Source organism: Rosa rugosa, chromosome 2 (genome assembly GCF_958449725.1).
Source record: "Rosa rugosa chromosome 2, drRosRugo1.1, whole genome shotgun sequence".
Lineage (NCBI taxonomy): Eukaryota > Viridiplantae > Streptophyta > Magnoliopsida > Rosales > Rosaceae > Rosa > Rosa rugosa.
Window position 1 is genome coordinate 2,687,864 of NC_084821.1, and position 63,568 is coordinate 2,751,431.

General features: G+C 37.9%; 3 protein-coding genes and 1 long non-coding RNA gene across 7 annotated transcripts; 1 reads left to right on the forward strand and 3 right to left on the reverse strand.

The window, feature by feature from the left end:
* Positions 1 to 9,664: 9,664 nt before the first annotated feature.
* Positions 9,665 to 37,226, forward strand: LOC133728131 (spindle assembly checkpoint kinase-like). Of its 4 annotated transcripts, none has more exons than XM_062155541.1 (12): positions 9,665 to 9,942; positions 10,036 to 10,223; positions 31,507 to 32,133; positions 32,228 to 32,377; positions 33,004 to 33,106; positions 33,276 to 33,338; positions 34,058 to 34,215; positions 34,432 to 34,504; positions 34,611 to 34,670; positions 36,106 to 36,216; positions 36,323 to 36,575; positions 36,723 to 37,226. In XM_062155541.1, exons 1-11 carry the CDS (start codon positions 9,751 to 9,753, stop codon positions 36,536 to 36,538), a joined length of 1,941 nt encoding a protein of 646 aa, XP_062011525.1. In that variant the 5' UTR covers positions 9,665 to 9,750; the 3' UTR covers positions 36,539 to 36,575; positions 36,723 to 37,226. The 4 variants fall into 4 exon arrangements, with proteins under 4 accessions (XP_062011525.1, XP_062011523.1, XP_062011526.1 ...); XM_062155542.1 differs by having other exon boundaries at positions 9,666 to 10,223; positions 31,507 to 31,857; positions 31,954 to 32,133; XM_062155539.1 differs by having other exon boundaries at positions 9,665 to 10,223.
* Positions 11,499 to 12,092, reverse strand: LOC133728523 (uncharacterized). Its single transcript, XR_009855879.1, has 2 exons — positions 11,915 to 12,092; positions 11,499 to 11,696 (listed from the first exon to the last, which is right to left on the reverse strand). It is a non-coding gene; the product is annotated as an uncharacterized LOC133728523 (long non-coding RNA).
* LOC133731740 (uncharacterized) lies at positions 19,144 to 24,740 on the reverse strand. Its single transcript, XM_062159152.1, has 8 exons — positions 24,363 to 24,740; positions 24,232 to 24,280; positions 22,996 to 23,067; positions 20,446 to 20,687; positions 20,158 to 20,361; positions 19,984 to 20,076; positions 19,685 to 19,807; positions 19,144 to 19,356 (listed from the first exon to the last, which is right to left on the reverse strand). Exons 4-8 carry the CDS (start codon positions 20,638 to 20,640, stop codon positions 19,144 to 19,146), a joined length of 828 nt encoding a protein of 275 aa, XP_062015136.1. The 5' UTR covers positions 20,641 to 20,687; positions 22,996 to 23,067; positions 24,232 to 24,280; positions 24,363 to 24,740.
* Positions 37,227 to 53,371: 16,145 nt separating the features above from the next.
* Positions 53,372 to 55,243, reverse strand: LOC133734231 (deoxypodophyllotoxin synthase-like). The gene is made up of 3 exons (XM_062161869.1): positions 54,805 to 55,243; positions 54,302 to 54,623; positions 53,372 to 53,869 (listed from the first exon to the last, which is right to left on the reverse strand). The coding sequence occupies exons 1-3, from the start codon at positions 55,179 to 55,181 to the stop codon at positions 53,627 to 53,629; spliced, it is 942 nt and encodes a 313-aa protein (XP_062017853.1). The 5' UTR covers positions 55,182 to 55,243; the 3' UTR covers positions 53,372 to 53,626.
* Positions 55,244 to 63,568: the final 8,325 nt, after the last annotated feature.

Genomic DNA, 63,568 nt, shown 5'->3' on the forward strand with positions numbered 1-63,568 from the left:
CATCTTAACAATTACTTTTAATATTTTGTATGGATGCCAGTTCAGGTTGATAGACTAGAAGAGTTGGTTGATTGTGAGAGTTGGTTGGTTGTGATTTCGAACAGAATACTGCAAAGATTTCTGGCAGTAATTCAGGAAACTCGTTCCAGCGAACTGTATATTGACACTCGTGCTTAGAATAATGTCCGAGCATCTTGCCATAAGGTTTTGTCCAAACCCCTTCTTTTTTTTTTTTGAACGTGTTTCTAATTCTTTTGTAATGCACTTCATTTGGGGGTTAGCACATCGTATGCTTGTACTCATCTCATTTGACAGCTGTATCTGCTGCAACAAAAGACAGAGACTTTTTATGCTATATAAAACAAAAGATCGAATTCGTCTCCAGATGTAATTACTCATAATGGTTATTACTAGGAGTGGGCATAATTGTAGGAGAATTCGGTTACCGCCCGACCCGAACCGAATCAAACGGGTCGGAAACCGCACCGATGGTAAAACGGCGTCGTTTTGCTTTCACACCGCACCGATCCGATTAAGTCCGGTGCGGGTTCGGTTACGGTCCACGAACCGCCCGGATAAAACCGCCCGAACCGATTATATATTTATATTTATATATAATTTATTTTTTATATTATTCCTCGAGGTCTGATTGGAGAAAAAGTCAAAAACCTAACCTAATGCTCGAGGGCCGCATAACTCGAAATCTCATTTCACATTTCTCTCTCACGCACATCTCTCTCTCACTCTCAGTGACTCAGTCTTAGACCCCAACTCTCTCCGATCTCTCATCCTCACCGCATAACGACTCTCACCGTCGGCCGCCGTTGTCTCTCACCTCTCTCTTCTTCTGTTGTCGGCCGGTCGGCCCGACTCTCATCACCGGTACGATTAGTTCCATATCTCTGTTCTATCTTCTTTTTCTTTTTTGTCCAGTTTAAATCAAGATGATGGGTGTTCATTCTTTTTCTATCTCTGTTCATTCTTTGATGGGTGTTCAAATCATTTAGAATCTTAGATTATCGTTTGATGGGTGTCCAAATTGTGAAATTGGTGTGAGATGGGAATGATCTTTGATGTTTGCGGGCTATAGTTTATCAGAGTTTTGATGATGGAATAGATCTGACTGATCTCAGGGTTTAAACATTGTTTAGTTTATCTTTCAGACTTTCACTGTATTTGCAGTTTGATCTAGTAGTTTGATCTTTGATGTGTGTTCTGGTTGTGAAATACTGAAATTGTAATTGGGTATTTGCAATTTTGCAGATTATGGAAGGCATATCTTCTACTCCGACCTCTACCCCAACTGCAACAGCAGATTCTAGCATCGGGACAACTTTGATCTTTGTTTGGACCGAAACCGCACCGGCCCGCACCGGTAAAACGGTGAAACCGGAAATCCGGTATAAACAATGAAATCTCGGTTGCGGTTTGGAATTTGGAGGTACCGCATTATCCGGTTCGGGTGCGGTTTCAGGCCCAAACCGGCCCGAACCGCACCGAGCCCAGGCCTAGTTATTACTGAGGTAATTTTTCATTTCATTTGTGTTGGATAGTTATAGAGAATTGTTTTACTTACCTGTGTGTCAATATATCAGGGTTGGTGATCTATCTGGGGCCTCAAACTCACCAGAAAAACTAAAAACTTTATGTGTTCAAACTTCAAAACACTGCGAAAGGGATCCAACAGCCATTCAATAAACCTAGTGACAGTGAAGTGATCAGTTGACAGGCTGAGGAAAATGCTTCAGCAAATTCTTGCTGCTCGGTATGTATGCATATATAATTTTCAACATTTCCTTCTATGTTATCATGGTAGTTTTTCTATGTTACTTTGAGTTTTGACCCAATGACCTGATTGATTTTTCGAAGTGTACCCTCCTCTGTTAAGCCCTTTTGAAAAGAAGAAAAGAAAAACCGTACTTTCTAAACTTCGGTTTGGCTGTTTTATATTGGCCTATACTTTGGAGCAAACATATGTACTCTACTAGTCGCTGGTGCATTTAGGGAATGAGAATGGCATCCACATTATCAAGCATTTGGATGTTCTAGCTTGAAGCTTGAACATGACGAGTTTTGAAGCTTGAACATGATGAGTTTTGTGGTGTTATATAACAATTAACAAGACATGTTTAATGCTCGCAGTGTAAAAAATCTTTGAGATGTACCTGATCCCAGAAGTGAAGTGCTGGTATTTCTAAGTGAAATATAGTTCAACATGAAATGATAATTCTCGTTAAAGTGTTATGGCTAGCTTGATGATAGAAAGTTTTACTGTTCACTCTTTACGGGTTAAACTAGTCGTCCAAAACTAATGTTAATGATGTTTGCATGAAGCTTTACCTTTAATGGTGGGCATTGACCTGCAGGTGGAGAAATTATTGGTTGGTTCAGTGACTTGTTCCATATTCTAACAATTAAATTAAAGTAATGGTTTCAGAAATTGTAAGTTGCTGGGAATATTACATGGTATGTGCACAACTGCAAGGAAATACCAATTCACCTTAACAGTTGATAAATACTTGAATATGTTGTAAAATGGAAATGTTTCAGAAAATGGAGAGAGTTTTGCTTCAAAGAACTTGAGAGAGAGAGAGAGAGAGTTTTGATGCAGAGAGGGAGTGTAGTATTTTCTGTTTTCTCTATCATCCATGGATGAGAAATGGATTACATATATAGTGGAAGGCAAGGAACATATAGCCTAAAATCCTCCATAAAACAAGGACCCTTAAAGTCCTCCTTAAAACATGGATCCCCTAAAACTAGGAAAGAGGAAAGCATCTTCTAATATACAATAATTTACATGATATATCCATAATAATTTACAACACTCTCCCTTGGATATTTCATGTCAATAGTGTTGCCTAGGCTGTGCGCTTTTAAGTTGTCTCGTCAAAAACCTTGCCAAGTAATAAAAACCCTGTGGGAAAAAACAACCTTGGTCGAAGGAGAAAAAGAGCACAACGTGCATGAGTGTGAAGTAGTAATATCACAGCTTCGGAGATAAGTGGAGTCTTCTTATCAGCATCAGAAGTAAGTAGCATGTCTACGAGAGGGATGCATTTAGAGTTGCTACACCAAAACCTTGCCCGGTAAACCCAGTGGGAAAAACCCGTGGTCGAAGGGAAAAGATGAGCAAATGCATATATGTTGAATCAAAAACATCTTCAGGATGGAGCGACCATACTAAAATTGTGCCTCGTTAAAACCTTGCCAAGTAATAAAACCCAGTGGGACAAAATAACCCTGGACGAAGGACAAAAGAGTACACGATGGTCAAGTGGGTATGCTTCTGGATACTCCCCCTGATTCAACTCCTCCTGAAAATTACATGTTAGGTAATTCAGATAATTTACGTAGACCAATACCTTGTACATGCTTCTGGAATGTAGATTTTGGTAGTGACTTAGTGAAGAGGTCTGCACGATTGTCTTCAGATCGAATCTGCTTGACCTCAATCTTCTGATGCTCCTGTTGTTGCTGATTGAAGAAAAACTTTGGTGCAATATGTTTTGTGTTGTCTCCTTTGATGAAACCTGTCTTCATTTGCTCGATGCAAGCAGCATTATCCTCATGGATAGTGGTTGGTTCATCAGTGGTGGAATGCAGTCCACATGTGCTTTGAACATGCTTTGTGATGGCTCTCAACCATATACATTCACGTACTGCTTCGTGAAGAGCTAGAATCTCAGCATGATTCGAAGAGGTAGCAACAAGGGTCTGTTTTGTAGACCTCCAAGAAATTGCCGTATTCCCAATGGTAAAGACATAACCAGTTTGGGAACGTGCCTTGTGTGGGTCTGATAGATAGCCTGCATCAGCATATCCAACAAGGCGAGCATCATTCTGAGGATCAAGGGGGTTTGATCCATTTCTTGATGCATAGGGATAAAATAAGCCCATATCAATCGTACCTCTAAGATAACGAAAAATATCTTTTATACCATTCCAGTGGCGGCGTGTTGGTGCAGAGCTATATCTAGCTAACAAGTTCACAGAAAATGAAATGTCTGGTCTAGTGCATTGAGTCAAGTACAATAATGCGCCTATTGCACTTAGATATGGGACTTCTGGTGCCAATATCTCTTCGTTATTATCTGCGGGACGAAACGGATCTTTCTTAGGATCTAGACTTCGGATGACCATGGGTGTGCTTGAAGGTTTCGCTTTATCCTCATTAAAGCGTCTTAACATCTTCTGGATGTAGTTTGATTGATGAAGCAGAATCCCATCAGCACGGTGCTCAAGCTCCAGGCCGAGGCAGTAATTCGTTCTCCCAAGATCTTTCATTTCGAATTCAGACTTCAGGTGCTTGGCGGTTTCTTTGATCTCTTCAGGAGTACCAATCAGATTCATGTCATCGACATAAACTGCCACAATTACAAATCCAGAACTTGTTTTCTTAATAAACACGCATGGGCATAGTTCATTGTTTACATATCCCATCCCAATCAAATATTCACTTAGACGGTTGTACCACATCCGTCCAGATTGTTTCAATCCATAAAGTGAACGCCTCAAACGAATGGAGAGGGTGTTCCGTGGTCTAGAACTATTTGTATCGGGTATCTTAAGTCCTTCAGGAACTTTCATGTATATCTCTGTATCAAGATCCCCATAGAGATAAGCTGTGACCACATCCATTAGCTGCATATTCAGTTTTTCGGAAATTGCCAAACTGATGAGGTAGCGGAACGTTATAACATCCATTACAGGAGAATATGTCTCATCGTAATCAATCCCAGGGCGTTGAGAGAATCCTTGCGCCACTAGACGAGCCTTGTATCTTACAATCTCGTTTTCCTCATTACGCTTCCTTACAAATACCCATTTAAATCCTACAGGTTTAACATGGTGAGGTGTGGGAACGACAGGTCCGAACACTTTTCTCTTTGTCAAGGAATCTATTTCGACCTGGATTGCTTCTTTCCATTTTGGCCAGTCGTCTCTACGTTGACATTCATCAACAGAGCGAGGTTCGACATCATCGCTAGTTATAATTTCAGTAGCTACTGCGAATACAAATATATCATCGATGATAATCTCATTTCGATTCCAAATCTCACTTAAGCATGCATAATTTATCGAGATTTCTCTATTCTCGAGAGTGGGTTCAAACGTTGGAGCGTCCCCCAACGTTGTCTCTTCTAGGACGGACCCATAATCTGGAATTATCTCGTGAGATGGATCAGTTGAGATCGCGATGTCTAGTGGATTCGTTTGTGCTGGTTTTACCCTCTTCCGGGGATAGGAATCCTTCGAACCTAGTGGTCTACCTCGCTTCTGGGCAGGGACATGTGACTGGTTAGCCGCCATGGTCGTACCTCGTCCATCCGGGACAACGCGTCCTACAGGGACATCTATTCTTGCAGGCACATTTGCAGCAGGTATATGTGATCTCGTCACTTTAGCTAGATCAGAGAAAGCGTCTGGCATATTTTGGGCTACACTCTGTAGATCTAGAATTCTTCGCACTTCATTATCGCATTGTGCGGTTCGGGGATCAAGATGAGACATAGTGGGGACATTCCACGTCAATTCACGTCGTTCATCAGGAACGGTAACGTTCTTATCTCCCCCTAACGGCGGGAAGACTGTCTCATCAAAGTGACAATCCGCGAATCTAGCGGTAAAGAGATCGCCTGTCAAGGGCTCTAAAAAGCGTATAATGGATGGGGATTCATAACCGACATATATGCCCATCCTTCGTTGAGGACCCATTTTTATACGTTGTGGCGGCGCAATTGGCACAAAAACTACACACCAAATACACGTAAGTGCGAAACATCAGGTTCGTACCCAGTCACCAACTGTAACGCGGAATAAGGTTGGGTGGCAATGGGCCTTAGTCGGACCAACATGGCTGCATGCAAAATTGCATAGCCCCACGCAGATACTGGAAGCTTGGTGCGCATTACCAAGGTCCGTGCGATCATTTGTAATCTTTTAATGAACGCTTCTGCGAGACCATTCTGGGTGTGAACATAGGGAACTGGATGCTCAACATTAATCCCGAGGGACATGCAATAATCATCAAAAGATTTTGATATAAACTCTCCGGCATTATCAAGTCTTATGGACTTGATTGGATAATCCGGGTGGTGAGCCCTTAATTTAATGATCTGGGCAAGGAGTTTAGCAAAAGCAGCATTTCTTGTGGACAATAGTGTAACATGTGACCACCTTGTCGATGCATCAACCAAAACCATGAAATATTTAAATGGTCCGCATGGTGGTTGGATAGGTCCACATATATCCCCTTGTATCCGTTGTAGAAAAAGGTTGGAGTCTTTTTCAGTCTTTGCATATGATGGTCTTATATTTAATTTTCCCAATGAGCAAGCTTGGCATAATGTGTTACTGTACACAAGATCCTTATTGGTAAGGGGATGCCCGTGGGATGAATTTAGGATACGGCGCATCATACTTTGACCTGGGTGTCCCAAACGGTCATGCCAAAGCAAGTAGTTGCTCGAATTGGTTAGCTTCTGGCTGGTTATGTGATTCGCCTCAATTGATCTAATGGTAGCCATGTAGAGACCACTCGAGAGGCATTTTAGCTTCTCCAATGTCCGCTTCCGGCCATACAAATTGGAGGTTATGCAAAGATATTCCACTCCTTTTTCCTCAGTGGTTTCAACGTGATAACCATTGGCTCGAATATCCTTAAAACTCAATAACGTTCTTCTGGAACGTGGAGAGTATAGGGCCTCATTAATGGTAAATTCAGTACCATTGGACAACATAAATTGGGCTTTGCCATGGCCCTCTATCAGGTTGGATTGTCCTGATATAGTTGTCACAGAGGTATGAGTAGGCAATAAGTTTAAAAAAAACTTCCTATCTTGGAGTATGGTGTGCGTAGTAGCACTATCAGCCAGACAACAAATTTCTCCACAAGACATGCCTATTCATATATTTAATTCAATGGATCACATGTATGAAAATAAATAATTTTATTGAATTAAACATCCAAACATAACAAAATTATGCAAAACTAATATTCCAAAGATCACCAAAGATAAACTGAAAAATAGAAAGCATTATTCATAACAATAACATAGATATGGCACAAGTGCCTATTATGTCCATGTCCTCGAGTTTTCAATCCTCGATGTATCCATTAGCTGCTTGGAAATCAGTAATCTCCAAGGTGGTATCCATAGCTGCTTGGAAATCAGTAATCTCCAAGGTGGTATCCATAGGGACTGACTCTTCCACAAGGTTGGCCTCTTGAGTTCCGCGTCTGGCGTGATACTCTCCTATCTCTTCATCTGTTGCACGACAGGTGCGGGACCAATGGTCAGTGCCTCCACATCTATAACATAGATTATGCTGATTTTGAGGGCGACGGGCCGAACCAGGGTTCTCTCTAATTTGAGCCTGTCGGACTTGGGCATTTCGGTTTCCACCACGTGGGCCTTGTCCACGTCCTCCTCGACCCCTTGGGCCATTGCCTGGGTGGTCGCGGTCATATGGGCCATTTCTGGGTCCATTTCTTCGTCCATGCCTTGGACGTTCAGACCTTCTTCCCCTTCCACGGCCCCGGTTCCTCCTTCCACGATTATTTTCGTGATGGGCAATAATATTTGCTTCAGGCAAAGGAATTGCTCTAGTACCGGTGGGCCTTGCTTGATCATTCCTCAAAAGTAGGTTGTTGTTCTTTTCAGCGAGCAACAGGATGGTGATTAATTCAGAGAATCTAGCAAAGTTTCTTTCCCTGTATTATTGCTGCAGGACCATACAGGAAGGAGGGAAGGTGGAGAAAGTTTTCTCCAGTAGGTCAGCTTCTGTGAGCTCTTCTCCACAGAATTTTAGGAGTGACCGAATCCGGCAGATTTCAGAGTTATACTCATTGACAGTCTTGAAATCCTGGAAGCGTATGTTCTGCCAATCGTGTCTTGCTTCCGGCAAGTAGATGGCTCTTTGATGGTTGAATCGCTCTTCTAGAGCGACCCAAAGAGATCGTGGGTCCTCTTCAGCTAAATATTCCACCTTGAGTGCTTCTTCCATATGTTTCCTGATGAAAATCATAGCCCTTGCCTTCATGTCTTCAGGGGTGATGTTGTCAGCAATAATCGTTGATCTCATCTTATTTGCAGTCAGATGAAGCTTGACATCTTGGGTCCACTTGAGATAGTTCCTTCCGGAAACTTCCAAAGCGACAAAGTCAAGCTTGTTGAGATTTGACATTCTCTACAAGGATTTAAAGGACAATAGTTAGTGCTATGGGTAATAACTTCCATAAGCAATCAATAAGAACTTCAGGTTCCATAACATGATACTAAAAATCGGATTAAACATGTATAGTGAATTTGTGAAGGAAACTTCAAGTTCCTTTTATGATACATGTGAACTTCTGGTTCAATATTTATGTATGAATTTTTTGGTTCAATGTTTATGTGTGAACTTCCGGTTCATTAAGTACCTACATTCCTCACATATATATTCTTAATGCAAAGAATTTAAGCGGGTAAAATATTTAAATTTAATATGAGCAGGTAACACCACAAAACATTATCATAATAAATAATGAAGGAAAGATGTATCATTATCACAAAGTCCAAACAAGTATATATAGATATTCGTCACAATATACATGAATTGATAGCTAAATTAAAAGCTATTGATTTTCCTCTTTCTTTCCCTTTTTTTTCAATCATGCCAATTATAATGCAAGAGAAATAAGTGTCTCTCATAGAGGATTAAGTTAAACTAGATGCTTCAACAAAAGTCATAAACTGTGACTGCAGTTCCTACTGAACAACAGTCAAAAAACGAACTGAAACACTAAGCAAAACTACCCAGAAAAATATGAAAATTTACAGAGATGTACTAAACATATAAGGACTCCAGCATACAAAATTTGGTGAATTTTGGAGTTGAATTACTATTTTAAATAAATACTGGAACACAGACATCAGAAGGTAAAATGAAACAGCGAAATTGGTTTTTGTTTGGAAAAACCTACTTGGTTGTAGAGCTTGTAGACTGATGTTGATTGAATGATGAACTACCTCTTCTCTGCAACCCAAGAGTTATTCACCTCTTCTCTTGTCAATCTGCAATCCGAATCCTAGAGCTATTCGTGCTGATAACGTGTTGTAAAATGGAAATGTTTCAGAAAATGGAGAGAGTTTTGCTTCAAAGAACTTGAGAGAGAGAGAGAGAGAGTTTTGATGCAGAGAGGGAGTGTAGTATTTTCTGTTTTCTCTATCATCCATGGATGAGAAATGGATTACATATATAGTGGAAGGCAAGGAACATATAGCCTAAAATCCTCCATAAAACAAGGACCCTTAAAGTCCTCCTTAAAACATGGATCCCCTAAAACTAGGAAAGAGGAAAGCATCTTCTAATATACAATAATTTACATGATATATCCATAATAATTTACAACAGAATAGAATATCACGGACAATAAGAGGCTGTCCCAAGTCCCAACTCAGCAACGGAGTCTATCCACAGGCCAATTGCAATTGCTTAATACCCACACTTATCATGCTTTGGAAATAAAGGATAAAAATGTCTCCACAAGAACAGGAATAAATTAAAGTGTGCAAGGAATATAGTTTAAACAGCAACGGCTAGTTGCCCTATATTTAATTGAAGACACGATAAGATCTATGGTTGACAATAAACAAAGACGCCATAACATTTGGGCCATCTGGTATCTGGTGGAGACAATATGCTCATATTAAATAGCCTCTCTTCCTGTTGTTGACATCTCGGTTTTTCTTCTGGTTGTTTTCAATGGCCTCGATCCCTCGAACAACTGAAGCTCGTCGCTGGAAGTATGACGTGTATTTGAGTTACTGGGATCTTGACACTCGAAGGGGTTTTACATCTCATTTATACGGTGGTCTGCAGAGGAGGGGAATTAAAACATTCATGGGTTATCAAGATCTTCAAGTAGGGGATGAGATTTATCCCACTCTCCTAAAGGTAATCGAAGGATCAAGGTTGGCAATTGTTGTTCTGTCCCAAAATTATGCTTCTTCTGCTTGGTGTTTGGATGAACTTACAAAGATTTGTCAGTTCATGGAGGACGGCCACAGAATTCTTCCAGTTTTTTATGATGTCAAGCCTAGTGATGTAAGAAATCAAAATAGGAGTCTTGAAGATGCTTTCACCAAGCATGAGCGATTCGAATCGGAGAAGGTCAAGCAGTGGAGAGATGCTTTAAGAAAAGTGGCCGACTTCGCTGGGTTGGTTCCAAAATACAGGTAAGCCTCATGAGAGTAGCTATATCAATATATTACCGAGAGTAGATATCTCAATATATCATGAGAGTAGTTATATTTGTGCTTATTAAATGGATCCGGCTCCTCCTCTAAAGTGAGGAGCCTGTGAATTTATTTTCAACTTTATAAAATCTGGACTTTATCTAATCTAATTGACACATCACTCTTTCATTAATTTTTAGTTTTTAGTCCAAACCGCGGTTAACTTTCCATTAATTATAGAAAAAAAAAAAAAGTTTGGGATTTCTCGTTTGCATTGATGTTCAACTCCTTGGTTGTCGATTACCTTATCTTACATGATTCGATGTTGTAATCTTTACATAGAGTTTTCTGTAGTTGAAGCCATCTCATTCGCATCCATCTGATCTACTTAATTATTAACAAATGCAATCAAGGCCAAATGAACTTCAATCTCTCGAGTTGGAAAAGACTACAAGACTTAATTAATTATCACTTCCCAACAAACAACCTTAGCCTACTCTAACCTTCGATGGTTCACGATCTCAAGATATAAGAGAAATAAGAGAGTTCAGATTTATTAGCATCCGTTTAAGCTTAAGATGTTGGACAATATGATCCACTACAAAAAAATCGTTTTTTTGCGACGTTAAGAACCCGTCGTAAAAGAGGCAAAAAGCGTCGTAAAAGGTTATTTGCGACGGACTTGCGACGGGGAAAGAAACGTCGTTAAAAAACGCGTCGCAAATAATCGAGCACTTTTTGCGACATGTCACTCGCGTCGCTATTAATTATTTGCGACGGAATTGCGACGGTTGACTTTGCGTCGGTAAAAATTCCGTCGAATTTACTTTTTTTTTTGCGACACCTTTTTGCTACGCGATAGTCCGTCGCAAAATATATATGCGACATGGTTTTGCCACGCTACGGTGCATCGCAAAAGAAATTTGCGACGCTCTTTTGCTACGCGAAGGTCTGTCGTAAAAGATATTTGCGACTCTTTTTTGCCACGTGAAGGTCTGTCGCAAAAAAGATATTTGCGACGCCATATAAATGTCGTTAAAAATGTAATTTTTTTGCGACATCTTTTTGTGACGAATGTTTTCATGTTGCAATTAGTTTTGGCGATACTTATTACCGACAAATGTAAATGTCGTAAATAGTCTTTGCGACACTGGTTATTATAATTTTCCCGTCGCAAGAAGTCTGTGTCTAATTTTTTACAAATGATTTATAATAAATTCAATTTGAGAATTTTAATTGATTTTTTATAACCAAAATAAACTTTAAGATTCATCGCAGTTGAAATGATACAAAAGAGTAATCTATATAATAATTGTATAACAAATGCCTTGAGTCATACAAACTAAAATGTCGCTGCAAATACAGTAGTAGTCAAAATACTAAACAAAATGATCTAGTTTAGAGTAGCATGCTAATTGTAAAATTTATTAACATCTTGTACTTCCAGCATCAACTCCTAGATATTTCTCCAACCTGGAAAAAAGAGAAGAAAACCCATTGATCAATATACTCAGCCAAATAATAAAATTATTTTTGTTATAATGATGATGAATTCGTTTATTTCCAACCTTATAGTTTATCATGAAAGTCAACAGAGATGAAAGCTATAAGTAAAAATAAATAAATAACAAAAGCTATACCCTAGGTATCTTGAAGAAGATAAACAAAAACAAAAAATAATAAAAACATACTTGTTCACTTGTACTTCCACTTGGGTTTACTTGGATACCAACATGAGCCATCAAAAGATTGAGACGATTCGATACATCATCGTACTTTAATTTCATGTCTCCCAATTGAGATTCATGGCTCAATTTAAGATCATCTAGCTTTGTCTGATAGTTCTTTTCCATTTCCTCGTATTTTCTATCCATTGTAAGATCAAATATGGACATAACACATATCATCATAAAGTAATTGATGATTAGCTTAATATCAATCCTAGTTTAACATGGATACAAACAGTAAATCAATACTAGTAACTTAATGAATAGTGTATCAATTCATTAAGGATAGTAATCCATTGCTTAGTCGACAAGAAAGGCTACAAGTTGTGATACATTAGGAATCTAAGAGTGAAACCTAAACCGACAAGGAATGCTTTAATGGGAAGCTTCTTGAGGTTTAAGTCTCATATATATACAGATGAATTGGTCCCTGATTACTACCACGACTATTGCATATTGTTCTGTCCATTGAGAAGCAAGTTGGTAAGTAACAGAAGACCATATTCAGTGATCGTGTTTAGCAGCTGCATAAGATGGAATCCATGACAGTAATTGCAGAAGGTAAGCCTTAAACCTATTATGATTGTTATGCATATGTTGTGAGCATGTAACTATGGTTTTACAATTGGTATCAGAGCATAGGCTCACAAATATGAAAAATCGTTTTAGGGTTTTGAAAAACAAACATAAAATTTTTTAAGAGTTTTTTGCTTTACGGGTCAAGTAATTGATCAGGTTACTGACCAAGTCACTGGTCATGTAACTGGTCAGGTATCTGACCAAGTAAGTAACTGACCAGGTAACTGACCAAGTAACTGGTCAGGTACCTGATCAAAGGTAAGTTACTTAAGTCGATTGCTGCATCTGGTTAAATATAAAATTCACGCTTCCGCTATGATTTTTTAAGCAGCAAATTGGGGAAAAAGCAAAAACAGGTTTTTCTGTGAAAATTGTTTTCGATTCATAGCATGATAATTAAGTTTTGATTGTGCTCAAGAACCCTAGAAGCATTCCCGGCGTGCGTTAGGTTAGAGTAGATGGTGACCGGATGAAATTTACAATTTCTTGATTGTTCTGTGGATTCTTGGAATCGAATCAATTTTGGTTATGCTTGAATATGCATGTTGAATTGATTGATGATATGGTATTGTATCTGTGATTGTGTAAAATTGTATGAAGAACAGAAATCTCCCAGATTTTGTTTACACGTTAAAGTTGACAGATACAAGAGCTTAATTTTCTTACAAGGATGAATCTGGATAGAATGTAAAGTAAAAGAGCTCATATGTTTTGTGGTTTTCTGTTGGCATAAGTGATTATGATGCACAAAGCATCCTTCATTGATGTTGGCAGAAAACATTGATCAGGTACGTGTAACTGGTCAAGTAACTGACCAAGCAACTGACCAAGTAACTATACCTGATCGAGTAACAAAACTGAAATTGTGTTTTGTGTTTTAAAACTATGCTTCAGTTTTATCTTCCAAAGAAGTGGTTAAGTATGGTTTTAGAATACAAAACAGCAGTATGCATGCTTGATGAAAATAAATACGGATACTTAGAAATTTTTCTTCTGTCTAAAGATGTGGATAAATTTCTTTGGATAACTTGTTTTCATTGAACATGGCATATTGATAAAGAACTCCAGGATATTAAGTTTCTGCTCAAAAGTGATGCTTAATATTGTTTTTGTTATGGACTGACATGAATGCAAGTATGGTGTTTAGGTTTTCTGTATGTTCTTGTTTTGGTTGCTTAAAGCTAAATAAAACACAGAAAACTTAAAATTAATTTTCTTTACAAAATTGAGAACTCACTTGAATTTTGTTTTGCTCCTTAGGTAACTCTTACATGAACTTGAACAGTGTCTTGATGTTAACTGGAACCAACTATAGAGCTTGGCTAGATTCTGTAGAGAACTATATGGGAATGCATGAGAACATAGATTATTGTTTCACTGAGGACAAACCTGAAGAGTTAACTGAAAAGAGCACTAAGAAGGAAACTGATCTTTACAAGAAGTGGTATAGATCCAATAGAATGGCTAAGAACCTCATTCGAACCTCTATGTCTAAAACTGTCAGAGGAAGTATTGAAGAGCCCGAGCTAGCATCAGATTTTCTGGAACACATAGGTGCTAAGTTTAAAGAAAGTGAAAAAGCTGAAGCAGCTAGGTTGACTAAAGAGTTTCATGATTTGAAGTACATGGGTTCAGGGGGAGTTAGAGAGCATATTATGAAGATGATCAATATAAATGGCAGACTTAGGGAACTCTTGATGGGGGTTAGGGATGAGCAGGTAGTGCATTATGCACTACATTCCTTGCCGAACAGTTTTAGTCATCTTAGAACCAGTTACAATTCACAAAAGGGAAACTGGACTTTAGATGAACTTATATCCATCTGTGTGGATGAGGAATCTAGGATCAAGGAAGAAAAGGAACCTGCTACGACCATTAACCTTATTGAGAAGCCTAAAAGGAAAAAGCCCCAGAATAAGCTCAAGCCTATCAAAGCCATAACTAAGAGTTCAACAGCTGCAGTGGCCAAGGAAAACAGGCCATTCAGGTTCAAGTGCTACTTTTGCAAAAGAGTAGGACACATGAAAAAGGACTGCACTGGCTATAAGAACTGGTTAGCCAAAAAGGGTAAGATTTTTTCTAATACAGTTTTTTCCTTAGAAATTAATCTTATAAATGTTGAACCACAGTCTTGGTGGATAGATTCAGGCTCACCTATTCATATTACTAATTCTTTGCAGGGATTCATAAGGAGGAGAATCCCAAAAAGTGATGAAGTGAACCTGTGTGTAGGCAATGGCATGAGAGTGGCAGTCAAGGCTATTGGAACCTTAAAGCTCGATTTAGGATTAGGAAAATTATTAGTTCTGGACAATGTTTTTTATGTACCTTCCATGAGAAGGAATTTGGTTTCAGTTTCTCTTTTAGTAAAATCTGGTTGTAGACTTGTTATGGATAGTAATGGAATTCTTATTTCTAAAAATTCTGTTCAAATTGGTTCTGGTGTTATTATGAATGATTATTTACAGTTAAATTGTTCAATGGCTCAACAAGAAATTTTACTTGTTGAAAATAACACCAACAGTACTAGCACTTTAACAGGTGTTAAAAGAACCAAACTAAATGAAAAGTCTGCATTTTTATGGCATAGAAGACTCGGCCATGTTTCAAAAGAGAGACTGAAAATTTTGGTGAAAAACAACATCCTAAATGAACTTGATTTTTCTGATCTAACAGACTGTGTTGAATGCTTTAAGGGAAAAATAACTAATACTAGAAAGAAGACTGCATATAGAAGCCAAAATTTATTAGAACTCATACACACTGATATATGTGGACCATTTAGGCATCAAACTATCTGTGGGAATGTGTATTTTATCACATTCATTGATGACTTTTCTAGATACAGTTATATTTATCTACTTTCAGAAAAGGCACAAGCATTGAAAGCCTTTAAAATTTTTAAGTCTGAGGTAGAAAACCAACTAGAAAAGAAAATCAAAACAGTGAGATCAGATAGAGGGGGTGAGTTCTATGGCAAGTACACTGAATCCGGCCAACAAAAGGGTCCATTTGCCTTGTTTTTGCAAGACAATGGAATTAAAGCTCAATATACAACACCCTATAACCCACAACAGAATGGTGTTGCAGAGAGAAAGAATAGGACTCTTTTGAACATGGTTAGATGTATGATGTGTACAACAGGTTTGCCTAAATTTCTGTGGGGTGAGGCTTTAAAAACTGCAAATTATATTTGCAACAGAACACCTAGTAAAGCTATAGAAAAGACTGCTTTTGAGCTTTGGTGTGGCAGAAAACCTAGTCTTCATCACTGCCATGTTTGGGGATGTCATGCAGAAGCTAGGATTTATAATCCAAGCTTGAATAAACTTGATCCTAAGACAATTAGTTGCTATTTTATAGGTTATCCAGATAAATCTAAAGGCTATAAATTATATTCTGCTTATCATTCACCTAGAATTTTTGAAACACATCAAGTAAAGTTTCTAAGTGAAAAAGTTCACAATACAAACCTTGAGGATTTATCCTCAGATTTTGAGGAAATTGTGTCGGATGAGAATATAAGCGTAGCATTGCCTTTAGAACAAGAAGTAACTGATCAAGTCACTGGTCGAGTAACTGACCAAGTAACTGATCACGTACCTATAACTAGTCAAGCAACTGACCATGTCACTGACCGAGTAACTGTCACTGGACAAGTCACTGACCATGTAACTGGTCAAGTATCTGACCAAGTCACTGGTCGAGTACCTGTAACTAGTCATGTCACTGACCAAGTAACTGGTCAAGTACCTGTCACTGGTCATGTCACTGACCAAGTAACTGACCAAGTAACTGTCACTGGTCAGGTAACTGACCACGTAACTGACAACCCTCAGCCTAGAAGATCACAGAGAGTAAGAAAACCAACTTATGGGGGGGAAGATAGTGACTACATTGTTTATCTGCAAGAAGCAGAAATTGAAATAGATTGTGCAGAGGACAATGATCCAACTACATTTAACCAGGCCATTGAAAGTAGTGAATCTCATCAATGGCAGCTAGCAATGGAAGCAGAAATTAATTCCATGAGTCAAAATGCAGTTTGGGAATTAGTTGAACCTGACCCAAATCAGAAACCTATAGGTTGTAAATGGGTTTTCAAAACCAAAAGAGATGCAAATGGCAATGTAGAGAGACATAAAGCAAGATTAGTTGCCAAGGGTTTTACACAAAAGGAGGGCATTGATTTTACTGAGACCTTTTCTCCAGTTTCTACAAAAGACTCGTTTAGGATAATCATGGCTTTAGTTGCTTATTTTGATATGGAGCTACACCAAATGGATGTTAAGACAGCTTTTTTGAATGGTGAACTAGATGAAGTGATTTATATGAAGCAGCCAGAAGGTTTTGTGCAAGCTGGAAGTGAAAACTTAGTATGCAGGTTAAGAAAATCAATTTATGGCCTTAAACAAGCTTCTAGACAGTGGTACAAGAAATTTGATTCTGTGATTTCTACTTTTGGATTTACAGAGAATCTTGTTGATGAGTGTGTTTACTTGAAGACAGTTGGGAACAATTTTATTTTCCTAGTACTTTATGTCGATGATATACTTTTGGCTAGCAGTAACATTAAACTGCTTAAAGACACCAAAAGCTTTCTGTCAAAGAATTTTGACATGAAAGACTTAGGAGAAGCATCCTATGTACTAGGCATTGAGATTAAAAGAGATAGAGCACATAGACTACTTGGTTTGTCTCAACAGAATTATATTACCAAAGTTTTGAAGAGATTTGGTATGGAGAAGTGTGCAGCAGGAGAAGTTCCCATGTCCAAAGGTGATAAGTTAACCAAGAAGCAGAGTCCTAATAGTGATGTTGAGAAAGAAATTATGGAGTCAAAGCCTTATGCTAGACTTGTAGGAAGTCTCATGTATGCACAAGTCTGCACTAGGCCAGACTTGGCTTTTGCAGTAGGGATTTTATCGAGATTCCAATCTAATCCAGGCCATGAACATTGGGTAGCTGGGAAGAAAGTGTTGAGGTACTTGCAGAAAACAAAGAATCACATGCTAGTTTATAGGCAAGTGGAGGATCTGAAACTCGTTGGATTTTCAGATTCTGATTTCGCAGGGAACTATCCAGACTCCAATAAGTCAACTTGTGGATATGTGTACATGCTAGCAGGAGGTGCAGTTGCTTGGAAAACCATGAAGCAAACACTAGTTTCAACCTCCACCATGCAAGCTGAATTTATTGCAGTATATGAAACTGTGTGTGAAGGACTTTGGATCAGGAATTTCTTGATGCAGACCAAAGTGTTAAGTCACATTGTGGCAGACACACTTGTGATTTATTGTGATAATGAAGCAGCTGTTTTCTTCAGTAAGAACAGTAAAAGGTCAAATAATTCTAAACACATTGATTTAAAGTATTACAGTGTTAGAGAAAGGGTTAAGCATGGTGAGATAGCTGTTTTGAGCATTGACACGAATTCGCAGCTAGCAGACCCCTTCACCAAGGCCTTGTCAGTAGCAGCATTCCAGAAACATATAGCCAGCATTGGAGTTTTAGCTAATCTAGATGCTTAGGTTCAGTATAGAGTTAATCCAGTTGGAGCAATTTAAATTTCTAAGGTTTTTGAGTTCTTGTATTTTTTAGTTGTGATCTTTTGACTTTGTTTATCACAACTTATTTGTAATGACAGATTTTATTATTAATAAATTTTGAGGTATTTTCAGATTCTGGTTATTGCTGCAGTTTTTGTTGAATGTTCTGAAAATTATCGATTTTGTGTTTAAAGTTATACTTGCTATCAGATGGCTTAAATCATGTGAAGCATGATGTTAAGGTTCAAGCAATATTTTTAAGCCATCAGTGTTCAGTGAATTTGCTTGAGTTTCTGGTTTTAGAAACATAAAGTAGGACCTAATATATGTTTACTTGTTGATACACATTAACATATATTGTATCACTTCTGGTTGAACATATGTGGATTGCAGAAGCTTGTGTTAGTGGTTTTGAAACTCTGCATTTTTGTTAAAATGTATACTGTTTCTTGCTCTGCATAAGTAACTGTGATCTGACCATGTTGGAATGGATTTTCGATTTGAGTTTGTTATCTGGCGCGCACTTCAGTAAGTTAAGTAGGTTTTGATGTTCTCTGGTGCAAATCATCGAGCATGATATGTGTGAGTCCAAGGGGGAGATTGTAAGATCAAATATGGACATAACACATATCATCATAAAGTAATTGATGATTAGCTTAATATCAATCCTAGTTTAACATGGATACAAACAGTAAATCAATACTAGTAACTTAATGAATAGTGTATCAATTCATTAAGGATAGTAATCCATTGCTTAGTCGACAAGAAAGGCTACAAGTTGTGATACATTAGGAATCTAAGAGTGAAACCTAAACCGACAAGGAATGCTTTAATGGGAAGCTTCTTGAGGTTTAAGTCTCATATATATACAGATGAATTGGTCCCTGATTACTACCACGACTATTGCATATTGTTCTGTCCATTGAGAAGCAAGTTGGTAAGTAACAGAAGACCATATTCAGTGATCGTGTTTAGCAGCTGCATAAGATGGAATCCATGACAGTAATTGCAGAAGGTAAGCCTTAAACCTATTATGATTGTTATGCATATGTTGTGAGCATGTAACTATGGTTTTACATCCATTTCCTCAATTGTCCTTTTCTCATTAGTCTCATAAGCTTTGGAATTACCAAACACTTGAGATGGAGTCACACCTGTTCCATACATGCGAACACGTCCATGTGCATCTTCTCCCATCACTTTAGTGAATACCTCTTCACGAAAAGTATTATCTTGTTCATCTTCTGGCCTCTCCTCCAAATATTCATTGAATTGACTCTACAAAATATAATTTCATTAAAAAATATAATCACTAAGACCAAAGTTTAATTATAAACATCAGGAAACATAACCAACATAACAAACAAGCCAAAATCCTTCACACAAAAAATGCCGATAATAACTGTTATTCTACCCATCATACCAAGTAGCTTAAAACCAAAGAATTAGAGAACAGAAACCAAAAAAAAAAAAAAGTTTGATAAAGAATTGAAGGTGGTCAAGGACTAAACCAATTAAACAACATACAATTAAAACACAGTGCATAGACGTCTAATATCATACATTATATAAATACAATTATGCAAATTAAATATATTTTTCTTACAATAACAGCAGTAGCCTCCTCATCATGAATTTCAATTGGTTGACCATCATCATCCTTTGTTTTCATTGCTCTTGTTTTGACAAACATGCTGACACGATCTGTTTTCTCTCCATTCTCCATCATCTATAGCCAATAAAAAAGGAAGCAACAACATTTCTTAGTCTGATAATAGAAAATGTGATGATAAACATATTCTCATATACATTACCATATACAAAAGAAATTAGACATATTCAAGTATTCTTAATTATGGCATTGATTCTATATATATGGTACTTTTATTGGGATACTAGACATACCTCTTTTCGTAGTCTAGCAAAAGATTTTCGACCGGTCCTATGAGGGACACCTCCTCCTTGTGCACGGCTAGATTTATTTGTCTCACACATTTCCTACAAAAATACTCATACACCAATACTTAACTCTTTTGTATTGTTTGATCTAAAGTAAATAATTTCAGTTAATCAATTTACCTTTATTTGCGGAAGACCCCAATACTTTACTAATATCTTCCATTGCTCTCCAACAACCTGACTAGGAATGAATGTTAATCGCTGCTCATCCGTTTCATATTTATCATACCATTGTGTCTTGACTCGGCACTTCCAGTCCCTCCATCTACTACCAACAACCTTTAAGCAATGTTGTTTATACTCATCCGGAACATCCGTATTATCCTAACAAAAAATTTATGTATTAATCAAGAATCAAAACAAAATATAAAGATTAGTTTAAAACAGGTAGTAGAAATTTCTTTGTACCTTGACATCTTTCCAAATGGCATCCAAAATATCGTCTGGCATGGCATTCCATGAAGTATATGTTAGAGGAACCTTCTCTCCATCTCGCGCCAAAATTCCAAGTTGTGAACTAAATCCCTTCCCATTTTCACTAATAGGCATCCAGTTAGCATCAAACTCAATATGAATTAGTTTTCCAGTTCCCCACTCAGGCATACCACAAGCAGCACCTCTACCTTTCTTAGCTCTTTGAGTAATTTGACCTGATCCATAGTTATAGTAAACAAAAGACACTTTACTAGTTATACCTACGCCACATAATCAAAATCTATTTGAGCTATCTACTGTATGTTCAAACCCTCTCCTAGTTTCCTTAAGTAATTAATCAACTATTCTGTTCTTTTGTTGGAAAATGGCAGAAAGAACTAGCAGGCGCGCACACTACATCAATTAAGCTTCAAGCTATGTTACAAGTTGATACAAGTTTGGTGTGACATATTTTCTAGCTAATTCTAATGTAAAGAAAAAGAAAAACACATCAAAAATAAAACTTTTTAAAGTTGAACCAACCTGAATCATGTAATTGAGTTGTAACAGGCTCCTCCTGACTAGTTTCAGACACATGATGCTGCGATGTCTCTGATTGAGTAGCTGTAGGTGTCTCCAATTGAACTTCTTGGAAGTAATTGCTGCATCAATATATGGTTATCATGACTCTTGAGACCCGAGATAGTACGTTCTTTTAAGCGAACACGTCGAGATATGTTTGACGCATAGCCATCTGAAAGTTTTACTCTCTTTAAAACTTGTAGAAAGATATCCTTATTGTCCCTATTCATGGAAAAACATGCAGGACATAAATATGCTTTATTAGAACCCCGTTTTGTATGTGAAGCCTAAGTCAGCAGTCAGCTTTTGAGCCTCATAAAAAGAATCTGGTAAGCTTACTCCATCAGGGTAAGAAGATTTTAAAAGCTCCAGCAATAAATCGAGAGACTTGTTTGTCCATCCACAAAGAACTTTCAAGTGTAATAGTCGAACAATGAATGACAGTTTTGTAAACTTTTCACAACCGGGATATAAGGGACATTCTGCATCTTTGAGCAATTTAATAAATTTCGCAGATTCCTCATTTGGTCCCTCAACATTTTCACTTTCTACCGGAAAATCATCACCTAGACCAGGATTTGCAGTGGGAATCCCAATCGCCTCATTAATCATGCCAAACATATCATCAATGAGGACCGAATCAGAGTTAACCCCACTACCTTGGCATGCAGCCGCAGGTCTGGAAGGTTCACCATGTTTATCCCATATTCTATATGTTTCCCAAAATCCGTCTACCAGTATATCCTCTCTTGCTTCCTCCCTAGACTTAAAATAGCGATTGCGACATAGCTTACAAGGACACTTTATCCTTGTTGGATCAACGCTGTTGGCGAATGCAAACTCCAAAAAACTATCAACTCCATCTTCATATTTATGCCAGTCCGTTTCTCGTATATCAATCCAACTCTTATCCATGTTTATTCTCCTACTTGTTATCCAAAAAAAAAATATATATATATATATATTAAGTGTATGTATAAATATATATATATATATGTAGATTTAAAAAACTATCTATCAAACTGGGCATATAAGTTAATTTTATCTCTTGTAATCAATAAGGCCGACTAATACTCATTAATAATTTATGTAACATGCTTTATACACACACACACACATAGAGATATAGGCATTGTAATTTACTGCACACAACCCTAAGAAAATTCTTACTGTAGGAACTAAATTCAGTAAATTATGTTTACATTGCATTGTTAGGAGTACAAAAACTTCAATTTTGTGCAGAGATTTTTTTTAACATATTTATTAATCATTTAACCATAGAAAAACAGAGCAGACCAAACAAAAGCATGGAAAAACAGAGAATTTCGTACATGAAATAGAAAAGATACTTACGATTTTCTCCCAAGAGAATGCTACACCTTCCTTGTTAGTCTTGCAAATGTTCCAATTAAGTACAATACGTATCCTAGACATGTAATTATATTAGTATATGCAAAGTAAAATACACAAACAATTACAATGTGTAGCATGAAAATAAAATGCAGCAAAATGTAGAAACAACAAGCATATGCAACAACTAAACTACTGACTTTTTTTTTTTTCCAAGAATTGCTCTGTGGTTCAATTTTAATGTTATTGTCAATGGACTTTAGATCCCATTTCAGTTTATTATAAGCAAGCAATGGTCAAGTTCCTGATAACCTGTTCCTAAACTAAACTACTGACTTATTTGGAAGTGTTATATGGTAGTACTCAAGCTTTGCTTGATTAAGAATAAGGAAGCATCTAAGCCAAACAAGACAAAGAACAATTTGAAAGAAATGGAAAAAAAGAAAAGAAAAAGAGATCAGATAAAGAAGGTCTATGTTATGTTTATATACATGTATATTTTTTGACCACCAAAGCAGAGCAGCATATCAAATTAAAAAACAACAAACAATGTTGTCATATCATTAGAAAAAAAAAAAGGAACTATAGGCACCTCTTCAATATTAAGAATACCTATCCAAGACCAATCCCAGGAATAATTAGCGATGATAATAGTGCATCAAAGTTGTAACTTTTCTTCTTCACCTAAAAGACCAAAACAAAAAAAAAGAGCTAGATGAATACAACTGTGAGATACCAGATGATGACCATTATATAAGAAAACTAGCTTCAATTGTTCTTCATATATACAACATAGATCAGGTAGATTAATGCAACAACTTATCAATGGTTATTAACAAAACAACTATACAAGAAGACAGAACATAGCAAAAACAAAAGAAAACAAAAACTAAAAAAAAAAAAACAAAAAAAGAAGAAAAGGAGAAACATAACTACTAGCAAAAACATGTCAAGTCTCTACCCTCTTAAGTCTTTAGATACATAGCAGCATAAGGTGAAGAATGCTGCAGCAGCAAAAAAAGAGAAAACCAAAATAGCAGCGAAAGATGAAAAAAGCAGCAGTAGCACTCAAATAATTGATCAGGCCACCCAAATACAAAAGCAACCCAGCAAAGAATAGCTTGGCAGCAAACCAAAGAGGAAAGAACAGCCAGAAAAAGATAAAAATGACATGACATAAACACAGCCACTTAACACGAATATGAATTTCCCTATAGTTGGTTATGTTGCTTTGGTACCAAAGGAATATAGTGCATGAGTGATTGATGTCAGAGGGCATGAAGGCTTTCCCATAACACAAGCATATCTATGGTAGTTCTGCCATCTTTTTTTTTTTTCCTACAGAACTTTTAGTTATCAAAACAAAATCTTTAAGGATGCAAAGAGAGAATGAGCGAAGAAAAGCAAATCGCTGTCGGAGATCAACGGAAACAAGATGCAAGTTCACTGTCAAGATGGACCCAGAAACTTACAAGTATATGTGTAAATCTGAAATCATAACATATGAGGAAAAATCAATGACTCTGCAACTTGCAATGTACTAAAATTGAGGCAGTACGTTCAATGATCATTAAGTGTTGGATGCATCCAGAAACTTAAGACTAACTTTCTCGCATTCAATTTCAGAAGCACAAAATGGGTTCACACATACCAAGTCACTACAAATTGCAATTGGGAATTTACAGCAAACACAAAATTGAATGTCTTCAACAAAGATGAATCACAACCTTCCCCTTTCATAGACGACTCACTAACTAAACCCTCATCAATTCACACTAGAGGAATCACAAAAAGAATACTCACCTAGTTCATAGAAAACAAAAAAAGCGATATATTGAATGACATTACCTGACTGAGACGAACAGAAATCACCAATTTAGGGCAGTGATAGAGAGACCTGAAAGAAAAAGGGGGAAATTAGGGTATAACGAGCAATAATCCTACAATCAATTTAAACCTTCATAAACGCAATAACAAACCTTGCTTGATTCTGTAGTCGTGATAGAAACTGAGGCCGGATTGCTAAGAACCAGCTTTGAACGAGAGAGCGAGAGAAAGAGAGAGTCTTGCCGTCTAGCTAGAGGAGACGGGTTAGGAACTGATTTAGAGAGTCTTGCACGCCGTCTAGCTATAGGAGACGGGATGGGAACTGATTTAGATCGATGTTCAGTTTTTTTTTTGTTTTTTTTTATTGCTGATACGACGTGTTTTGAGTTCCGTCGCAAAACCTCCTTATTTTCTACCTATTTACGACAGTGTGCCCGACGGCATTTAATGGGGGACGCAAATATATTGGCGCCAACTTTGGGCGCTTAATTCCGCCTAAAATTAAAGACTTTTGCGAGGGCCGCGTCTCGCGTCGCAAATAAGCCTTTTTCTTGTAGTGATCGATAACTATACAAGTGCAGATCTCATTTATAATTAGATTGGTTATCCGAGTAAAACACTGATACTCGCAAAGACCAAAGAACTGCTCTGGATCCAATTTGCAGGTCTATTTTTACGTACAGCAGCAACGGTTCTAGGTTAGCATTAAGTAGGTTGAACTCTGGATCCAATTTACAACTTGCAGTAAATTTTGACCTTAAAAGCAAGCAATGTCATAGATGCTATTGGTGAAAGGCTATATTGAAGACGCAAATGTTTATAGTTCTATTCAACCAAGCTCGAAAATTTTGATTTTGGCTTTCGATTGTTTAGAACTTCAATTTTTGGGCAGTTAGATGTGGTAATCGGCAACCAAGGGGTTGAAAGTCTGTGTAACCAATGATAAAATATCGGAAGTCATGAAAATATCGATAGTTAAAAAAAAAAAGATATTTCGATAGAAATATTGAGAAAATATCGAATATCGATGCAAAATTTTGCCAAAATTTTACATAAAAATTGTATAATCAACTAAAATAAGACTCAAAATAAAATATTGGAAAGATGTGAGAATTAATATCGGTGCTTGTGAAAAACGGATCGAGGATATTGAGGATATTTTAGTCCTTGTGTGTAACCAAGTATGAGAAATCTCAAACTGTTTTAGGAAATCAGAAATTGGGAGAGAATAAGCTGTATCTTTCATTGATAATAGGAGCCTCTTTATATAAAGGATTACAAGTATAGAATCTGAGTAACTATGGATCCAATCCATATACATTCACAAACCACTTCGTGAAGAGCAATAATATTTGCATGGTTCGAAGAAGTAGTGACTAGGGTATGTTCTATAGATCTCCAAGATATCGTGGTCTTACCCATGGTGAATTATCAATTTATTACTTCTAGCTCGTAATAGCATAAATATTTATAATTATGGCTTGTATGAAACAGGAAAAAGAACCTTGCATCTTGATTGGCAGACACGTTTTGATATAACCAATTTGGGAATGAACTTTGTGTGGGTCAGAGAGGTACGTACCCAATATCAGCAAAACCTTCCAAAACACTAATGTTGTTTTGGGATGGGGATAGAGAACGCAGGCCAGTGTTGGCGGCATTCCTGGTGTGTGATGAGTCTGAATCCATCATCTTTCTGTAGGGATAGAACAAGCCCATATCAATCGTATATCTCAAGTATCGAAAGATATCTTTTACACCAATCTAATGACGTCGCGTTGGCGCAGAGCTATATCTAACTAACAAGTTCGCAACGAATGAGATGTTTGATCTTGTGCATTGAGCTAAGTACAATAATGATCGAGCCTATTGTACTTAAGTAGGGCACTTCTGCTTCTAGCACATCTTCGTCATCATCCTTTGGACTAAGAGGACCCTTTTTAGGATCAAAACTATAGATGACCATGGGTGTGCTTGAAGGCTTGACCTTGTCAAAATGCTTAAGTATTTATCAACACGATGCTCAAGTTCCAAACCAAGACATAATCGTGTTCTTCCAAGACCCTTCATCTCAAACTCAGATTTCAAGAGTTCAGCAATTTCCCTTAACTCTGTAAGGGTTTCTAATGAAGATCATGTCACCAGCATAAACCGTGACAGAATTCGAAACTTGTCATGGAAATGAGTGGGAATATCCCTTTCCAATCAAGTAGTCACTTTAGTGAGCGTTTCAACCTCATTGCAAACGCGCTCCGTGGTATAAAGCCACTTGACTTAGGTAAATGAAGTCCACCAAGAAACTTCATATATATATTCCGTATCTAGATCCCCATAGAGATACGTAGTGATCACATTCGTAAGCTGCATGTTCAGTTATTCGGAAACTACCAAACTGACAAGGTAGTGGAGTGCAATGACATCTATTACGGGAGAATATGCCTCCTCGTAATCGATTCCAAGGCTTCTTGTGAGAAGCCTTGGGCCTAAAGGCAAGATTACCATATCTTTTTCTCATCATGCTTTCTAATGAAGACCCATTAGTCAATAGGTTTTATGTTAAAATGTGTTGGCATCACTGGCCCTAAAAATCTTTCTCTTCGTTACAGAATCCAACTTAACTTGGATCGCATTTTTCCATTTAGACCAATTCTATATTGATATTCATTCATCAACAGAGCGTGGTTCGATATCATCGGACTCAACAAACTCATGTTGTATGAAATGTGCAAATACATCGTCAATCATGATGAAGTTTCTATCCCACGTCTCATGTACACTAGTGTAATTTTTGTAGAGCTCTATTTTCTCAAGAATAGGTTTTGATGTTTAGGTGTCTCCCAACGATAATCTTAAGCCGGAACATTATCATGAGATGGATTTTGAGTATCGATGATCAAAGGATTGAGTGGTGCCAAAGTATCCTTCGAACCCACAGGCCTCCCACGCATCCTAGCTGAGGCCATGACCTGTGAAGCCAGAGTGTCACTCTCTATGGCGTTGGTGTCATGCCTACCTCTGTGTAGGGTGGCACTACGTCCTTTCATAGGTAAGGACGTCCATCCTTGTAGGCATGTTTGCAGCAGATATATTTGATCTCGACACTTTAGGGGGGGGGGTTCGAGATGAGATGTTGCAATCACAAATCCAACGTATTTGCCCATTCGTCTGTGAAGACCCATCCAGTGCGCTATAGAGTCGCAAGAGGCACATAAATGGCACACTCAAATATGCGTAAGTACCAGATACTTGTACCCAGTCACTAGCTATAAAGCAGAGATAGATTGAGTGGCGGCGGGTCATAGACGAATTGTCATAGCTGCATACGATATTGCATCACCCCAAGCGGATATAGGGAGATTGGTGCGTATTACCAATGTCCGAGCTACCATCATAGTCATTTCCGCGAGACCATTTGGGTGTGTACATGGGAATATGAGGTCCAACATCAGTCCCAGTGATATGCAATAATCATCGAAAGTCTTCGATGTAAACTCTCTGTCATTGTCAAGTCCAATTGATTGAATGGGATGATCCAGGGAGTGAGTCTGTCGCCATATGATATGTGCTAGGAGTGTAGTATAAGCAGCATTATAAATGGACAATGGTACAACATGTGACCAGCGTGTTTGCGTGTCAACCAATATCATGAAATATTTAAATGTTCGCAAGTTGGTTGAATGGATCCACAGAATCTCCCTGGATTTTATGTAAGAACAAAATTAGTATTTTCATATCCTTTGCGTAGGAAGGTCTTAGTCTTAATTTCCCTAAGGAACGGGCTTTGTAGAACGAGCGAGGGACCTTAGAAGTAACCAATGAGGATTTTGGTTGGACTAGAGCGTCTGAAACGTTATTGGAAGCAAAGTTGGTGATTGCAGCGTCACCTGGGGCGCCATCACCATGATGGACGTCATCCATGGTGTCATGGATACGGACTGCGCCAGCCCTAGGCTGGTGGTGGACGACGGCGGCACCAAAGGCAGCGGCGGCGATCACACTTAGTCCAGGAATCAACCTTTGATTCGTGCTTCAGTACACTCGAAAGAATGGATGTCCGTGTGAAGTATTTCGTAAACGGATCATCATATCATGACTAGGATGACCTATCTTTTCATGACAAAGTCAATATCTGTCTAAATCCAAGAGATCTTCTCTGATAACTTTATCGGATTTAATAGCTCGAATAGTGACATAAAATCCACTCGAGAGACCCATAAGTTTCCCTAAGATGTGCCTTTATTCGCAATCATTAGAGGTAGTGCAAATGAACTCTTTTCCGCTCTCTATATGCATTTCCGCATGGAATCCGTTGATCGAATAGCTCAATAGGGTTTGATTTTCCCTAGGAGCGTAGAAAGTTTTTGTGACAGTAATCAAGGTGCTATTTGGCAAGACGAATTTGGGCAATTCCATGTCCTTGAACTAATCCTGATGGCCCAGCCATCGTAGTCACAAAGTAATATGCTCAGAATTAAAATGGAGTCATAATGAACAGATCTCGAAATTTTGTTCATAAGCCAATGGAGTACATCATTGTTTCTTGACCATTAAGAGAATCTAATCCAAATACTAGCTAATGCAAAAAAATGGTAGTCATTTGACTTCTTTCGGTAACTCCAAAATAAATATGACTAGGTGAGTAGAGAGATGTCGGTGGAGCAAAACTCGCTTAAGTACTACTTATCTCAAAACATTCCTAGACATCATACTAACTTTGGATGAGCCTAGTTGAAGAAAAACTAAACCATTGGCATTTAGTACAAAATATATGGCAACTGCTTATTACATCTCATGGAAAAATAAAGACCTAAAGACCTAAACAAAATTGGTGATGGATTGATCCTAGCCAGATTTGAAGTCTTCAACCCTTAACTCAATATCATCTTCTTGATCTTCTTATTCCACATAGTGAGCTTCTCTTGCTTCACAATATGCTTTGCAGGCGGTGGCAATACTCTCACAAGCTCTACAAATGTGTGCCTAATGACCGGATGCTCCACATCGAGAACATACATCACTGTACTCAGACTCCTTTGATTGAGGCGCTTTGAAAGTGTCATAAGGATGGCTCTTAGTGTTGGTGGCTCCACCAACATGGCCAGAGGTGTTGCCTCCCTATCTCTTTCCACGTTGACCTTTTCGGTTCCGTGTCTGCCTATTTTGGCAGTTACCTTCATTCTTAGAGCGAGAATATAGACCAGAACATCCAGAATTGTCCCTAGATTTAGGGTTTCGCTCTTAGGGCCTCCCTTAGGGGCGTGACTATAATTGGACTCCTGAATATGCTCTGTTCCTATGGGTTTCGAATTATAGTTCTTCACAAGGATGTTATCATGCTTTTTAGTGACATTCATGGCTCCAATTAGCTCATGAAACCTTGTGATCTGTGATGCAGTAACATCGATTCGATAGTTCTTAGCAACCATAAAAGTAGAGACGGGGAATGTAGAGAGAGTCCTCTCAATCAACCTCGCATCTGTGATATCTTTTCCACATAATGTGAAATGCTTCCGAGTTGTAGTCAAGAACAAACTTAAAATCACAGAAGCGGAGAATGTACCATCTCACTTCTAAGTCAAGAAGCAGGGAGTCACGAATGTTGCCAAAGCGCTATTTGAGTGAGACCCACAGCCTTCTGGGGTCTTCTTTATTTAGATACTCATATTGGAGCGAATCATCCATATGGCGAGTCATTAGGATGACGGCTTTCGCCTTTTTTGCCTTCAATGTTGCTCTATTTGCTTCCAAAGCTTGAGCTTGCTCAACGGTTAGCACATCCTGGCTAGGCTCAAGAATCCTTTCCAGGATTCCTTGGGCCTTGAGATGCTGGCCAATATCATGAACCCACTTGTGATATCTAGAGCCAGTTGTTCCCAATAGAGCAAAGTCCAGTTTGTTTAGGTTACTCATCCTGAAAGAGAACAAGAAAAAATGGTTAGTTTTGGAGCAAAAAGGGCCATGAAAACAACTAAAAATTTATGAGCATAGTTGCTCCCAAGAATTGAGAATTTCTGAGCGTAATCGCTCCCAAAAAATTAGGAATTTCTTAGCATAGTTGCTCCCAAGAAATTTGATTCCAAGAGGTATTAGATTAGATCGAAACAATGATGTGTGTGGTCGATCGTATCTTCTTAACAAACTCTAGTTTAGAGGTCTTAACAAGCTCCAAGCTTGGAGATAGCACGAACCCCCATAGTTCGGCTTAGGTTTCCCCATGAAAGAAGAAAGGGAGGTACGTAGAAGAAGGGAGGTTGCAAGTCCCCGAGAAAAGAAAAGAAATTAAAAATACTGAAAGCAGGAACATTTAATAAAAAAATACCTGAAAATAGATCGCTGGAAAAGTTGCCAGAAAAGTCATCGGAAAATGGTTGGTGGTGGCCGGAGGTTGGCTGGAGGCTTGCTGGCAGTGAGGTTAACGCTGCTGTGTGAGTGCATGTGCGCTGGTGAGGCTATCTGCTGGTGCTGGCGAGGCTAACGCTGTGGGTGCGGGGGCTGCTGTCGAGGCGAGACTAATCTGCACTAGGGGGGTCGGCGAAGGCAAGCGGGGCTGGCGAGGCTAACAGCAGGCACATGGGTGCGCGAAGACAGGGCAGGCGAGGCTAGAGAAGAGAGGCTAGCCGGCAGGGCAGAGGGGGCGCGCGGAGGCAGGCGAGGCTAGTGTAAAGAGGCTAACCAAGCGAGGCTAACCCGAGTGGTTCAGGTTTTCCGACGGCCGGTTCGGGGCTTTTCCGGCCGATTCTGGGGGATCCGCCAGAGGTTCTGTACTCCTGGGATCGAGGACTTTGAGGTGTGCGGCGGAGGTAGCTTGGGTTTAAAGGCTACGATTTTAGGGTTTCAGGGTTAGAGCTTCGTGCTGATAACGTGTTTTAAGAAATCAGAAATTGGGAGAGAATAAGATGTGTCTTTCATTGATAATAGGAGCCTCTTTATATAGACGATTACAAGCATGAAATCTGAGTCTTATAAGGAAACTAAATCGTACAATGGTTAGGATATCGAATATCTTTCGAGAATATCTGTAAGACTAACTCTATTACAACTTGGACAAGTAACTAGGGTTTGAGCTAGACACACAATTCATATATAAACACAAACCCTTTTTTTTTTCCCTATAATTAACAGAAAGTTAACCGGATGGAAGAGTGATGTGTCAATTTTCATGACCACTAGATTATATAGAGATTCTAGATTTTAAGAAATTAAACTAAAATAACAAACTACTCACTTTAGAAGAGCCGGACCCCTTATTTTAGTAATATAGCTGACCATTATTTGACCCTTAATTCATCCTTGTAGGACTGAGCGAGATCTTGTCGAAGCTACTGTGGAATTTGTGTACAGTAAACTACAACACGTTGTGGAAATCAACACTGGAGATTTTGAAGCAACAAGGCAAGCCACTACTGAAATTGAACCTGCAATCTGTCGACAAACTGCTGCATCTCTTCCTTCATCAACTGAATCATCATCAACAGCTGGTCAGTGGAAGTATGACGTGTATTTGAGTTTCTTGGGTGCAGATACTCGAAACAGTTTTACAGATCATTTATACTATGGGCTGCAACATAGTGGACTCTCAATGAATCAACATCTTGAACGAGAGCAGCCCATTTCTCCCTCTCTCGTGGAGGCAATTGAAGAATCAAGGTTTGCAATCGTTGTTATGTCGAAAAGCTATGTTCATTATACTTGGTGTTTGGAGGAACTTACAAAGATCTGTGAGTGCATGAAAAACCAAAACAGAATTCTTCCAATTTTTTATAATGTGGCAAACGTTGATGTACGGTACTGCAAGACGAGTTTCGAAAAAGCTTTCCAAGAGCATGAAAGCTCTGGGCGACACACATCAGACAAGATAAAGGGCTGGAAAGATGCTTCAAACCATGTAGTCAGTCTCTGCGGGTGGCAGACAAAGAATTATAAGCAAGTATCATGATGAGATTATCTATTTCAATATCTAAAAGTTATGCGCATAGCTTTTGTATTTATTTGACCCTTGTTTCTTCCTTACTTGTAGGACTGATAGAGAACTTGTGGAGACAATTGTGGATTTTGTGTGCCGTCAAGTAAAACCTAGTGAAATTGGGTTTACAATCTCTACTAATTGGAAAAAGGGTCATCTTCTCGGCAGCGGCTCCTTCGGGTCTGTGTATGAAGGAATTTCTGAGTAAGTGCTGCTCAAAACTCATTTTAGCAGCTTAATTGTGAATGCTCAATCTTGTAGATGTCTTAAAATTCATTATCTTGCATTGCTTGAGGTCGGACTTGTTCAATTGTATATTGATCTCGTTTCTCTAGTTCACAGTTATCTCTACATTTAGAATTAGGTGGATTGAATGGTAAACCCATGCCTGTGAAGGGCCGTAACTTTAATACGTGATGCGATATAACCAGTATTTTAGGGTGAATTGTTTCAAAATTCAATTGGACTTGGTGATATAGTGATGAAAAGACCAGCTCTGCTCAGTGTGAAGAGGAAGTTTAAACCTTCCATGCTCGAGCTAGGCTCGTTATGAGACTATTGAACCATTGTACGTGGTATCTCTTATCTTTTAATAGGGGAGTGAGGACGCCTATCCACTTGTTCCTTTTATTTTTGCAACTTCTGCAGTATCATTACTTCCATGGATAAACTCCTTGTTCCCTTATGGCCTTATGAAAAATTTATAACTGTATTAAAGTGAACTTTTCTTTGTTTCCAATGCACTTAGATATTGACAAATTTTCTCATATAATGTTTATTAAAACAGTGGTTCCACGTTTTCATATTTTCTTTAGCTCTGATATTTTCAGGATCTTTGTTGATATGATCTTGCTCTCTTTCAGTGGCGGATGCTTCATTGCTGTCAAGGAAGTTTCCTTGCTTGATCAAGGAAAAGTTTCTCAACTTGAACAGGTGACATTGTCTTGTATTTCTTGTTATGTCCTGAAATTGCATGTCCCTGATATTAACTATTAAGTAATTGACTTAGTGATCGTATACCGGTAGAGTCTACCTCGTTTTTTGTTCCTAGCTGAGATGCTCTTCTTCTCATTGTCTGTTTTTGTTTTTGTTTTTCTTCCAGGAGATTGCTCTTCTGAGTCAATGTAAACATGAGAACATAGTTCAGTATTATGGCACACAAAAGGTACTCATTATTCTATAGTCTATTCCCATCGATAGTTATTTAGCTATGCTATGAACTTTTCTACAATAGCAAGTACTCATGGATTTCCAAAATTCCGTTCATGATATGATATTGCTACTTTGCTACAGATTCATGTAATGATATGTAGATGCTTACTTTTATTTGAAACTTATTGACATGACATTGATGACATTCCTTTAATGTATAGACTAGAGTATGGAAAAATCACAAACAGAGGTATATTTTGCCTTTCTGTCACAGGATTAATTTTATGCAGTTAGCATTTTTGTTTAATTTCTTTTTTCTCACATACAAACTCACCGTAGATAATTGTAATACGAAATAATTACAAACAGAGTTATATTTTGCCTTTCTGTCACATGATTTATTTTATGCAGTTAGCATCTTTGTTTAATTTCTTTTTTTCTCACATACAAACTCACTGTGGATAATTGTAAACATGCTTGTCCACACTGTTATGCATTTATTTGAGGGGTTACCTTATCATCTAGTGTCCATACTATATGATACTTCTGTTTGAGTCCAATAGTATGAGGAACTCGTTGCATCAATACTAGTAGCCTAGTAGGTGTAATTGTGCAGCAGTTAAGCCGTTTATTGATTCAGTATTAATTTTTCATATATAGCTCTTATACCTGTGAATCCACTTATTTGTGAGCACCGTTATATTATTTACATTTTCTGATTGGTCTTTGCAGGATGAATCAAAGCTCTACATCTTTCTGGAACTTGTAACCAAAGGCTCCCTTCAAAAGCTATATCAAACGTACCCTCTTACAGATTTGCATGTCTCTGTATACACTAGACAGATCTTGCAAGGTCTGAAGTATCTTCACGGCCAAAATGTGATTCACAGGTAACTCAGGTGACATATGTATATTTATGTGAAAATTATGGTTTTGGCGGTATTGATCTCAGAAGATTCTGAAGTCCCACCAATGAGCCATTTTCATGTGAGGATTCATTCCAAAAAACTGAGAAAACAAATTGGCACACCATCACAATGTTCCTGATCATCCTTTACCTTGTAATTTTGGGTACATATTCTCATCTTTTTGTTTCTTGCATTCAGGGACATTAAATGCGCAAATATTTTGGTGCATGCTAATGGATCTGTGAAGCTTGCAGACTTTGGCTTGGCAAAGGTTTGTCTTCAATTCCCCAAATTCAATTGTATTTTATTGTTTTCAGTAGTTTCCACACGGTTGTGAATTATTTCTCTTTATACTGTGTGTTGCGTCCTCTTTCCAGACTATCAAAATGAACGATATAATATCTTGCCGAGGAACTGCAAACTGGATGGCCCCTGAGGTTTGCCTTTGCACTTTAGAATTTAAAATTTTGTATTAGTTTGTGTGCTTAAGAGCTCTGTTATTGGAGGACATGCCTATAATACTTCCAAATCAATCACTCGTGTCTTATTCTAGTTCCATCACTGATAAATTTACTGATCCTTGTAGGATGACTTTCACGAACGATTCTTGCTTCTTGAACTCTGACAGAATTGTTGTTAGTTGCTTTGGTTAGGCTGTTGGATTCTAAATATACCATTTATTAGAAACAGAGGATATTGGTAAATAATTGGCCGGAGGAATCAGTAAAGTGATATAACTTATTATATTCTATTCTACCAGAACACAAAAACAAAGTTGAAATACAAGAAGATAGGAATTATAAGGTGGGCAATGTAATGACACGTATTAATTAGTCTATCCGATTTTGCCTAGGTAACTTGGTTTATTGTTCTAATCTAAACTATACCACCATTTGTAACTATGATACAGTATATGCATCAGTGCTGGCCCTTGGCTAATGTATAGCTTTCTGAATTATGTTGATTCCCCCTCTCTTGGTGGGCTTATTTCAGAATGTCTACATGTTTATTTATTTTATAATTACAATAAAGAGAAGGAAAAGTATGAAAGGGAAATAAGAAAGGTGAAAAGGAGAGGAAGGAGGATGCATAAAACTAAAACTATAATTTTTTTAAAATTGTTTTTAGTCTGTAAGTAAATTTTAATGTATCTTCTCTCTGTTCCACTTTCCCTCTTCTTACTGTATCTCTTTCTTTATTGTTTTTAAGAAAAGAAGAAAACATTAGATAACAGAGCCAAACTGTTTCTGATTAGATAATTAATTCTTTCTCCAGAACACAGCCAGCCAGATACATTGCACTATTATGTAGTTTCATTAGATTGTGTTAATTCTGCTTAGTTAACTCGTCCCAAGAGCATATTGAAAGAAATTGGGTTAAGTTCAGAAAGTAATTATGATAGTTAACAGTGTTAGTTAAGATGGTCATTTCAGAATCAACAGTAAATTTAGTTCTTTATGCTTGTGGCAATGATTGCTCAAGTACCAAGGAGATTATTTGTTGGCGCAACAATTGTTTCGCATCGTGTGTTTGTTTGAACCTTTATTTTCTCCCCAATGACTTTCCGTAGCTTTTATTTAAGGCTAGATAGCTTTATAGGCTGATGGATGTTTGTGATTGATGGGGATGGGATTTTGGTTGTAGGTATCTTGCAATCTGAATCTTGCCAGCTTCTATTTTTCCTTTGTATCATATGAATTATCTTTTTCTAGCATTTAGGTGATGTCTTGGCTTTTGCAAATTTGAAAAGGTGCAAGATACTAGCTTATACATTACCAGTTTATTGACCAAGAGGTTGCGTATGATAATTCTATCCTGTAGTACGTTGTGTCCACTTTTTTAGGATTTTTTAGCCAAGCCATTATTGTGCAGGTTGTTGAACCTGAAAATCCAGGTTATGGCCTTCCAGCTGATATATGGAGTCTTGGATGTACTGTGTTGGAGATGTTAACTAGGATGGTTCCATACCCTAATCTCGAATGGGTTTGTGCCATTTTCATTAGACTCTTTATGGTTCAGAATGACTAGACTATTTATCTCTTCAACCTCTATTTTGTTGGGATAACATTATCTCTTCTTCTTTAAACAGATGGCGGCATTATGGAAAATTATGAAGGGGGAGCCCCCTCTGGTTCCTGATTCTCTTTCAAGGGAGGCACAAGATTTTATCCATCTATGCTTACAAGTTGAGCCAGATAATCGTCCCACTGCTGCTCAGCTTTTAAAACATCCATTTGTAAATAAGCCCCTTCCTCCCACGTCTTCTGGATCAGTATCTCCTTACAATCACCACAGGCAGAGTTGAAAAGATTTATTCAGCTATAAGTTGTGATGGTAATAAGGTAAATTCCACTGATTCACTGCTTCATAGTGCTCATATCTGCACTCACAACTTCCATGAAAGCGATCAAAAAACAATACTTTCACCTATTTAAAGAAGAAAAAGAAAATGTATAATCCACTGCTTATAACTTTGCTTTTGATACCAGCTCTATTCAACCCAAAGAAGCAGGCTGACAACTCATCCATGTTCTATAATTTGCTTTGGAATCCTGTGTTCGGCCACCAAATCTTGGCTTACTCTAGTAGAGTGCATGCTTGACTGCTTGTTATAACTTCAGTGATTTTCAAGGTCTATGCCAGATCTGGCAATGGGTTATACGACTTTAGAAGAACAAGCATCCTTCCGCAGGTGCCTGCTCTGAAAATCATCTTGCACGTAGAGCAATCCCACTAATTATTTCACCATCATTTCTGTTGTAGAAATATGATTTATTGATGTTCGATTAGTGTTTGGCGTTTCATGTCTTCCCCTCTGTTCCAAATGAAGATATTTAGCGGGTGAGAGATTGTATGGGCAAGTTGTGGTAGATAGTTTTGTTAGTATTGGAAAATAATTCCGATTTGTATAGATCTGTTTCTGACAGTGTCATAGTTGGCATGCATTCATAATGTACTTAAAATTAATGGCCGAAGCAGTTTCGTAAAATTAATAGAGTGCTCTGTTCACAAATGAAAAAGAATGGCGTATATACTGTTAGGATTGGTTGTATTGAATTGTGGAGTTCTGGATTGTATTTCTTGTTTGTTCCATTTCAGCACAATACTTTTATTTGGTCAATTGGTCTTATTGGGGACAAATTAACCTAACTGCCTTGGTTCCTGAATCTAAAGATGTGGTTCATTCTGCAGTACTCCCTAGATCTTGAATAGGGAAGAAGTGATGTTATGCAAATCACTTGGTGTCAGACTTTATCGAATTATAAAATATCTTATATCTATAGTATCATTTAGTCTAAAAAAAAAAATTAATAATGAAATTATTTAAAATGTTTTTTTTTTTTTTAAATAAAGTCGAATCGACTTATCATTGATATTCAAGATAGAATGACATACCATTCCGCTGTTATCTATAAACAAATAAAAAGTTGTGGTAGTACTACGGTGGTACATAAAGGATATGTCTACTCATTATACAATTATCGCTTGCTTAAGAAAAGCAAGCCTGTAAACTATGATATCACTATGTCATATTAAATAGGCACAGTACAAACACAAAAAGTGCATAGCTCCCTAAAAAAGTAGGGAATTATTAGAAAGAAACAACTAACTAATTAGAAGCCTAAGAAACCTAAAAGGCCCAAAGGCAGCAGTCAAAGCCCAAGGGAAGAGGCAGAGCCAAGCACAACTCTAGCTTTCACTTCTCTGAGCGAGTGCGTGGACCGTGACCTCTGTCACCATGACCAATGCGTGCACACCCACCACTGCCATGACTCAAGGAACACCACCACGTCACCACAAGGCCCTCACCCAGAAGATAACGAGTCTGTGCACCAGTCCCAAACCCCACCAAATATGGACCCCCTAACCAACACGCCATCGTCTGATCCCTCGATGCCGCCAACAGTTAGTAAACTAAAAGACAGAAACCACCTACACAAGACCCATCAGAGGATGCCCCAAACCACCTGCACTGCCACCGTAGAGAACTCCAGTCCCGATTGAATGGGCAATGGCAACACGATCCATCCCATGGTTCGTGTTCTAATCAAATTTGTCGGCCCTGCCATCCAAAAAGAAGAAAAATTGATCGTTATCTCCTTACCTACACCTACCATAATGCATTGAAGAACAGGCCACACCCGTCTGGCAGCAGCCACCCTACCCCGCCAAAGCCAGAGGCCCCCGTAGGCACGAGGATGCTGCCGGACTCAACCCTAGATGCACTAAATTTTCTCTCTGATATTTGTGGAGCAAGTTGTTCGTTTCTCTCCGATAAAAATTTTCATTATACAAAATAAATACCCAACAAAAAGGGAAAAGCAAAAACAAGAGCAAGATAGACCACATCCTAATTTTTTTTTCACACATATATGGTGATTGACTGATTAAATACAAGAAAGAGTCTTATTTCCTACCTTACCTAATTTTGTAGACGCCCTTCAAAATTGATCATCTTCATCCTTTGATTTTATTTTATTTTGTTAAATGAAAAAATTGTGTAAGTTAACATAGTTAACTTTCTCACTAACAAATTTCGCTACATTAGAAATTGAATTACAGAAAATTAGGGCAGTTGATCTCCTCCCTCCGTCTTGCACCATGAGGCCTGGCCCACCCACTATTGACCCAACTGTACAATGGCCCAGTTTTTAAAATAGACTAGGCCCAAATACATGGGTCGGATCATTCGAGGAACCCGACCACCCAAATTTAATAGCTCCGTAAGAGCAAGTTCACCTGTTGAGCTTGACCGGTCAAGACTATTCACTACTTTTTTTTCTTGTATTTCCACTATTGAGGTTGGCTGGTCAGATACTGTTCACAAAATGTCAAGAATGGTCATATTCGTAGTTAATTTCTTGACTACGAATATGACCATTCTTGACATTTTGTGAACAGTATATGACCAGTCAACCTCAATAGTGAAAATACAAGGCAAAAAAGTAGTGAATAGTCTTGACCGGTCAAGCTCAACGGGTGAACTTGCTCTAAGTAGTGCCAACCGAAACCACTGCAAGTGGCCTAGTGGTTCTTGCCTAGTTGGGTGTGCTCCCCAACCTAGGTTCGAACCCCGAAGCTGTCAAAGTGGCGAGACACTGTGCTGCAATGCACAGTTGGAGCATTTCACATGCGCTGAAGGGGTTTATCTTGGGCCTAGGAAGCCTTTGGGTTCCCCTTGACAAAGTCAAAAAAAAGTAGTGCCAACCAAGAAAAGACCGCGCAGACGCATTCGAAGAGGTGACCGCTCAGCTTTACTGAACGCTCCGGTTCCACTCGTGGAGATCACTCGCTTCTCCCTGAAGCCTGTGGTTGTCTCCTTCCTCCTCTCTCATTTGAAATTCCGCCAACTTGATTCCTCTCACTACTGTCGCTGGTTCACTCCACAGCTCTACAATTATGCTCCTTTACCTTTGCTCGTGTGTATTCCTATTGTACCAAATTTACAACCTTTGATCAAACCTTGGATTCCGTTCTTCTTTCTATTGGTTTCAAAGTATACAGAACCTGGTGGATAGTATTGTTTGATGGTATTTTGGGTTTCGCGTTGGCATCTGGCTCCTATATATGCTTATATTGGTATTGCTTCACTTTTTGATCTGAGACTTGTATTACAAATCCTTGTATCTTTGAGTTTTAGTATGAAACTCCAAATCAACCATATAGAACAACTGTACAACCCTTGAAATAGTAATACATTGCTTGGTTAAAGACCAAAAATTGGCAAGTGAAGAAAAGAAGGCGATTTTGATGAGTCGCTTTCTTTTAATTTTGTATGGATGTGGGTGCAGGTTGATGAAGTTGTACGCGATGCATGACTTTAATCGGATAGAGTACTGCTCATTCGAGTGTAGATTTTGGTCCAGAAGGTTTTGTCCACACCTTATTTGTCTGATTTCATTACTGCATTTTTATGTTTTCATTTTTTCTAATGTAGATCCCCCTAGTACTCAGCAGATTGAAATGTAGCTTTGATCTGTTTAGCACCCGATGTCCTAGTACTTGGCTCATATAAAATTGCAACTGCAAGCAGTGGTGTTTGCAAGTTAATTTGTTTTCCCGCTGCGGATAACAAAAGTACGTAGCTAGATCATTTTATGCTACACGAGTGGAAAAATATAATTTCAGCATATACTTCACTCATTATGTTATCAACGTCATGAATTTTCTATCACGAGTTCGCTTAGAGTACATTGATAGTGAGATTTTTTTTTCACTGGTTTGTCATTATATTCAAAGTTGATGATCTAGCAGCTGAGGCCGCAATGATTGATGTAGCTGATTTGCTAACATATCACGACGTTAAAAATAACTGCCTAAAGGGATTCCAACAGTCATCTCATAAATTCCTATCATTAATGAAGAGATCACTTGATATGCTCACGGTTATGATCAAGCACATTTTTACCAATGGGTATCTCTAAAGTCTATATTTTTGATTCTCAGAATTTCTCTTTGTATATCTCTGTCCTGAAATTTTAGAAACATCACTAACTAGTTCATGCTCTCATCATTGTAGTTGTTCTGTATTACTCTAAGTTCCAATTCAGAAACCTGACCGATGCTGTGGAACATGACACCTGTCACCAACTCTGTCAGATGGAGTGTCAGGAAGCAGAAATTACGGGCTGACACCCCGATTTTAGGGAAGAGCCCATACCGTCCCTTTCCACCTCAACTACTCCTTCTCCTATAAATACAACTCTTTCACAAGCAGAGAGGGGGACTTCAGCTCTCTCTTTTCTCCCAACACTATGTTAAAATATCTATGCTATGAAGCTCTTCCAACTAAAGGCTGTGGACGCCCAACAAAGGAGCGTGGATGCCCAACGCCAGGCGAAGGAAGTCTGAGGCGAGGCTACCAGTTTCACCCAACCAAGGAGCATGGATGCCCAACGCCAGGTGAAGGAAGTCCGAGACGAGACTATCAGTTTCACCCAACGAGGAGCGTGGATGCCCAACATCAGGCGAAGGAAGTCTGAGGCGAGGCTACCAGTTTCACCCAACCAAGGAGCGTGGATGCCCAACATCAGGCGAAGGAAGTCTGAGGCGAGGCTACCAGTTTCACCCAACCAAGGAGCGTGGATGCCCAACGCCAGGTGAAGGAAGCCCGAGGCCATACCTTCAGTCACAAGAGGTGGACGACCAAGGCCACACATATAATCAAACTAATCGAAGGAACAGATAGGCCCACTTCAAGAAAGCAAGCCCACCACTTTACACTTGGATTTCAACGGAACTTCCGTTGACTCGTTGATGCCGAAATCGGCACCAACAAATGGCGCCGTCTGTGGGAACCTTGAACGCTTGGCGCGTGTTCACTAGTTTAGTTAAGAAGGAAGTGTGTAGTATGCCGGAAAGACCTTCGATGTCTAGAGCCTTACCTACGACTACGAATGAAAGATGAAACAATGACAAATTGGGCAAGGGTGGACATCCACCTATGAGGAGGAGCACAAGGTCGAGTATACCATGCTTGCAAGGAATAGAGGAGAAGTCCACCAACCCTTAGCACTGCAAACCTCGGCTTCCACCTACTACACCAACCGGAGGCTGGACACTCAATGTTCATATCTACAAATCTTTGTCCATATGTCTCCATTTGACGGAAGATAGCCCACTCTTGAACATGATGTTGTCATATGTGTACTCCCCCACATGCCATCGACGAGGAAACCAAGGGTGACCATCGTCGCAAAGAAAAACACTTTGACGATTTGGCGAACACGAAGCAACCATTACCACCCAAGGCTGACGAACACACTTGATCCTCATATCACCTCTGCTAATCATTACTATCACTAGATGGTGACGAGCTGACTATCATTGTTAGAGCACCATCACTAGAATTCAAGCCAGGAACTGATGATCAGACAATGTCTGTAGATTTGATGAATGATGTAGTCAAGAGATTCAAACAAAGACAACACACAGAATTTTTCTACTAGAAATCCAGCAACGGCCCTACCTTCAACATCCAGGTCATTAGATGATGGCTCACAAGGACGCGTAGGAACCTCCGACGCATAGTCAATGACGAGCAACTTCAATTCTGGTGACATTGTGCGACCACCGCTCGATGAAGTAGCAGCCTTGGATCGAACTAGAGACCTCAAACCTCCAACGCCTGGCAGCCTAGGACACTGGCGCGATAGGAGAGAGATGTAAAAGCTTTAGAGTCGCTAGGAGGAGCGAAAAAGTTACCGCCAAATGCCTAATGACAAGACCACTTGTTCCATCTAAGACAAATGACTCAAATCCACTCGTGCTAGAAGTCATTTACCGTTGTTGTCATAAGAAGTATCAAGATGCATAATAGGAGACGTCTCGCTATCCACAATCCACTACTCTGATTGACGTTGGTATTCAACAAGCTTGGAGCTCCATCGCCGATCGCCACCATCATACGAAGGTGGGAGAGACTTTAGCTCACAGTTGTAACATGTAGCTAAAGGATGCACACGACTAATGCTTCATCAATGCTGATATGCTTGAACCACGATGCTCGCATGCCACGGAGATTTAATTGACTCTTAAGAACAGACGAGACTTAGCCTCACCCTCCACCTTCATTGGCAACTCAGCATCCGCCGCCTGATCATATTTCAATGCTCGAATAATCTTGAAATTTGGAGTTGCTGGAGTACCGCCGCATGAGTCGAATTCATAGACGGGTTTACGAGTCTTGCATGCATGGCGACAATACCCATTCACCAATATGGCAAAAAATCAGTGGCTAGGAGAGCCAACCCCAGAAGAAAGAAGAGCTTTCAACCCACCATCTAACTGCCCTTAGACCTGTACCCCCACCGAAGAGGTCTCAACGTGCCACTACCCAACCTTTTTGTTGCCAAAGGCCTACATCAAGAAAATGCCCATACGGGGACACCGTCCGCAACAAGTCACAGTCAAAGGAGCGTGCTACGCATCAAACAGTACACCCTACTCTAAATTACTTATTTGTCTTATCATAAAGTATGATCACATGCACCCTCTATCCTCTTTAAGGATTTATTTGATATGCCAAGAGTGATGAATCTTCGAGCACCAATAGGAATATGTTAGCCTTAGAGAGCCGGGGGCTCAATTCTATTGCGTTTTGATTTTTATATCTTGTATGGCGTTCTATGTATCTACCATACGTGTCTCTATACTAAATTGCATGCTATAAATCATGTTGAGATCAGAATTTGCACAAACGAATTAGCTTGAAAATATATCCATCTATTCAAGAATTCGGCAAAGACCCCCGTGCTAAGCATATGACTACTCAACTCTGGTTACGTCAGCTCATTACTGATGAACTTGTGTCAATGCCCAGACGCGGACCAAGTGGGGTACCAATTCCACAAATCTATCTATATATAAACTCCTACAAGTTTATTGGAACACAAAGGTATAGCTATCTCAATAGAAGTCCATCTAAGATAAAGGTAGTAGTAGTTTATATAATAGAAATCCTTTGCATTCCAACACCCCAAGGAATTGAGCCACTGGATGAAAGAGACTCGCTAGCCGAGACCAATTCATAGGGTGCCCTCGAGGTCCTTCTCACTTGAGTCACAAGTTAGCAAGTCTTAACAATCGAGACTTACACACATAGTGCACTCGAGGTCCAACTCACTTGAGTCACCTGATGAGAGAGTCTTAATGGTCGAAACTCGCAACGAACACTCAAGGTTGGTTGACTCTCAACCGCCATGACTACCAGTTATGAGACTTTTAGACCGAACAATAGTTAGAGGTCTTACACTCCCTTATAAATTATGCTAATAGTTTAGTTATGGCAAAAGAAGGGACAATGCACTTACGTGCTAAATTAGAGCCAATAGTTAAAGCTCAAAGGGAAACAAAAGGAAGTCATTTAACCTATCCTCATCCTTGTCAAGGATGTTACCCTCCTCTCTATTGGAGATCAGTCACCAATGAGTTCAGTCTCCTATCGTGGACCTTCGACATTCAAGGTTATCATCACCCCTAGTCAAGGATGTCATCCTAATCCACTCAGGACCTTCATAGTTTAACCTTCAACCTATCATGATGTTGATCTACCACATATAGAAACTCACCTCCACACAACAAGGTTAACTTCTTTTGCAATCCACTATTATATTTTCACTAAGAACCACCTACTCAAGCTTAGATTCACCAAATTCTTCCTCATATTGAGTTCCCTACCCAACGTAAGCCTTGGCTGGCCAGGGAACTGGGGGCTTGTTGATGTCATAATTTGGTTCGACAAAGACTCTTGACTGTTCAACCCATTCCACGTAGAACGCGTTGAAATGTCAAAGAGTCCACGTAAGACCCTGACCTTTCAATGCACTTAAACCATTCATCGAGAAAGAAAAGATAATCCTAAGATGAAAATAACCAAGACTAGTGAGATGCCTCACTTTGGTACTCCAAGTCTTCAACCTTTGATCCCCACCTCTCAGGTCTTGGACAGTCACCATGTGATTGACTCACCACCTTGAATGGCAAGGCAAAAGCATATCACGACCTCATTACTAGAAAAGCATAGTCCAAAGGAATCAAGAGCCTCAAACCCCAAGACCAATAGTTCGACCCCCAAGTTTAAAAGCCTCGACCTCTAAGAATCATGGTCACAAGCTCCAAGGCTAAAGCCTGGACTATCAACTCACTCTCAGACAAAGTCATTGCAATGGGACATAGTTAGCGGAAATCAAGGGCTAACTCTCACCTACTAGGCCAGGTGTCGTGCTCTGATGATGAGTATGGTCCGTGGGCATGGCCCAAGAGTGACGTGAAAGGAAGAGACCACAGAGTTATGACACTTGTCACCAACTCTGTCAGATGGAGTGTCAGGAAGCAGAAATTACGGGCTGACACCCCGATTTTAGGGAAGAGCCCATACCGTCCCTTTCCACCTCAACTACTCCTTCTCCTATAAATACCACTCTTTCACAAGCAGAGAAGGGGACTTCAGCTCTCTCTTTTCTCCCAACACTATGCTAAAATATCTATGCTATGAAGCTCTTCCAACTAGAGGCTGTGGACGCCCAACAAAGGAGCGTGGATACCCAACGCCAGGCGAAGGAAGTCTGAAGCGAGGCTACCAGTTTCACCCAACCAAGGAGCGTGGATGCCCAACGCCAGGTGAAGGAAGTTCGAGACGAGGCTATCAGTTTCACCCAACGAGGAGCGTGGATGCCCAACATCAAGCGAAGGAAGTCTGAGGCGAGGCTACCAGTTTCACCCAACCAAGGAGCGTGGATGCCCAACGCCAGGTGAAGGAAGTCCGAGACGAGGCTATCAGTTTCACCCAACGAGGAGCGTGGATGCCTAACATCAGGTGAAGGAAGCCCGAGGCAAAACTATTAGTTTCACCCAACAAATGGGCTTGGACGCCCAACACCAGGTGAAGGAAGCCCGAGGCCACCCCTTCAGTCACAAGAGGTGGACGACCAAGGACACACATATAATCAAACTAATCGAAGGAAGAGATAGGCCCACTTCAAGAAAGCAAGCCCACCACTTTACACTTGGATTTCAACGGAACTTCCGTTGACTTGTTGATGCCGAAATCGGCACCAACAATTTGATCAGAGAGAATCAGAATTAGGGGGTTTCACAGTGATTGATGTCACTTTTCGCTTGTATAACTTGTTGACATCTAGCTCCTATGCTAATGCATTGCTTGACTTTCACATATTAGCCTTGTATAACTAATCCAAGGTGCTCTACATATTTCATGAAGGAAGTTTCTTCAAAAAGTGATAGTCAAAAAGTCAAACTTAGAGCTCCTAAAAGTTAAGATTTTAATTGTTTACCATTCAAAGGACCGGTAAACAGGTAATTCTAGGTATGGATGTAACAAAAATTCATCAGCGTGTATTTCGAGAAGGAAATAAAACATTTGATGATGCAACTAGTACTAATTGAACCAGAGTCTGCAGGTTGTTTTCACGGCCGTATCCATTAGTAAACTTAAACTTAAGCTCTTAAGTTATAAGGTTTTGGTACGGTCTTTCTTTCGGCTTTTCTATCCTCCCTAGTGAAAGTCGGTGGCAACCTACTCTGCCTATCATGTAAGATCATATTGAACTAGATATATAAAGCTGGTATGAATACGAGTTGCAGCAGCAAAAGAAAATGAAGCTAAGTTATTGGGATTTAAATAAAACATTGGTGATTTAATTAAGTTATAAAATAATTTATAAACATTTAATTAAAGCCATCTGATTTGAATACAAACATTCAAATTATGCATTGATTAAGATAAGACCTTGTCTGACTAGATAAGGAGTTATAAACAGTTTCCTTGATGGAAGGAACTGCTATAACTGCAAAGCAGTTACAAAACTGTTCTACAGATTTGTTGATTCCCCTGCAAGAACATAAACTAATCTCTATATATATTCCCATCAATACAAGGAGATTATATCGTATGGATCTTGGAGAAGGAATGGACAATATATTCCCAAACTGGTCATTTACTTAAGCTCTATATCTAATCCTAGTCTGACATAGAAATATATCTTCAGTTAATATATATGTTCTGCATTTAAGTTGCAGTAGGCTAGTTCTAATTTTACAATTGGTATCAGAGCATCTATGCTTAGACTAAGATTGATATATCAATGATTCTGAGATTACATGAATGCTTATACATGCTTATATGATTATATTGATCTGGTTGTTTTTAAAATTTGCAATATTAATATGATAAAGCCTGTATGCATAATTAAATTCTGTTAGAATAAATGTTGTGTAATTTCATTGAAGTTCATATGCTACCACAGTAGTCATGAATAGATTGACATGTTAAAGTTTATGAAATGTCATATAAGGAACCAATGTTGTTATACTGTATGCTATCAAAGTAGTCACAGTAAAAGAGCATTATAGTTTTCTGCAAGAAAACATTAATCAAGATAACTTCATTTGAATTGTTATATGCTTCCAAAGAAGTCATTTCAATTAAATCAGTATGATGATATGTGTATATGTAAGAAAGAACTTTTTAGTTGTCTTTTGAGATTGTATATCACAAATGATATCACTCTTATTTTGACAAATGTTTATCTTGAATATATACACTGTATGAAATGCAAATTATCAATTTGCAATTGGGAAATTATATTGAGTCAATGGTATATAGATACCATACTGAATACATCAATACATATTGCAGCACTGCATTTTCCAATGAGCATCAGTAACATTGAACTGCTCAATGGATCAAACTACAAGAAATGGAAGGGAGACATTGAATTGAACCTGGGAATTCTAGACTTTGATCATGTGCTAAGGGAGGATCCACCACAAGAGCCAGCTGCTAATGCAAGCAAGGAGACTAAGGACAAGTACCTGCAGTGGCATAGGCATAATAGAATGGCCTTGATCTGCATGAAGAAAAGCATGACAGATGTAGTGAAGGGAGGAATTGCAGATTCTGAAAATGCAAGGGTGTTTTTCAACTCCATTGCAGATAAGTACAAGGTGTCTGACAAAGCTGAGACTGGAAATTTGATGAATAAACTGATCAAGATGAGGTTCAATGGACAAGGAAGCATCAGGGAGTACATTATGCAAGGGATAGACACCGCTGGGAAGTTGAAGGGCCTAAATGTGACAGTTGAAGACACTTTTTTGGTGTATCTGCTGCTTAACTCACTGCCAGACCAATACAGCCATCTCAAGAGTCTCTACAACACTCAGAAGGAAAAATGGAGTCTTGATGAACTCATCTCCATATGTGTACAGGAGGAGACTGAAGTACTCAAGAGGGGTAAGGTTATAACCATAAACTACATGGGAAACCCAATGAACTACTTGGGAAAACCCAAGTTTAAGAAAAATTCTGGAAAATACTTCAAGGGAAGTTCATCTAAGAACCCTGTGAAATCTGACTTCACCAAGGGTAAATCTCTCAATGCATCGCCAAGTCAAGTGAAATGCTTCTTTTGCAAGAAAGTTGGACATTTCAAGAAGGACTGTGATGGCTTCAAGAATTGGCTGAATAAGAAAGGTAACTTTTTACTCAAATCTATTTTCTCTGTTGAGTCAAATGGTTTTGAAACTGACAATTCTTGGTGGTTTGATACTGGTTCACCTATTCACATTGTGAACTCATTGCAGGGATTATCCAGAATAACAATCCCAAGAAGGAATGAGACTAAAGTATGTACTGCAAGTGGACAAAAAGTAGAAGTTCAAGCTGTAGGAATTGTCAAGTTATTGTTTAGGAATAAGTTTGTGTTAGAACTATCTAATGTGTATTGTATTCCAGAAATAAAGAGAAACCTAGTATCTGGTTCTCAATTTGTAAAAGATGGTAAATTTAGCTTTTCAAGTAATAATATTAGGATGTTGTTTTATAAAGCTGATTTCTGTTTTGGTAATGCTGATATTATTGATGGCTATTGGCATGTTAATTGTGTTAATGAAGTTTTCTGCAAAAATAGTTGTTCTGCTGATGTGTTTTCAATAAATAAAGTTTCTGGTGTCAAAAGAAAGTTCAAGCAAAATGCCTCATCTTTTCTGTGGCATAAGAGGTTAGGTCACATTTCAAAATTTAGAATGCAGGAAGTACTAGTTAAACAAAATGTCTTGCCTGCATTAGATTTCAATGATTTTGAAACTTGCATTGACTGTTTAAAAGGAAAAATGACAAATTCCAGAAATCTTGATTCTAAAAGAAGTGAGCATCTTTTAGACTTAATACATACCGATGTGTGTGGACCATTTCCAGTTCAAACCATTTGTGGAAATTCATATTTTGTCACTTTCATTGATGACTTTTCAAGGTATTGTTTCATTTATCTCATTTCTGAAAAATCACAAGTGTTGGATTGTTTCAAAATTTTCAAGAATGAGGTCGAAAGACAAACTGAGAGATTGATTAAGATGGTGAGATCGGATAGAGGAGGTGAATATTTTGGCAAATACTCAGAAAAGGGACAACATAAAGGACCCTTTGCTTTATATTTGGAAGAGTGTGGAATTATTGCTCAATACACCACACCTTACACTCCTCAACAGAATGGGGTTTCTGAAAGAAGGAACAGGACCCTAATAAACATGGTTAGGAGCATGTTTGTTAGATCAGGCCTGCCAAAATTTTTATGGGGAGAAGCCTTAAAGACAGCTAATTACATTAGTAACAGAACTCCTACAAAAGCTGTGAAAAATACTCCATTTGAGCAGTGGTTTGGATATCAACCAAGCCTAAACCATTTTCATGTGTGGGGATGTAAGGCTGAGGCAAGAGTCTATGATGTGGACAAGAAAGATAAGTTGGATTCACAGTCAATATCAGCATTTTTTTGTTGGATATGCAGAAAAATCAAAGGGATATAAGTTTTATAATTCTGCAAGAAGTCAAAGAATTTTTGAGACAAATAGAGCAACATTCTTTGATGAGCTATTTGATCAGTGTGAGGCAGTAATAGATGCATCAAGCACAAGTCAAAATGAGAAGAATTTTGAAGAATGGTTTGTTTATCCAAAAATTGTAGTTGAAGATAATCCTTATACTCAAGAAAACATGATCATTGGAAATCAAATTCCAATAGAAACCTTGCAAAATGAACCAGCTGCAGTAGTTGAAGATCAAGCAAATAATGGTGTGGAATTTCAAGAGAATGAAGCAGTTGAAGTTGTTCCAGAAGTAGTTCCAGTCCGGAGATCAACAAGAGAAAGAAGGCCTGCAATTTCTGATGATTATCATTTATTTTATACTGAGGTAGAATTTGATTTGGGAGAAGATAATGATCCTGTTTCTTACAAGGAGGCAATGCAATCTGTCAATAAAGAAAAATGGGAATTGGCTATGGAGGATGAGTTAATGAGCATGTCAAAGAATTGTGTGTGGAACTTGGTGGAAAGAACAGCAGAAATGAAGCCTATAGGTTGCAAATGGGTATTTAAAACCAAAAGAGATGCAAATGGAAAGATTGATAGGTATAAGGCTAGGCTGGTTGCAAAGGGTTACAATCAAAAGGAAGGGGTGGATTACAATGAGACATTCTCACCTGTGTCAACCAAGGATGCTTTTAGAGTCATCATGGCCTTGGTGGCACATTATGATTTGGAACTGCACCAAATGGATGTCAAAACAGCCTTTTTGAATGGAAACTTGGAGGAAGAAATTTACATGCTTCAACCAGAGGGATATGTGGAAAATGAGAACAAGATTTGTAGTTTAAAGAAGTCCATTTATGGATTAAAGCAGGCTTCTAGACAATGGTACTTGAAATTTGACAAAGTGGTCACAGATTTTGGATTTGAAGAGAATAAACTTGATGAATGCATATATTGCAAGATCAGTGGGAGTTATTTGATATTTTTAATTTTGTATGTTGATGATATTCTACTTGCCACAAACAGTGTAGCCTTGTTGAAATCAACCAAAGAATTTCTGCACATGAATTTTGACATGAAGGATATGGGAGAAGCACACTATGTACTTGGTATTGAAATTGAGAGGGACAGAAGCAAACATGTGTTGGGATTATCTCAGAAGCATTATGTGGATAAAATACTGCATAGATTTGGCATGGAGAAAGGGAGAAATGGTGAATCACCAATGTCAAAAGGTGATAAGCTTCACAAGGGTCAATGTCCATAGAACAATTTCCAAAAGAAAAACATGGAAAATGTTCCATATGCAAGGCTGGTAGGAAGTTTAATGTATGCTCAGGTTTGCTCCAATGCAGGTCATGAGCATTGGGTAGCAGGTAAGAAGGTTTTGAGGTATCTAAAAGCAACGAGAGATCATGTGCTGGTCTACAGAAAAATTGAGGATCAAGAATTGAAGGTAGAGTGCTTTACAGATGCTTCTTACAAGCAAGATCCAGATGACTTAAAGTCGACATCTGGATACATATTTATGCTTGCTGGTGGAGCAATATCCTGGAAAACCAGCAAACAATCATTAACTGCAACATCAACATTCCAAGCAGAATATATTGCTATTTTTGAAGCTACAGCTCATGCATTATGGCTTAAGAGTTTTATTTCAAGACTGAAGATTGTTGATTCTGCAGTAAGACCAATGGCTATATATTGTGACAATGCAGCAGCAGTTTTCTTTTCAAAGAACAACAAGAGAACTTCAGCATCTAGAAATATAGATGTGAAGTATTTTTCAGTAAGAGAAAGTGTGAGAGATAAAGAAGTGGAAATTGTGAAGATAGGAACAAAGGAACAATTGGCAGATCCCTTGACAAAGGCTTTACCAGTTGCTTGTTTTGTGGAGCATGTTAAGAAGATGGGAGTGTTGTCTAGTATTGATGTTTAAGTTATTGAAATTGTAGGTTTACTGTGTAATGGTTGCAGTATTAATAAGTGCTACAATATTCAAGTGATTTGTTTTTCACATTTAAGTCTATTACTTCATTTTATATAGTATGAATTTAACTGAATATTGCATCTGCATAATCATTTCAAGTATACATAAAGTACTGATATGAATCAGTGATATTATGCAGTAGATAATAGACTTATTTCCAAGATTAATCTAGAGTCAATAATGCTTAAAGAATTGTTGATTACAATATATGTTAAGCATATTCAGTTCTTTGCATTTGAGGTAATTCATGTAATTGTAATTACTGTGATGTGATTTCAAGAAACTTTATGTTGTTAACATACTGCAATTCTTTTGATTCAGCACAGTTGATTGCAATTGACAGAATTTTGAGAATCAGATTAATGTTGTTTAAATCCAGTGCACACTACAGCAATAGGTTGTTTCATTTTTACATTTAGACATATATCTAGTTCAGTGGGAGATTGTAAGATCATATTGAACTAGATATATAAAGCTGGTATGAATACGAGTTGCAGCAGCAAAAGAAAATGAAGCTAAGTTATTGGGATTTAAATAAAACATTGGTGATTTAATTAAGTTATAAAATCATTTATAAACATTTAATTAAAGCCATCTGATTTGAATACAAACATTCAAATTATGCATTGATTAAGATAAGACCTTGTCTGACTAGATAAGGAGTTATAAACAGTTTCCTTGATGGAAGGAACTGCTATAACTGCAAAGCAGTTACAAAACTGTTCTACAGATTTGTTGATTCCCCTGCAAGAACATAAACTAATCTCTATATATATTCCCATCAATACAAGGAGATTATATCGTATGGATCTTGGAGAAGGAATGGACAACACCAACCAAACTGGTCATTTACTTAAACTCTATATCTAATCCTAGTCTGACATAGAAATATATCTTCAGTTTATATATATGTTCTGCATTTAAGTTGCAGTAGGCTAGTTCTAATTTTACATATCATGGGCGCTTTTGCTCAGGCTACAGCCTGCATCTGAGATATCTTGCCTCTCTATTTCATTCATGTTTATTTGTTTCTTTCTTTTCCTTTATTTCGGTGTGTTCTCGTTGGCTCCGAAATTCCCCTTCCATATCTAGTTTCTTTTCAGCTTTCAGATCATATTCTTTGTTTGGGTTTCGCTACTTTCAGCGTCTCTCTTCTTCTGCCTTCCGCCTTTGTTTGTGTTTTAAGCAGGATTTGCCCGGTAGCACACTTGGGTCAGAACCCATTCGTGCAACATCGGATTGTTCACCCTTTAGGTGGCTGTTCTTTTGATCCCTTTGTGGAACTGTTTCTTTTAGTTCTTATTCTGGAGTTTACGGTTCCCCTTTTGGCAGTCGAAGATGTTCTATAATGATGATTTGAGATTTATTGCTCCCTCTTGTGTGTCTAGACTTAGGATTTTCGGGTGCTCTCGATCGGGATCGCCGTCGTACCTTCTCAAGCTCTCCAAATCTGGTTCAATGTTGTTCATGCACATTGGTGCGAGTTTTGTTGGCAGTGGCGCTATCGCAGTGGCAGCGTCAATTGCTTGGCTAGATTGGGGTTTGGATGGATTGGGCTTCCCTGGTTTTGAGTCCCTGTTGTTGTTGTCGTCTCTGTCTTTGTTTCTCTGTTTATATTGTTGTTTGGGTTTGGTTTCTTACCCTCCAGTTTATGTTGCTTTGTTCGTCTTCGTTTCTGTACTTGACCCAATTTCTGGGTTCTGTAACTTTCCTAAAGTTTAATGTTAGTTGATTGCTATTTGCAACAACAAAAAAAAGGCTCTGAGGTTCAGAGAGAGATCTAATTTACTAAAAAGTTGGACTGTCAAAGGAGAAAGCTGGTAGTGCCTTCCTTTTTATTTATTTTTAACATGTTTTGTTCATCTAAATGATCAACGTACAAAAAAGACATGCCTGGCATATTTGAGACTTCATGTTGAAGAAGTTAAGAAACTATTTTCCTTGACTTTATTTATTCAAACAGTAGCAGCCAAATATAGAAAATACGATATCAACCAACAACCTTAATTGACATTATTACTACACACAGCGGAAAGACAAGTAATTAAGATAACAACCCGACCTAGAGAGATTTCAAACACCACAGTAGTCTTTGATAGGACACTCAGATTTCATTCCTTCTGGTGTCTTGTTAAAAAAAAGGAAACCAATATGATCGAAAGGCCTGTACAGCAAGGGGTGTTTTTCATCGACTAACTCTTCAGGTACTTGCAGGATCCCACTATTAAATGCGAATAATCCCAAGGAGTATCTGGTTTTCTTCTCTTTCGTGACAACTTGGTGTTCACAAGAGTGTATCCTGTCGTTACTCCATGCCTATATATCAAGTGAAAATAAAAGATATGAGAAACGGTACTGGGATTCAGGCATGTACGTAATTGGGATTTAAAATGAAATGAACGAAAATGTTTGACATGAATTTTCCTTCCTAATCACCATTTCTAATATGAATACCACTCTCACAGCGTCATGAAGAAAATACACACACAATTGTATGCGAACGGTGATATAAAAATATTATTTGTTCGTAAATCTTGCCAGAATATATTTTTCGTTTTTGTAATTCTTACCATGTTTCACGTTAAGTCTTTAATTCTGTTAAGGTTATGTCTCGTCTAATTAAATTGTTAAAAACTAAAATTCGCTAACTAGTCAGTACACTATATTTATCGAAACATTAAAAAATTGATGAAATTCTCTTATTCCTTGATGAAATTTTATTAAAAAAAACAAAAGTGATCGACCCACCATGAATGCGTCTCCTGCCATGACTAGAAAAGATGAAGGTGAAGGTTTCACATCAATCCATTGGCCGTCCTTTGTTCTTATCTGCAAACCATTTGTCTCATTTTGATTAAGTATAGATAAGAAGGTCTTATCTTTGTGAGGAAGCAATCCCATATCAGTTTCATTCAGCTGAGGCGCTCTATATTTGGAGCATCTGAGGAGGTAAGTCGTTGATGCCATGTGAGACTCATAGAGCCTCTCCACACCATAATTCTCAAACACCATTTTTGTCACCATTTCACCCAATTCGGTCACCAGCTTTGAGTAGGAATGAGCACTTTCACTGATTTTTCAGAGATTAAATAGTTACACAATAAGAAAATATATGTATATATATTTACAAGTATACATTCACATGCGTACGCTGGGATTTGAATAAATGAAATAGTGACTACAAATCATTAGTTTGATGAGTAAAATTTAATTTAGAGCGTTAGAGTGAGTCATGAGCCACATTCACTAACCAAAACTTGTCATTTCCTTCAGGCCACATGATACTTGTGAAGCGTTGAGCTCCTTCTAATGTCGTCGGGTTATCGACACCCAAGGATTCGTAGAGAGGAAGAAAGGAATACTGTCCAATATAGCTGTGGTAAGGCCTGTCACTGGTGTTCTGCATCTTAGTTTCCAAGGGAAGATTGAAAAGGTCTTCAAGCAAAGAAATAGTCGAGTTGTGAAGTTCCATTGGAACTTTATTGTAAATAGCTTCAAAGCAACCATGCTCTTCTAGGACATACATGACTTCCTTGCTTGCCAAGAGCCATGCATCTGTACCAGGCTTCAAGTCCTCTTTTGATAAATCTACGATGGGAACCTTAGCTGGCTGAGTTTGAGACCCCATAGTTTTTGAGTGATAAGAAATATTATTTCTTAATTGTAACAGCTCGCTAGTTTAATTGCAGAATTATGGCTCTGATATGAAACTTATATATAGAGGTGATATTGTTGCCCTGATGTCATATATATATGTTTTTTTTTTTTTTGAAAAGGTCATATATATGTATAGAATGAGACATTTAGAACATATTTAGATCAATTCAACCATAAAAATGATAAATTTAAGTTGCTACGAGTACCTATCAACTACAAAATTATGCTATACTGTCACAATAGTACCTGAACCAGATGCGAACGTTAGATTTCAACACCCCCCACCAAAAAGAAAAAAAAAAAAGGAAAGAAAAAAAAGGGTCCAATCAATTTTTAGAAGTACTCTGTATTTATACTAATTACATGGTAGTGCCATTCTTCTAATCTACTCTAGCTCATTATATAATAGTTTGGGGAACATAATAAGTAGAGGTACATTTTTTAAAACAACGACAAGTGTGACATGTGGCCTACCATTATATCGATATTGTCCTAACTTAACTACATATTTGATGTTTGGTTTTGATCACAAAAGGTCTTGATACAATCAGGTGTAAGCCACCCACTTATAATTCATATTATCTTTTGTCACTTTTCTAATGTAGGATCTTTTCTCTCCAACATGCACCCTCACAGAGTTACAGGCAATCTCTCTAAATTTGCGAGGGCAATTAATTAACAAATCCAATTCTGATATTGGAATTGGGACACAAATCTCATATTGGAGATTTGGTATTGGAGTCTTAATAATAATCCAATTAGGATTTTTCAATGGCAAGGAACTCAAGGCGCGTCCATGACAATTAGAGACGTGATTGGAGAAGGATTCTTCTCTGATACCATGTTAAACAATGACAAGCGCGGCCTGTGGTCCGCCATTACACTGATAGTGTCCCAACTTAATCACCCATTAGGTGTTATGTTCTAATCACAAAAAACTTCGGTATAATTAGGTGTGAGTTTTTTTTTTTTTTTTTTTTTTAGACAAGACTATAAATTAAAAATGGAAGCCTCTAGGGCATCCAGAGTTTACAACATCCAACATTAAGGCTCTCGAGGCCTCAATAGGAACCATATTGGTCCATGTTGAACCATCTACATGATTATGACTTAAATTAGTTAAGACATCGGCCACAAAGTTTGCTTCTCTAGAGATGTGTCTGAAAGAAATGGAGTCAAAATTTGTGGCAATGGCTTAGATATCTTGAATGATTTTAATCAATCGCCAGGGAGGCTGAATGACTCTGTTGATAGCATTAATGACTAATTTGGAATCTCCCTCGACTTTATTATCTTTGTAGCCTTGTTCTTTGGCACTTCTAAAACCATCCCTTAAAGCCAGAGCTTCTACTAAAGGAACTGTAGTCTGGTGGCAGCAATAAGAGGGTCTTCGATCCATCGCAACCTCACACGACAAAGCCTCCTACAACGAAGGATCTGTTGACGGAGCTGTCACAATTAGGTGTGAGCTACCCACTAGTAAGTTATATATCTTTTGTCACTTTTCTAATATGTGATTTTTCCTCTCCAAACAACATCAACTATATTCAATATTTGAATTTTGCATAATAAATTTAAAACTGAAGAAGCAAATGATAAATAGAAGACAAAATCCATATGTTATGGTCACTTCCAATTACTAAAGTTATGTTGAATATGCAGATGCAAATTATGCGACGAGTAATAATTAAAATATACATCTGAATGTCTATGATCAAATAACGATTTAGCTCCTCTAAAGTTAGTAATCATAAAGTTAGGTGAAGTTCATAAATTTACACCATCTAAACATTTTGACAGTTTAGATTAGACCATATTAAACAAAGAAGATAATCAAATTTCAAATATAAAAATAAAAATGAAACCTGAGGGAACTACTCACACTGCTGTTACCTACTTTTCCATCTCCACTTCATATGATGAACAGCTTTATCTTGTGATCGTATGCATTGATATGGACAGCTAAGTCTTTTTTCTTCAATTCCTCATATATGATAGAACCTATAGCTAGATCTGATTTGTGGTAATCAAGTCTTACGTCTTTGTGAGAAATACTTTTTTACTGAATTTCAAATATTGAGTAACACTTAGATCTGATATGCAGTGACCGAGTGAAATTTGGACCTACGAATCTCAAATTCAAAATTCTTAAATTGAATTAAATCTCAAAGAAAGTTTATCTGCCTTGTAATTCTCTTCTTTTGAATCCACATAAGGCCAAATTTCAGAACCATTTTTCTCATTTGTAAGGCGCAATTCTTCACTGGATCGTTTCATCGAATAAAGAATTAATGTTCTCACTTCCAAAGTTATCATGATAATTAAGGCAAAGCAAAATTCAAATCAAATCAAAATTACATGATAAAATAATATGTTAAATAAAAAAGATTAGTTGCAAGAATGAAAACAGAAACACTTATGTTCATGGAAGAGAAAGAAAAGAGGAGAAAAAGACGATAGAAGGGCTATCAGAACTTAGAAGTACATGCATTCAGTTCGTCAAAGGAGAGATACGTTTTTCTTTTTTCTTTCTTTTCTTTTACAACATCGTAGCGACGTTAATATTTATTTGAGAATTATTTAAAAAAAAAAAATTATTTGAAGAAAAAATAAATGTAAAAACGAATCTTAGCTTATGTGGCACAGTGAAACTTATTAGATTAGAAAGAGTAAGATTATATGAAATTTACGTAACTTTACAATTAGTAATTTTATAGGATCCAAATCTAATATGTGTAATACAAAGTTGTCTCATCAATAAGCTATGATCAGTTTGATATATTACTCATTCTAAGTACCATATTTGTACGTTTATTTGTTATACCTATGGTTAGTGTTATCTCTAATAATCACTCAAAATGGGTCTAGCTCTATGATTAGTGGTAATTCTATTAATTGCTCCAAGTGCCTTGAGGAGTGTTTCTGTTGAAGAATACGGAACGAGAACTAAGTGTGGATCATGATAGGGAGAGAGAGAGAGACAAGCATGTATAGTGGTTCACCTTGCACATGAGGCAATGCTACATCCACTTAGAGATTTTACTATGAGTAAGGTCAAGTAGCCTTTGTAGTATACAAGTGTGGGGATCATGGATCCATCCCTTTCCAATGAGGGGAGGACTTCCCTTTATAGCTAAAGGAAGTCCCATTCTATTCTATATTTCTGATGTGGGACATAATACACATATTGCTTCTCTTGAAGCCTCTTGAAGATCATGGGAGGGTGACCTCCCTACGAGGTACCGGCCAACCTCCACCATAGCGAGGTAGCTCGAGTGTCGGACTACCGGATGCATGTCGTGGTTGGCCCCACCATAACTTATGGGCCCCGTACGAGGTCGTTGCTTATGCTTGGCGGTATGTGATATAGGCGGTATGTACAAGGAGGAAGTTCATTAGGCAGTTTGACAAGCAAGTATGACATACGGACACATACAACAATTATTTTGGGGACTCATGAGAAGCTATTTCCCTCCACATGGAAACCATAATTACCTTAATATATAATTTTTTTTAATTACCACATCAGTTATTCTAATGATAATATGAATTGTCAAACTGCTAAATTATTATATGAAAATTATTTGTATGACACACACACATACCGCAACTAGGACACACACATACTGACATACACGCACACATATACAGCAACCATACCTGATAGCAAATTAGCAATACCATAGTGGATTAGTGGGCCTCTCATGTCTGTTTTCGCTATATAGTATGTCTTTCAAAAGTAAACGACAACCCATAAAACATATTACTGTGTTATAATATTGCGATGATATTATAGCTAAAAATTTCCAAGCAAATTCCCATTTTAGGTGTTCTTGTCTGTTAGGGTTAATAATGGTCGATGTAGTGTTCATGCACTTGAGCATAACAGACTTGAGGCTTTCTATATGGAAACTTCGTAAATGATTTATCAAAAATAATGACGTCATGCATGATATCATGTATTCTCAACAATTAAATGTACTAGCTCGTTAGTTCCATTTCTATTTGTCTTCAAGCTTTAAAATTGATATAATTTATGCATGATTAGTATAGTATATAAGACGAGCTCAAGGTAATGTTCGATTATCTATACAGAGGTATATGTCTCTCTGCATCAAACAAAAGATGTCTTGTTTTCCGTATATGCTCAGCCTCCAGCATTATTTAGAGAGACTGATTCAAACATTTTAGTTCAAACATCACTATTTGTAATCTTCATGTCACTTTCAAAGAAAACTAATGATACTTACATTGCGCGAAAGAATGATATTCATAAGTTAAAAAGTGGTCCAAATTTATACAAAAAAAGGGTCCAAATTAATGTATGAATGATCAATGATCAATTGCATGTACGATTTCGAGATTGAAAATTGCATGTGATTGCCGATATTTTGTCATTTAGGGCCTATGATGCGTGCTCTCGTTGTTTATGATTTACTTTAAGTTTGTTCGAGAGAATTTTTAAATACACACCTCTAAATACTTAATACATACTCCTACTCAATACGCCCACACATTTTTTTTTCTTTCAAATACTACAACTAGTCATTTGTGAGTCAAACTCACAACCTCCCATTTACGAACAGGAGACTATGCCACAAAACTAAATGGTACTGTGTCACCCATTTAATTTTTCATTTTAATATTTTAGTAAATACAAAACCCTAAGTTCCTATAATATCTTTAAGGGTGGTTCTAGTTGGACCTCCAAATTTGCTATTTGGACCTCCTATACTTAGTAGACCTCTAATTTACTTTTTAGTATCCTAAAAAGCTAAGTGGACCTCCTTATTTTTACCAAAACACCCTTGAACATGAGATACAATAATCTCTTACTCTACTTTTTATCTCTATATTCAACCATGAGAAAAAGAATGAATCAAAATTACATGATATTGTTCTCTTATGAGTAGATCTCTCCTCCACCAAAATTAATCAGAGGGTTGGTTCTCGATTTTGATATGTTCCTAGAATTCCTTTGAATTTGCTAAAAGAAGGATTTCATAGAAGGATTAATTTCATGGGTTTTGGGTTGAAATATCGAGTAATAACTATATCATAATATTCAATTAATATAATTTAAGGAAATTTCAAATCAGATTGTTTTGAATTTACTTTTGTATTAATTGTAGGCCATGTATAAAAATTATTAATTTTTACTTAATTGTTTTAGGTAAATTATAAAACTATATGACAATATAAGGAAATTTCGGAAAAAAAAAACAATTTAATTGAATGTTATATTTGGGGAAGGTAAGATGAGTTTTTTTTTTTTTTTTTTTTTTTTCATTTTTCTAACTTTGTCCTTATTTGTCTTTTCATATGACTTGACAAAATCTATTAATAATTGAAAAAAATTAGAGGTCCAAATATTAAATTTGGAGGTCCAACTAGAACCACCCTATCTTTAATCTAAAAAAATCATGAAATATCCTATTATTTGGCTATATTAAGGCTGCTATTTAATATGTTGATGTTTGATAAATGATCATATTGATTACATGTGTTAGTTATTGAGAAATATATTTTGTATTATTTGATTTCTCATCCACCAATCATCCGAATGATCAAGTTAAAATTGTAAGTTGAAGATTCAACAAAACTATATCAATAGTTTTTCCACAGTGGTGGAACTACGAAGTTGTCATTGGAGGGGTCAAATAAATTAACAATTACAAAGTTTTTTACCTATGATGTTTTATGTTAGATAATAAATTGACTAATGATAACTTTTAGAACAGAAAAAGGAAATTAAATAAAAAATGAGTGTAAAGCTATATGTTTTAAAAACCTTTAATGATATTAATATCAAAATTCTAAATTATAAGAAAAAATTAAATTATATGCATGGTGAAGCTTATATTAAATGGGGAGGCCATGTATAGAATTTTTCTTGTGTTTATCAAACTATTTATATATAATTATAGAATAATATAAGGAAAATATGACTATTTCTTCTTCTTCTAGCTAATATATAGATGTTTGATCATTCAACCCGCTTACAAAATCTGATTTGAAATATAAAAAAATAAGGATGTGTATTAAGTTGTTAGGGATATGTATTTAAAATTTCTTTTTGATCAATAATAGCATTACCTAACCATGTTTTAGAGAAGTGACAAATTTTGACTCTTTCTAACCTAGCGTGCTCTACTAGGGTTTCTTTCTAGGTTTCTAGGAAGCAAGTAACAATCTACCATGGATATGGAAGTTCTTAATTGAAAATTTGCAACGACAATACTGCTAGGGCTTTGAAGGATCTGATTACTCAAAACAGGCCTCAAAATCGTCTTCCTGTGTGAAACTAAAATCTGTCAAATGGATGACTTCTCTGCTCTCCATTGTGCGCTAGGCTTCTCTCACTGCCGAGAGGTTCTGAGCGATGAGTAATCAGGTGGGTTGGGGATGTTTTGGAGTGAGGAGGTGAGGGTGCGGATTAGTACTTTCTCCCAGCACCATATCGACATTGAAATTGATGGCGGGGCTGGTAACCCCAGATGGCGTCTTACAGGGTTCTACGGTTATGCCAAAACGTCGAAGCGTGATAGATCATGGCAGCTGCTTCGTGTATTGTGGGATCTAGATATGCTTCCCTAGATTGTGATTGGGGATTTCAAAAAAAAAAATCCTTAACAGCTCTGAAAAAATCGATGGTCCTGTTAAGGCAGAAAGCCAAATAAGAGGTTTCAGGGAAGCCCTAGGTTACTGTGAGTTGTTGGACTTAGGATTTCATGGACCCCGAACAATGTAGTGGAACTCCTAAACGCAGCTGAGGTTGGACCAAGCCGTCTGCACGACGTAGTGTTGTGATCTGTAAGGTTTTGCTTATTTGCAGCATCTTGCTCCAAGCGACTCAGACCATGTACCAATCTTACTTCATGCAAGCATTGACTTTAGTCAACAAGCCATGCTATCACTGCTTCAATTTTGAGGCATATTGGCTATTGTATGAGGAGTGTCATGGGATTGTCGAAGCTGCCTGAAAGACTGATGCGGTCGGATCACCTCTGTTCTAAGCAACAAAGAAAATAGTACATACTAGAATAGCGGTTGATAAGTGGCAGAAACACACCTTCAACGAAAGGCAACAACAAATATTAAGGGTTAGAGTAAGACTGAAGGGGCTCTAGAATGTTATGTAATTTGAGGTAGTTGAAGTTGAAAAGAAACAGTTGATAGAGCGGTTGCAAATGCTGCTATCACAAGGGGAATCCTTTTGGCAACAGCATTCTAAGGTAACTTGGTTGAAAGAGGGTGACAGGAATACCGGTTATTTTCATCACAAGGCTGCAAATAAGAAGAGAAAGAATATTTTAAAGGGGTTGTATGATGAAGCAGGAAACTGGTGTGAAGATGATGAAGGCTTGGAAGGGGTGGTGTCTTCATGTGTCTTCATACGTTACCATGATTCTTACTGCTTCGGAGATCAACTATGAGGCTATGGAAACTACGTTGGAGGCCATTCAGCCTTGCGTTTCTCAGGCAATGAATGAACAGTTTTGTGCTTCATATTCACCGGATGAGGTAAAGTATGCACTTTTTCAAATGTACCCTACTAAATCACCGGGGCCAGATGGGATGCCTCCTCTATTTTTTCAACATTATTGGGATACTATTGGAACAGTTGTCATTGAGGCTATTCAGAGCTTTTTGCAGTCAGGTCAGCTTCTCAGGCAGATAAATTTCACTCACATATGTCTTATTCCAAAAGTTAGTAATCCGAAGCACATGTCAGATTTGAGACCTATAGCTTTGTGCAATGTTATTTACAAAATTTGTTCTAAAGTCATTGCTAATTGTTTGAAGATGATTTTACTGGATTTGATATATCCTTTTTAGAGTGCATTTGTACGTCCATGGCAGGTTGCTCACATATAGTATCCTTTTGGCAAATGAGTTAGCTTATTTTGTACACAACAAATAAGAGGGCAATGACGGCTATATGGCTTTGAATATGGTCCTTAGCAAGGCTTAGGACAGAATGGAGTGGCTATTCCTAAGGAGAGTAATGGAAAGATTTGCCTTTGCTCATTCTTGGATTGAGATGGTGATGCAATGTGTTTGTTCTGTGAGATTTTCCTTTTTGTGCATGGCAAGCCTCAGGGTCATGTGATTCCGAGTAGAGGTTTGAGACATAGGGATTCGTTATCTCCATATTTTATTTCTCATTGGGGCTAAATATTTTTCGACTTTACTTAGACAGAAGCAAGCTTCTAGGCTTCTTCCTAGTATTGAAGTTTGCAATGAGGCTCTTTCAGTTAACCATTTATTGTTTGCGGATGACAGTATGCTTTATGCTCATATGGGAGAGCTTCAGGTCAGTTGGTCAACTTTGATAAAAGTTCTGTGGTGTTTAGG

Bases quoted from the DNA above. Each gene is read 5' to 3' on its own strand.
- LOC133728131 (XM_062155539.1), top strand. From the start codon at position 9,751: ATGGCCTCGATCCCTCGAACAACTGAAGCTCGTCGCTGGAAGTATGAC. The intron at 32,378-33,003 runs GTAAGTGCTGCT...TGATATTTTCAG, and splicing joins GTGTATGAAGGAATTTCTGA to GATCTTTGTTGATATGATCT. The intron at 34,671-36,105 runs GTTTGCCTTTGC...ATTATTGTGCAG, and splicing joins CAAACTGGATGGCCCCTGAG to GTTGTTGAACCTGAAAATCC.
- LOC133734231 (XM_062161869.1), bottom strand. From the start codon at position 55,181: ATGGGGTCTCAAACTCAGCCAGCTAAGGTTCCCATCGTAGATTTATCA. The intron at 54,624-54,804 runs GTTAGTGAATGT...CTGAAAAATCAG, and splicing joins GAAGGAAATGACAAGTTTTG to TGAAAGTGCTCATTCCTACT. The intron at 53,870-54,301 runs GTGGGTCGATCA...CTTGATATATAG, and splicing joins TGGCAGGAGACGCATTCATG to GCATGGAGTAACGACAGGAT.
- LOC133731740 (XM_062159152.1), bottom strand. From the start codon at position 20,640: ATGCCTGAGTGGGGAACTGGAAAACTAATTCATATTGAGTTTGATGCT. The intron at 20,362-20,445 runs GTACAAAGAAAT...ATTTTTTGTTAG, and splicing joins CCATTTGGAAAGATGTCAAG to GATAATACGGATGTTCCGGA. The intron at 19,808-19,983 runs GTATGTCTAGTA...TATTGGCTATAG, and splicing joins TTGCTAGACTACGAAAAGAG to ATGATGGAGAATGGAGAGAA.